This window comes from Primulina eburnea, unplaced genomic scaffold, assembly GCF_022965805.1.
Source record: "Primulina eburnea isolate SZY01 unplaced genomic scaffold, ASM2296580v1 ctg433, whole genome shotgun sequence".
Lineage (NCBI taxonomy): Eukaryota > Viridiplantae > Streptophyta > Magnoliopsida > Lamiales > Gesneriaceae > Primulina > Primulina eburnea.
In genome coordinates, this window is record NW_027331249.1 from 373245 (window position 1) to 445333 (window position 72089).

Below are 72089 nucleotides of genomic sequence, written 5' to 3' on the forward strand. Positions count from 1 at the left end.
ACATTGAACTATTTTTACTCCTCAACGGGATCTAGAAAGCTAGTACTTGTGTGGCCCTCAATGGTTCATTGATACAACTAGCCGTGGGTTCACATCTCTATGTGATTCGGACTAAACATGTCCTTATATGAGCATACCCCAATTGCTCCATTCTTATTTATCAACACCTTGATAATAAGAACGTCAGAACTCAAGTCTGATAGTACCCAACCAATCACGTTAAACGCCTAGCAGCATCGCTTACGTGATTCCCTAGGTATCACATGATAGTGCCTGCAAGAACCATTCAATTATGGTTAGCGTACAGTACGGTCCCTTCAACTCATATATCCCGATCGATTCGACAACCATTGGTTTATCGAGAGTTGTCAATGAATCGATACTATGTGTCATGTTGTAGTTGCATCGATGGTGTAATCTATGAAACCCCTTTCATAATTACAACCATACTCTGGCCAGAGATTTCGATCAACATACACATGATAACACATAGGATATCCATACCCGAAGGTAAGCGGTGAATCCCCGACTACAATGCATCGACTCCTATGTGTTTCGACAGAACACCCAACCTTGCCACCTGATGACCCCATAAGAGTCGGTAAACAAGTCAAAGTGTAATTCTAGCACATAGAGTCTCAATGTTGTCCCGGGTCATAAGGACTAATTCTGTACAACCATAAACTAGGACATTTCCACTCGATAAGTGAGAACCACTTGGAAAGTCCTTTTATGGAGGGTTGTTCAGTGCACTCTACAAGGAGCACCTATCTGCATGTTTGGACATCACAATGTCCCCTACCAATGAAACATGGTACTCACATCGTAGATACTAGTCTCGAACTCGAGCGGCCTATATCCTTCTTAGTGGCGGCTGAATCGACTAGGAACCGTTTAGAATATACAGTATTACAAATATGAGTTTCATGATACTCATCATATGAGCATCTCATATTCTTTCTACTATTTGTATATTCAAGGGCTTTATCTATGCAACTAGCATGGGTATACAGATAAAGATGTGCCAAAATAATAAGATCAAATATTACTAAAATAAAGATTGCTAATACATAGAGTTTCATTGTGAACACTCGGCCAACACTTGGCTCGACGGGCACCTACTCTAACACGCTCAACGTCACGTTCATGTGTGGCCAGTAGAAATATTCATGCAATGCACTTAAAGTTTTAGCCACCCCAAAGTGTCCCATCAAGCCACCCCCATGTGCTTCCCTAACAAGTAATTCACGAATTGATGATTTAGGAATGCACAATCTATCCTCTCTAAACAAGAAACCCTTATGCAAGTAGAATTTATCATGTGGACCACGCATACAAGTTTCAAACACTTCTTTAAAGTCATCATCTAGCACATACAATTCTTTAACAAGCTCAAACCCCAAGATTTTAGATTCCAAAGTAGAGAAAAACACATACCTCCGTGATAGTGCGTCGGCCACTACGTTTTCCTTACCTTGCATGTATTTGATCATGTAGGGGAATGTCTCTATGAATGCCACCCACTTAGCATGCCGCTTGTTCAGCTTTTGTTGCGCCTTGAGGTGCTTTAGAGACTCATGATCCGTATGAATCACAAACTCTTTAGGCCTCAAGTAGTGCTGCCACGTCTCAAGAGTCCTCACAAGTACATAGAACTCCTTGTCATACGTGGGATAGTTCAGCGCTGCCCCATTGAGCTTCTCACTAAAGTACGCCACCGGCCTTCCTCCTTGCATCAACACGCCACCAATACCTACACCTGAAGCATCACATTCAATTTCAAACGTATTAGCAAAATCAGGTAAAACAAGTAAAGGAGCATTAATCAATTTTTTCTTAATGAGATTAAAGGACTTTTCCTGCTTCTCGCCCCAATGGAATGGAACGTTCTTCTTGATCACCGCCGTCATCGGTGCTGCCAAATTGCTAAAATCTTTGACAAACCTCCTATAGAAGCTTGCAAGACCATGAAAACTTCGAACTTGACCAACAGTAGTAAGCGTTGGCCAATCTCGAATAGCACTTACCTTGTCTTCATCAACTTGTATACCCTGTGAACTTACCACAAAACCAAGGAAGACAAGTTTGCTAGTACAAAAATCACATTTCTTCAAGTTATCATACAAATTTTCAGCCCTTAATGTGATTAGCACAAGTTTCAAGTGGTTAACATGCTCATCTAAGTTTTTGCTATACACTAGGATATCATCAAAATAGACCACAACAAATTTTCCTATGTGTGCATGCAAAACATGATTCATTAACCTCATAAAGGTGCTAGGTGCATTAGTTAAGCCAAAAGGCATAACCATCCATTCATATAACCCATATTTAGTTTTAAAAGCAGTTTTCCACTCATCACCTTCTGTCATCCTAATTTGGTGATACCCACTTTTCAAGTAAATTTTGCTAAAAATGCAAGACCTATGCAATTCATCTAACATATCATCTAGTCTAGGTATGGGATGCCTATACTTAATGGTTATGTTATTGATTGCCCTACAATCTACACACATACGCCATGATCCATCTTTCTTAGGGACTAGTAAAACGGGCACCGCACAAGGTGACATGGACTCACGCACAAACCCTTTATCTAATAGCTCACTTACCTGTCGTTGCAGCTCCTTAGTCTCCTCCGGATTGCTCCTATAAGCTGGACGGTTCGGCAAGGCACTCCCGGGCACCAAATCAATTTGGTGTTCAATCCCCCTCAATGGTGGTAAGCATTGAGGTAGCTCCTCCGGAAATACATCGTGAAATTCCTGCAATAGTGAAACAATAACGCTCGGAAGGGATCCGGATATATCACTTGTGTTAAGGAGGATCTCCTTGTAAAGAATTAACACAAGTGGTTCATGTGTGTGCAACAATTGTTTCAACTCACCTTTTTGGGCCATGTATGATTTCTTTTTGGCCTCTTTCCTCTCCTTTTCTTTTCCCTCATTTTATTTCCTCTCTTTTTTTGTTTTTATGGCTATCCCACTCTTTTGATCACTCTTTTTTTCAGCCACTTCATTTTTGTTTTCAAAGGCCATCTCACTTTTCAATTCACTCCTTTTTTCGACCTCATCTCTCTTTCTCTTTTTCAATTGGTCCTCCAATACTTGCTTTGGGGACAAAGGAAGCAATACAATGGATTCTTTCTTTAAAACAAAGGAGTAACGATTTTTGAACCCATCATGAGTAACGTGCCTATCAAATTGCCATAGTCTACCCAACAAAATATGAAAAGCATGCATGGGCACCACGTCGCACAAAACCTCATCCACATACTTCCCAATAGAAAAGGACACCAGAACTTGCCTATTTACTTTCACTTCCGCACAATCATTCAGCCATTGAAGCCTATATGGTTGAGAGTGTTTTATTGTAGGCAATCCCAATTTTTCCACCATCTCAACACTAGCCACATTAGTGCAACTTCCCCCATCTATGATTACATTGCAAACCCTACCATTCACAAAACACCTAGTGTGGAACAAATTCTCCCTTTGGCTAGCCTCCTCATCCTTGACTTGGGCACTCATGATTCGCCTAGTCACTAGCGCTTCTCCTATAACCGCTCCATATCCCTCATCGGGATCTTCCAGCGCAGGCATATCATCATCACTACCCTCGCCATCTCCCTCACTTTGAGACTCATACTCACCATAATCATTCAAAAACATTACCCTCTTGTTAGGACACTCACTAGCACTATGACCTAACCCTTGACATCTAAAACATTTAGTATCTCTAGAACGAGTAGAAGGAATTTCAGTTTTACCTTGCACTCCGTGTCTATGTGCCTCTTGCTTTGTCTCAATCTTAGGCTTGGTCACCACTTTGCTATCATCACGCTTTGCTACATTTGGTCGCCAAGAAGAAGACGTACCTCCAGTTTGGTTGGTGCGGCCAACTCCACGCCTTTTGAGTTGTTGTTCCACCTTTATGGCCATTTGCACCATCTCGTCAAGGTCCAAGTAGTGCCTAAGCTCCACTTGATCTTGAATCTCCCTGTTCAAACCACAAAGAAAACGTGCCATGGTCGCCTCACTATCCTCCTCGGTATTTGCCCTAATCATGACTACCTCCATCTCCTTATAGTAGTCCTCCACACTCTTAGCTCCTTGGCTCAAATTTTGTAACCTCTTAAACATCTCCCTATAGTAGTGGTTAGGCACAAACCTCTTCCTCATGACCCTCTTCATCTCATCCCAAGACTCAATGGGTCTCTCATTATACTTCCTTTTAGTGGTAACTAATTGATCCCACCAAATGAGAGCATAGTCTAAGAATTCAACCACCGCCAACCTCACCTTCTTTTGTTCGGAGTAGTGGTGACATTCAAATACGAACTCTACCCTCTTTTCCTACTCTAGGTATGCCTCCGGGTCAGATTTCCCATGGAACAATGGAATTTTCATCTTAATGCTACCCATGTGACCATCGTCCCTAGTCTCCTCATATCTACCCCGCATGGCTTCCCTTTTTCATCTACCAAATCCTCTACCTCCTCCATTCCTACCCCAATTCTCATTTTAACTCTCATCGCCTCCTCCCAGATAATACTCCTCATCATCTCTACCCAAATCCCTAGGCTTAGGTTTACCCCCACTAACACTAACCTCAAGTTTATCCAACCTCTCATGCAATGACTCCATTTGGGTCGTCATCATCCTACTAAATCCCCAAACAACGCATCTATTTGGGCCTTAGACAACCCCGAATTCGAACTACCTCCTACCTCCCTCTCCATTTAATGTCAATTTTTACCTGCAAGAAAAGGTTAGTAGAAATAAAATAATCCTCACCCAAATGCTCACGGTCACTCCAAAGAAATTCACTCATAATTTCTCACAATTTTGTTTGCTCACAACAAATACTCACCGTTCACTCCAAAGAAAAGTCACTCGCACTCAAGTGTATTACTCAAATTTTGAGAGCTCTCTTGGAAGTGCTCAAGCTTTGTATTCTGGGTATATCAAACAATCAAGGTTCAAACTTGTGAACAAATGCGACCGACTCACTTGGACTGTGTAGACAAGAAATTCGAATATAGGGAATATTTTTTTTTTACTGTGAAAGACAATTGAATATGACTCTCTAAAGGGAATAGAACAATATACCAAAACAATTGTGTAGGCAAATTTTCGAAATTTTGTATTTTTTTTATTTTAGGCCGAGTACAACTCGAAAATCCCAAAAAAAATGAAGAAAATTGACCTAATTTTCGAGAAACACTGTTTCACGAAAATTGAATAACGATAGAACGAAACAGATCTGAAAACGATTGAAGAAATAACGCAGATCTGAAATATAACAAGATAACTTACTTGATTTCAATAAACCTATGCTCTGATACCAAATGATGTGAATCTCAATACAAATAAATAGCAAACACGATTAAAACGCAATCGCACCCTCTATTTAATTACGATAATAAGACTCGTGTGTTTCCCAATCTTTTGAATCAAGTCATTGATGTGTTATTCACCTCTAAACTATAAAAGTTTAGCAACAAATAAACACGAGGATAATAATCGAAATTTGATACGAACCTTCGAAGTACGACGCCTACGACAATCCGCACAAGCACGATCGACAAACACCACAAAGTTATAAACTTTGATAAGTTTGATTTGATTTAACAAAGCTAAAGCCTTGAAAGAGTTGAGAGAAAATTCTCATAAGTTTGATAAACTCAAAATAATATATGTATTGTGTGTAAAATTTCGTCCAATATGGTTTACATATCAAAAAGATTACTAGAATCTAGTTACCTAACAAAATAAAACTCTAAAGAAGGAAATAATTCGCACAGAAAAACACTAGGCACGGACCTCGTGCAGACCTCCGTGTCTGGGTCCGTGTACACTCGGTAAATAGACTTCAGTTGGAAACAAGGGACACGGACCCCGTGCCCACCTCCGTGTACGGGTCCGTGTAGACACTGTCTTCGCCAATAACATAGGGCACGGACCCCGTGCCTGGGTCCGTCGTCGGGTCCGTGTAGATACTGTCAAATGGGCACCTCAGGTTGTATAGAACACGGACCCCGTGTGCAGGTCCGTGTACAGGTCCATCCAGACTCGGCCAATGCTATTAGTACTTGAATACTATTCCTTTAGTCTTCTAACACACTCCCATGCATCACGACTCCTTCATGCCTACTCATGACCCCTTGTAGTGTCTCCTTGAACTTCTTTAATCGACCGCTCGTGACTGGTCCCTCCGGCAACTGCAAAAGGTCCCATGCTTTCCTTGGGGCTTGACGACCCGTGTTTGCATCACAACACATCTCCCGAAGGCAAAACAACATTGAACTGGAGGGGAAGAACAGAAGGAACTATACCCAAAGATCTCAAAAACAATTCAGACATAAAATAATGAGTAGCACCTGTATCAATCAATGTCGTAGCTACTCTGCCTGAAATTAAAATAGTGCTAGAGATCACAGAAGAATCATGGTTTATACCTTCCTTCGTCATGGTAAAGATGCGACCCTGAACCTTCTCTTTACTTGCTCCTCTTGGACAGTCTTTGGCAATATGACCTGCAGTACCACATCGATATCAAGTGTGAGTGCCGAATCTGCACTCTCCCCGATGATGCCTGCTGCACTTGGGACACAAAGGCTTCTCGGGATCAGATGGAACTGCTGGTGGTTTCGGACTCGGCTCTATCTTGCCTTTCCCCTTGAAACGATCATTTCCTCTTTGGTTCGAGCCCTGACCCCTCTGAGCAATGGCCTGTTGTCTCGCCTGTCTCTCCCTATCAATGTCTTTCTCGTCTTGCTCAGCCAACAACACCTTAGACACAATCTCCTTGAACGTCACAGCCTTCGACATTAAAACAAACACTTTGTAAACTCTTTTCTCTTGTATACCCTTTTTACAATTGAGACATAAAATGCCTCCAATATATATAACAAGTGTATCAATACATAAACATGAATCAATTGAAGGGAATAGCATATTAAAACCATTGAAAAACAATACATATATTATCATGTGAGCACAAGGAATGAAATTCCACTTACTACCACTTGGAACCTCCAAACTAAACTCTTGGTTGAAATCCTACAACAATAAACCATAAATAACACCATTAACAACTCAATAACCAAGAACCCATGCCAACTAATCCATAAAACCAACACAATCAATAAACCCATATCATCTCTCACCTCAAAACCAAGAATAAACAACACCAAAAGCTTATCTTAGCTTCCTAGCACCAAGAATAATCTTGATCTCAACACCAATCACCAACTAAGAGCTTGGATTAAAGAAAATAAAGGAAGAAATGAAGAAACCCTAGTCTCCCTATAGAGAGAAGAAACGAGAAGAAGGAAAGAAATGGGGAAAAAGTGAACCAACTCATGCTTTATAACACTTAAAATCTCGAAACACGCTTCAACTATGCGCGACCGCGGGTGCGCTCCAATGTGCACCGCGGTGCGCTAAGCTCTCGGCCATCCACTCAAAATTCTGAAATTGTCGACCGCGGGTGCGGTGAAATCCTTACCGCGGGTGCGGTGCCTACACCGCGGGTGCGGTACACTTAACACCGCGGGTGCGGTGAGCTCTCGGCAAACCAACAAAATGCAACACTAGACCGCGGGTTCGGTCCTCCCACTGTGCGCGGGTGCGGTCGGTGACGGCCAAAGCAAACTCTTATGCAACTAAAATCGAACCGAAACGCTGACACAATACCACCACCATCCATGAACATCAACAATGCCACAAAATAATAATAACCAACCACACTATAACCCATAAAACACAGCTCTTAACATCTAAATCAAATAACCCAATAAACATGCGAAACTTAAACCGTACCGTTCACCAGGCTGGGCTATTACAAAAAGAACTTGGATTGACATTTCTATAGACTTTATTTTGGGGTTGCCTAGGACTAAGAAGGGGAGGGATTCTATTTTTGTTGTTGTGGATAGATTCTCTAAGATGGCACATTTTATAGCTTGTCATAAAACCGATAATGCTTCAAACATTGCGGTTTTGTTCTTTAGAGAAGTCGTTAGGTTGCATGGCATGCCTAGGACTATTGTTTCTGGTCGCGATGTTAAATTCTTGAGTTACTTTTGGAATACTTTATGGGCTAAACTTGGCACAAAATTGTTGTTTTCTACTACTTGTCATCCTCAAACGGATGGACAAACTGAAGTTGTCAATAGAACTTTGGGAGCACTTTTCCGTGTTATTCTTAAAAAGAACTTGGATTGACATTTCTATGGATTTATTTTGGGGTTGCCTAGGACTAAGAAGGGGAGGGATTATATTTTTGTTGTTGTGGATAGATTCTCTAAGATGGCACATTTTATAGCTTGTCATAAAACCGATGATGCTTCAAACATGGCGGATTTTTTCTTTAGAGAAGTCGTTAGGTTGCATGGCATGCCTAGGACTATTGTTTCTGGTCGCGATGTTAAATTCTTGATTTACTTTTGGAATACTTTATGGGCTAAACTTGGCACAAAATTGTTGTTTTCTACTACTTGTCATTCTCAAACGGATGGACAAACTGAAGTCGTCAATAGAACTTTGGGAACAATTTTGCGTGCTATTCTTAAAAAGAACTTGGATTGACATTTCTATGGACTTTATTTTGGGGTTGCCTAGGACTAAGAAGGGGAGGGATTCTATTTTTGTTGTTGTTGATAGATTCTCTAAGATGGCACATTTTATAACTTGTCATAAAACCGATGATGCTTCAAACATTGCGGATTTGTTCTTTAGAGAAGTCGTTAGGTTGCATGGCATGCCTAGGAATATTGTTTCTGGTCGCGATGTTAAATTCTTGAGTTACTTTTAGAAGAATTTATGGGCTAAGCTTTGAAACAAAATTGTTGTTTTCTACTACTTGTCATCCTCAAACGGATGGACAAACTGAAGTTGTCAATAAAACTTTGGGAACACTTTTGCGTACTATTCTTAAATAGAACTTGGATTGACATTTCTATGGACTTTATTTTGGGGTTACCTAGGACTAAGAAGGGGAGGGATTCTATTTTTGTTGTTGTGGATAGATTCTCTAAGATGACACATTTTATAGCTTGTCATAAAACCGATGATGCTTCAAACATTGCGGATTTGTTCTTTAGAGAAGTCGTTAGGTTGCATGGCATGCCTAGGACTATTGATTTTGGTTGCGATGTTAAATTCTTGAGTTACTTTCGGAAGACTTTATGGGCTAAACTTGACACAAAATTGTTGTTTTCTACTACTTGTCATCCTCAAACGGATGGACAAACTGAAGTCGTAAATAGAACTTTGGGAACACTTTTGCGTGCTATACTTAAAAAGAACTTAGATTGACATTTCTATGGACTTTATTTTGGGGTTGCCTAGGACTAAGAAGGGGAGGGATTCTATTTTTGTTGTTGTGGATAGATTCTCTAAGATGGCACATTTTATAGCTTGTCATAAAACCGATGATGCTTCAAACATTGCGGATTTGTTCTTTAGAGAAGTCGCTAGGTTGCATGGCATAGGACTATTGTTTCTGGTCGCGATGTTAAATTCTTGAGTTACTTTTGGAAGACTTTATGGGCTAAACTTGGCACAAAATTGTTGTTTTCTACTACTTGTCATCCTCAAACGGATGGACAAACTGAAGTTGTCAATAGAACTTTGGGAACCCTTTTGCGTGTTATTCTTAAGAAGAACTTGGATTTACATTTCTATGGACTTTATTTTGGGGTTGCCTAGGACTAAGAAGGGGAGGGATTCTATTTTTGTTGTTGTGGATAGATTCTCTAAGATGGCACATTTTATAGCTTGTCATAAAACCGATGATGCTTCAAACATTACGGATTTGTTCTTTAGAGAAGTCTCTAAGTTGCATGGCATGCCTAGGACTATTGTTTCTGGTCGCGATGTTAAATTCTTGAGTTACTTTGGGAAGACTTTATGGGCTAAACTTGGCACAAAATTGTTGTTTTCTACTACTTGTCATCCTCAAACGGATGGACAAACTGAAGTCGTAAATAGAACTTTGGGAACACTTTTTCGTGCTATACTTAAAAAGAACATAGATTGACATTTCTATGCACTTTATTTTGGGGTTGCCTAGGACTAAGAAGGGGAGGGATTCTATTTTTGTTGTTGTGGATAGATTCTCTAAGATGGTACATTTTATAGCTTGTCATAAAACCGATGATGCTTCAAACATTGCGGATTTGTTCTTTAGAGAAGTCGCTAGGTTGCATGGCATGCCTAGGACTATTGTTTCTGGTCGCGATGTTAAATTCTTGAGTTACTTTCGGAAGACTTTATGGGCTAAACTTGGTACAAAATTATTGTTTTCTACTACTTGTCATCCTCAAACTGATGGACAAACTGAAGTTGTCAATAGAACTTTGGGAACACTTTTGCGTGTTATTCTTAAAAAGAACTTGGATTGACATTTCTATGGACTTTATTTTGGGGTTGCCTAGGACTAAGAATGATGCAAACGTGGTTGATCAAGCGCCAAAGAAAGCATGGGAGTCGTTGGAGTTGCCTGAAGGACCTATAACGAGGGGAAGAAGCAAGAAGTTTAAAGATGCACTTCAAGGACTCATGATGAGCTATCAAGGAAGTCCTACAAGTTTGATGTCTAAATTAGAGGAGGTTGGGAAGCATGGGAATAATATTGGAGGTCTTTGGAATGTTATTCAAGTGCACTTGCCGAAGGTACAGCGCACCCGCGCTCAAACAGGGACCGCACCCGCGGTCAAATTGCCGAAGTTGTAGCGCACCCGCGCTAAAAACAGGGCCGCACCCGCGGTCTTGCTTAAAAAAAAAAATTTAATTTTTTTTTTAATTTTTTTTTTCCCGAGACTGTACTGCACCCGTGGTCCAGTCTGTAGCGCACCCGCGGTCTGCACTTCCGTGTCATAATTGCTAGTTACTTTTGTTTAGCCTTTTCACACTACTTTCTTGTTATTGTATTATTATATAATGATTGTTTTATTGATGAACGAATTATTGAAGTTGGAATATACAAACACTTGAGATTTCTCTCAATTTGCAAGGCTTGTGCTTTGTGTTTAAAAATCAAACTTATCAAAGATTGCATCTTTGTGGCGTTTGTCGATTGTTTTTCGCACGGATTGTCAAAACAAGTTTTTTGAAGGTTCGTTTGAAATTCAATTGTTTATTCGTTGATATTTGTTGCTAAGTTATAATCGCTTAGAGGTGAATATCAAAAAATCGTTACTTGTTTCAAAAGATCGGGACACAATAATCGTTCCTTGTTTGTTATTGAATTGAGGGTGCGATTTCTATATTCGTGCTTGCCTTTCATTTGTACGAGGATTCGTATCATTGGGTATCAGAGCTTTGGCTCATTGAATTCAAGTAAGTTATCTTTGTTGTTATTTTCAGATCTGACTATCCTTTGTTTTGTTCTCAGATCTGTGGTCTTTTTTTTTTCTATCGTCATATCTATCAAAAACAAAAACAAAAATTCATTCTGTTTCAGTTTTGTGTTATCCTTTGTTCTATTTTAAGATCTACGTTATTTCTATCATCCTTTGTCATTTGAATATCCAGAATCATCGGAAAAAAAAAAATTGTTTCAGTGTTATTCTATCGTTCTTGTTGTTGTGCAATCCAAGTGAGACAGTTGCAAGTGTTCAAAAGTTGAATCTTGTTAGTTTGATAAAAAAAATATATATATATATAAAGATTGAGCACACCTTTGAAAGAACTATCAAATTTGAGTGAAAAAAAAATTTGAGTGCGAGTGTTATTTCTTTGGAGTGATCGTGAGAATTTGGGTGAGGAAAATCTTTTATTTCTACTAACATTTTATTGCAGGTACAAAATCTGAAATTAAAATGGAGAGGGAAGTAGGAGAGAATTCGAACCAGGGGTTATCTAAGGTTCAAATGGAGGCGTTATTTGGGCATTTTAGTAGAATGTTGAGGGCCGAATTGGATCCTTTATATGAGAGATTGGATAGGCTTGAAGTTAGTACGAGTGAAAATAAATCTAAGCCTAAAGGTTTGGGTAGAGTGGATGAAGAAGAGGATGATTATGAGTTGGAAGGAGAAGAGGAGAGTCAAAACGAGAATTGGGGTAGAAGCGGAAGAGGTAGAGGATTTGGTAGGGGAAGAAGAGAAGCCTTACGTGGTAGGTACGATGATGGGAATAAGGAAGATAATAACATAGGTAGCATTAAGATGAAAATTCCGTCGTTCAATGGTAAGTCGGATCCAGAGGCTTATTTAGAATGGGAAAAGCGAGTTGAATTTGTGTTTGATTGTCACCATTATTCCGAACAAAAGAAGGTTAGGTTGGCCGTGGTTGAATTTGTTGATTATGCACTTATTTGGTGGGATCAATTAGTGACCACTAAGAGGAGATGCAATGAGAGGCCTATAGAAACTTGGGCGGATATGAAAAGCGTAATGAGGAAAAGGTTTGTACCAAATCACTACTATAGATAAATGTTTAAGAAGTTACAAACTTTGAGACAAGGTGTGAAGAGTGTTGAGGACTACTATAAAGAATTGGAAGTAGTCATGATTAGAGCAAACATAGATGAGGATAGTGAGGCTACTATGGCTCGTTTTCTGTGTGGTTTGAACAGGGAAATTCAAGATCAAGTGGAGCTTAGACATTACTTGGATCTAGATGAAATGGTGCAGATGGCGATAAAAGTGGAGCAACAACTCAAGAGGAGAGGAGTTGGTCGTACCACACAAGCTGGGAATACATCAACACCTTGGTGTTCCAATGTTGTTAAACGTGAAGAAAGCAAGGTAGTGGTCAAGCCCAAAGTTGACATGAAACAAGGGGCGCCTAAGCAGGGAATTCAAGGTAAACCTGAAACCCCTATTAATCGTTCTAGAGATATTAAATATTTTAGGTGTCAAGGAGTTGGACATATTGCTAGCCAATGTCCCAATAAAAGGGTGATGGTGTTGAATAATTATGGGGAGTATGAATCTCATAGTGAGGGAGATGATGGAGAGGATGAAGATGAGATGCCTGCTGTGGGGACCCGGACGCTAATCATCTTCTTAATCATCATTGGGATTTAATTATCAATTAAGATAAAACAGGGTCTAAAAAAATTTTCTTTTTAAAATACAAGTGCGGAAGGTAATGGTATCTAAATAATATACATATCTGTATAAAACTACAATTCAGTATAAAGATACAACAGTCTTTTAACTAATATAAGGTTCAACTACTATGTTCTAGTAATAAAACCAAATCTACAGTAAGTCCGGAATCACCACGCTCTCTAGTCCAGCCTCTTTCTCATCTTGACCCTGATCCAGCCCCACCTGTTGTCATGCACACATACAAAACAAGACAACAGCCGGATAACTCCGGTGAGAATAAATCCCAGTATAAAACATGGTAAGCATGTATATAGAAACAATCTAAATCTTAAAACATGCTATCATAATCATATTCAAAAGTAGTAGATTTCATAATCTATGAAATCAACTCAAAATAAGCATGCAATTCAATTCAGATAAACATACAATTTAAATCAAATCATATAAACCTGTCATAACTGAAAGCAATAAACATGGGTTTCATAGTCTATGAAACCACAACCATAAACGCATGCAGTTCTAGTCAAATCATGTCTAGACTCGACTCAACTATAACTCTAGGGATCCCGGGGTGAATAAGACGTCACTGTCTGTCACCTACCCTCCCAATCGGGGCGACGTACGTCTTATTCCTAGACTTCGGTCATATCTGTATCGAATAATCTACAATAGGAGGGTGTCTGCTCCTATGTAACGATACACCGAACGTCTAGAAGTCTGACTATCTGTCAAACTTTCCTATCTCAAATGCAATGTATAACAATCTGTAAACAGAGCATAAATATCTTAAAATGCAATGTATAACAATCTGTAAACAAAGCATAATATAGACAATAAAGCTAGTATGTGATTTTTGCTGGGAAACTCAAATAGGATCTTATTTGAGTTGTGTCTTCCCGAATATCACATGAATTATACCTTTTTCGCCCCTGTCTGACGAAGACGATGATCTGTATTCAACTCTGTCCATCTCAATCTGAAAAAGACAATATCGAATACATAGTATCAATGACTACCTCAATATACAATCTGTTCTGATCAATACTCAATTCACTATACAATCTGATCAATGTCTGAACAAGATACAATCTGAGTCATATCATCAACATAACCATACAATCTGGATAGTTACAGAGTCTGATCAATCTCAATCAATACTGAATTTGATCAATATAAATCAACTGATGTTTCGACGGCATAACAATACAATCTGAATAACCCCGTCAATCTGAACATCACATAAATAATAACAGAACTCATAATCTGAATATCGTCAAAATCAGCAATACACAATTCTGATATCAAAATCTCAGTCAATATCTTTCACAATTCATAACCATCCCAGATATAGTCTATTCTGAAATCTGACTTCAATTCTATAATATCTACGGTAGCAGAAACATCATATCTAAATCACATGCAATTCTCGCAACATCATATTTCCAAAACATCTCAAAACGTAATAAAACTTACGTCCTTGTGTAGCTCGTGTCGAGAGGAACACGATACTGCGTTCGGATTCGAATTCTGATGCACGGATTCTTCGAAAACTCGAATCTAAAAGGCCCTTTGATGAATTCTGAGAGAAAACACGTGTAACTCTCATATATATACTGCATGCAACCATATAAAATGTGGCATAGCTTTTCTTGTTGCACGTAAGACCGCGGGTGCGGTAACTCAATGAGCGCGGGTGCGCCATGCTCTCGGCAGCACTATCCAAAATCAAGAGCATCAACCGCGGGTGCGGTCTTGGTTGCACCGCAGGTGCGGTGTTCTTAGCGCGGGTGCGCTGCGTCTAACACCGCGGGTGCGGTGTGGCTACGGAAATTGCACTTCATTTTCTTCACATGCACCGCGGGTGCGGTCGTGCTGGCACTGCTGGTGCGGTCTTGCAAACTTCTAAATTTCTAATTTTTTTGATCTTTGCAACACCTTATAATCTTGTCTTTTCTTTCCTCAATGCATGTCATGCATTCTCATATCTTCTGAGTCTCACGTTAACGAAGATTAATAATCTTGGTTTATCAATTCGATAATTCTCGGGCATTACATTTCTCCCCCTCTTAGATCTGAGTTCGTCCTCGAACCCATAAACAATCAATTTAGAGATATACGAGAAGAAATGTATACTAGAGTTTAAATCAAAACTCAACTCCCTGATCCCCATCTGGAATACGAATTCATGAAGTATGCTATCATAATACTTCTTCAAGTAACTCTGACAAAATCAATCTTGCCATGTTGGTTATACAACATCCGTATAAACCAATCACAGTTCATAACAGCCCAATGTCAATAGTGTTATCCAGTCTGTTTATCCTAATCAAGGACATATACCATCTTCAGCTTCAAATACCAATCGTCATCATCCGACGTTGGTTTCTTCAATCTGTTCATTCTGAACTATCTTTATCTTCTTTTGAATTTTCTTCAAAAGAAATCTGTAGTATTCACCGTATACTGTCTTGCCTATAACTATCTCATTACCCATCTGATAAGCTGATAGTTACTGTCACGCAGTGATAATAAGTCATATCAATTAGTGCTAACATCCACCATCACAGTTCTCTGGATATCTTCCAATATCTGGATCATACACTCTGACTGTCTGTCAATCTGTGAATAATCTGCAAAATAACTTATGGTATGGTCTGCCATAATTGCAAACTTAATCACAATCACAATCTGATATAGTCTACTTCTACATTCTAGTCACTCTGACTATGTTCTGACATCAATCTGTGTCATTTTGTTCTGTTTGTACATCATTTTGTACAAACTAATAGATATAGATTGAACAATTTGTCAATCATAATCATATTATATCACAATCTGGAAAATATTGGGATAATCTTATTACGAAATTTATCGAAATATACTCCCCATGTCGAATCAGAAATATACTAAGTCTGTAATAAATCTTCTGATTTCTTTCTTTCTGTATTCTCTGTTAGCGATTCAGACGTATCAGTACAATTTCTGCCAACATTTCTGTACAAATTCTGTCACGACTGATCTAATCTGTCTATAACATACCTGTCTGTTCGAATCTCATACATTCTCAGTCAGCAAAATGAACACTGAATCCACGACAATGCATTTCTGACACTATCTGTGATTTCAGATTCGGTATAAACAAATCAGTTAATAACATAAAGTAAAGAAAAAATACCTACCTGGTATTCGGCTCTGACTGTCAATATCAATTCTGTTATACAATTTTGTAACATTCTGACATCACAAGCTAGTCAATTTCATACAAAATACACATTCACATATATGTTACATTCTGATCACATTCTGAACTGCTGTAACTCTCAAATTTAACTCTGATTCGGTTGGAACTGTATATACTCTCACTGGTTCACAATAATCTGCAGCATATACGGATTCAAAATAATAGTAATATCAAATCAGAAACGAAGTATCAATATCCTATACAGATCTAGTGAGTTCAATGAACTCATAAAACAAGGATTTCTAGTAAACATCTTCATATCATTCTGATCAACTGGTATATCTCATCTGCAAATAACATATGCTCCCCAAAACAATATAAGATATCTCAAATACTGATTTAGAGCAATAATTCTCAAGCAGTTCAAAACACAATTATATCAGATAATCTGTCAACTCCTATAATATCAATCTCTGACAACTCTGACATTTCTGACTTTCTGATCTGTCTGATATCGGTATCTGATCAATCACTGATCACAATATCAACTGTCTCAAAATCAATCAGTATACTAACATCAGATATCATCTATTCTGAATACAATCTTCAAATATTCTATTCAGTCAATCAGATACTGCAAATATATCAAAATTTCATAGATATAATGAGCATAGAATTCATCAGAATATCTCTGAATATACTGACACGTGCCAAATAGTATCACAAATCAGATGTACTCGTGGTCGGTACTCTTCTACTGATCTTTCAATTTATTCTGTATCATTCTGTACTGAATCTAACATACAATCAATGTCTGATCTCAATTCAATTCTGAACTCTATCTTTCTGATATAAAGCAATCTGAAATCTTATCTGGCAATATCAGCCAACTCGTACAATACTGGCAGATCTGCCAATATTAGGCTCGATTTCAGTATATCTACTGAATACATAAGGATACCATCTGTTCCTTTCTGTATCAATCGAGTCATAAACAACACAGATATCAAAGGAATTCGAGATCTAGAATCCTTACTGTGAATCTCTACTCATCAGCCATATCTGGTCTGAATCTTATACTTTCCTGACTGGAATCTATCATAGTTCTGTACTTGTTCAGCCTATACATATCAATAATGCGTTCAAATCAGGAACACAAGTACATCATAAGCTATTTCTATTTCCTTCTCATCTTACTGTAGTATACAATATATACAGAAATCTCTGATATCAACACTTCCTCAACAAGCAAGGACATCAATACTACAGTACATACAAACCCAACAGATACAGCATATCTCCATGCACTCAGTCAAAGATATTCTTAACAAATGCATTAGTGTATATATCAATACATATGCAATAGAAACATAACGAATAGTACCTGTTGTGAATTCTGGATCTGTGTTTTCAATTGAACTCTGTTTCCTACAATCTTCGGGAACGCTTCTGGGGACAGACTTTAGCAAAGTGTCCCGGCTGTCCACAAATATTGCATCTACCAGTCACTCCCTGGCATTGCTCGGTGGGATGTCTCCCTCCGCAACTTCTGCAATACACTCCAGTATAACTCGGACTAGAACCGCTGGAGCTAGAGGAACCACTTCCCAACTTCTTGAATGGCTTCTTTCGAGCTTTCAGCACATCTTGTTTTCCACTCGTACTACCGTGATCATATTGAAGAGGGGATTGCTGTGTCTGAGGTGGCTTCACACACAACCTTGTCAATTGTCTAATCAGACTCGCCTCAGCTCTCTTCGCTCTACTCAGGATGTCAGCAAAATGGTAAGGTCGCTGCAAATTCATAAATGCAACTACCTCTGAGTTCAACCCTCTGATGAACTGATTTACTATAGCTTCATCATTTCCAGCTAAATGAGGAGCAAAATGCAGTAGAGTAGAGAATTTAGCAAGATATTGGTCAATATTCAGCGGCCCTTGGCTCAAATTCTCAAACTCTAATTTCTGGTCCTCTCGGTAAGAAGCTGAGAAAAATCTTCGATAGAATTCAGTTCTGAATATTTCCCACGACATCACTGTACCTCTCTGTGCCCACATTCTTCTACTGGTAATCCACCAACTCCTGGCGGCTTCTCGTAACTGATAAGGCACCATTTGAACCCTCTGTTCATCTGTACAGTCAAGTAAATCGAACAAGATTTCTATATCATCAAACCAATTCTGACAATCTTCAGATGTCTCGGTACCATTCAGAACCGGCGGCTGTAATAACTCAAATTCCTTCATCTTTTCTTCTAACTGAGTTTCTGATACATCTCTCTGTTCAGACGAAGTACTGCCCTTATCTGAAATTCTTCGAGGCGGTATATCTGAATATCAAACAGATTAGTACACCATCTATACAATCTGTCTCAGCCCTCCTCTGATCATATACCTCTGATTCAGACTCGGTTCTGATCCAGGCTTAGTAATTACATGCTGCAAACAACTCAGATAACAAGCAACATGTAATAGGGAAAGCAATAAATCATGCTAGCACACAAAATGTAGTCAACATTGAAATAAATCTCATGCTAGCAATCACATGCAAGGACAAACAATTCAATCTACCCCGCTCATTCTCTGCTATCTCAGTCTGAAGAATCTATCAACTCTTACTATCTCAATCTAAAGGATCTATCGCTCTGATAATCTAAGTCTAAAGGAACTATCAGCTCTGATACCACCTGTTGTGGGGACCCGGACGCTAATCATCTTCTTAATCATCATTGGAATTTAATTATCAATTAAGATAAAACAGGGTCTAAAAAAATTTTCTTTTTAAAATACAAGTGCGGAAGGTAATGGCATCTAAATAATATACATATCTGTATAAAACTACAATTCAGTATAAAGATACAAAAGTCTTTTAACTAATCTAAGGTTCAACTAATATGTTCTAGTAATAAAACCAAATCTACAGTAAGTCCGGAATCACCACGCTCTCTAGTCCAGCCTCTTTCTCATCTTGACCCTGATCCAGCCCCACCTGTTGTCATGCACACATACAAAACAAGACAACAGCCGGATAACTCCGGTGAGAATAAATCCCAGTATAAAACATGGTAAGCATGTATAGAAACAATCTAAATCTTAAAACATGCTATCATAATCATATTCAAAAGTAATAGATTTCATAATCTATGAAATCAACTCAAAATAAGCATGCAATTCAATTCAGATAAACATACAATTTAAATCAAATCATATAAACATGCTGTCATAACTGAAAGCAATAAACATGGGTTTCATAGTCTATGAAACCACAACCATAAACGCATGCAGTTCTAGTCAAATCATGTCTAGACTCGACTCAACTATAACTCTAGGGATCCCGGGGTGAATAAGACGTCACTGTCTGTCACCTACCCTCCAAATCGGGGCGATGTACGTCTTATTCCTAGACTTCGGTCATATCTGTATCGAATAATCTACAATAGGAGGGTGTCTGCTCCTATGTAACGATACACCGAACGTCTAGAAGTCTGACTATCTGTCAAACTTTCCTATCTCAAATGCAATGTATAACAATCTGTAAACAGAGCATAAATATCTTAAAATGCAATGTATAACAATCTGTAAACAAAGCATAATATAGACAATAAAGCTAGTATGTGATTTTTGCTGGGAAACTCAAATAGGATCTTATTTGAGTTGTGTCTTCCCGAATATCACATGAATTATACCTTTGTCGCCCCTGTCTGACGAAGACGATGATCTGTATTCAATCTGTCCATCTCAATCTGAAAAAGACAATATCGAATACATAGTATCAATGACTACCTCAATATACAATCTGTTCTGATCAATACTCAATTCACTATACAATCTGATCAATGTCTGAACAAGATACAATCTGAGTCATGTCATCAACATAACCATACAATCTGGATAGTTACAGAGTCTGATCAATCTCAATCAATACTGAATTTGATCAATATAAATCAACTGATGTTTCGACGGCATAACAATACAATCTGAATAACCCCGTCAATCTGAACATCACATAAATAATAACAGAACTCATAATCTGAATATCGGTATATTCAAAATCAGCAATACACAATTCTGATATCAAAATCTCAGTCAATATCTTTCACAATTCATAACCATCCCAGACATAGTCTATTCTGAAATCTGACTTCAATTCTATAATATCTACGGTAGCAGAAAAATCATATCAGAATTACATGCAATTCTCGCAACATCATATTTCCAAAACATCTCAAAACGTAATAAAACTTACGTCCTTGTGTAGCTCGTGTCGAGAGGAACACGATACTGCGTTCGGATTCGAATTCTGATGCACGGATTCTTCGAAATCTCGAATCTAAAAGGCGTAAGGATTTTCTCTCCAAAAGCTTCGACCCTTTGATGAATTCTGAGAGAAAACACGTGTAACTCTCATATATATACTGCATGCAACCATATAAAACGTGGCATAGCTTTTCTTGTTGCACGTAAGACCGCGGGTGCGGTAACTCAATGAGCGCGGGTGCGCCATGCTCTCGGCAGCACTATCCAAAATCAAGAGCATCGACCGCGGGTGCGGTCTTGGTTGCACCGCAGGTGCGGTGTTCTTAGCGCGGGTGCGCTGCGTCTAACACCGCGGGTGCGGTGTGGCTACGGAAATTGCACTTCATTTTCTTCACATGCACCGCGGTGCGGTCGTGCTGGCACTGCGGGTGCGGTCTTGCAAACTTCTAAATTTCTAATTTTTTTGATCTTTGCAACACCTTATAATCTTGTCTTTTCTTTCCTCAATGCATGTCATGCATTCTCATATCTTCCGAGTCTCACGTTAACGAAGATTAATAATCTTGGTTTATCTATTCGATAATTCTCGGGCATTACACCTGCATTAGAGGATCCTGATGAGGGATATGAGGCAGTTGTGGGAGAAGCGTTAGTGACTAGGCGTATAATGAGTACCCAAGTCAAGGAAGAAGAAACTAACCAAAGGGAAAACTTATTCCATACTAGGTGTTTTGTCAATGGCAAGGTTTGCAATCTTATTATAGATGGAAGAAGTTGTACCAATGTTGCTAGTCTTGAGATGGTTGAAAAATTGAGCTTGCCTACTTTGAAACATCCCCAACCATATAGGCTACAGTGGTTGAATGACTGTGCTGAAGTGAAAGTGAACAAACAAGTCTTGGTTGCCTTTTCGATTGGGAAGTATATTGATGAGGTGTTGTGTGATATGGTGCCAATGCATGCTTGTCATATTTTGTTAGGGAGACCATGGCAATATGATAGGCAAGTGACACATGATGGGTTTAGAAATAAATATTCTTTTGTACTCAAGAAAGAAACCATTGTTTTACTTCCTTTGTCCCCAAAGCAAGTGTTGGAGGACCAATTGAAAAAAAAGAAGAGAGATGAGGCCGAAAGAAAGAGTGAATTAAAAAGTGAGATGGCCTTTGAAAAGAAAAACGAAATGGCTAAAAACAAAAGTGATAAAAAAAATTGAGATAGCCATACAAAAGAAAAATGAGGAAAAAGAAAATGAGAGGAAAGAGGCCAAAAAGAAAAAATATATGGCCCAAAAGAGTGAGTTGAAGCAATTGATGCACACACATGAACCACTTGTGTTGATTGTTTATAAGGAGATCCTCTTAACACAAGTGATATATCCGGGTCCCTTCCGAGCATTGTTATTTCACTTTTGCAGGAATTTGAAGATGTATTTCCGGAGGAGCTACCTCAAGGATTACCACCATTGAGGGGGATTGAGCACCAAATTGATTTGGTACCCGGAAGTGTATTGCCAAATCGTCCAGCTTACAGAAGCAATCCGGAGGAGACTAAGGAGTTACAACTACAGGTAAGTGAGTTGTTAGATAGGGGTTTTGTGCGTGAGTCTATGTCTCCTTGTGTTGTTCCTGTTTTGCTAGTTCCTAAGAATGATGGCTCATGGCGTATGTGTGTGGATTGTAGGGCTATTAATAACATAACCATCAAGTATAGGCATCCCATACCTAGACTAGATGATATGTTAGATGAGTTGCATGGTGCATGTATTTTTAGTAAGATTGATTTGAAAAGTGGTTATCACCAAATTAGGATGAGGGAAGGTGATGAGTGGAAAACGGCTTTTAAAACCAAATACGGGTTATATGAGTGGATGGTCATGCCTTTTGGCTTAACTAACGCTCCTAGTACCTTTATGAGGTTGATGAATCATGTCTTGCGTGCTTACATAGGGAAATTTGTTGTGGTTTATTTTGATGATATTCTTGTGTATAGCAAATATTTAGAAGAGCATGTTGAGCATTTAAGATTTGTACTGATAACACTTAGGGATGAACATTTATATGCTAATCTTAAGAAATGTGATTTTTGTACAAGCAAACTTGTCTTTCTTGGTTTTGTGGTAAGTTCACAGGGGATACAAGTGGATGAGGACAAGGTAAGTGCTATTCGAGATTGGCCAACACCTGCTAATGTTAGTCAAGTTCGAAGCTTTCATGGCCTTGCAAGCTTCTATAGGAGGTTTGTAAAAGATTTTAGCACACTGGCGGCACCGATGACGGCGGTGATTAAGAAGCACATTTCATTCCATTGGGGCGAGGAGCAAGAGAAGTCTTTTAATATTATTAAACAAAAATTAATAAATGCGCCTGTAATAGCCGAGCCCGGTGTACGGTATGGTTTAAGTTTTGTATGTTTATTTGGGTTATTTGATTAGATGTTTAGAGTTGTGTTTATGGGCCATAGTATTGTGGGTTATTATTGTTTTGAGGTGTAGTTGTTGTTGGTTGCGTTGTTTCAGTGTTTCGGATTGATTTTAGTTGCATGAGTGGTGTTCATTGCCGTGACCAGAGTGCACCCGCGCTCATAGTAGGAGTGCCCCCGCGGTGTACTGTTCATAATTTTGTTGTTGGAGGGCCGTGGCATCACCGTACCCGCGGTAGTGTTGAGACCGCACCCGCGGTAGAGACCGCACCCGCGGTGTGTGCAGCGCCGCACCCGCGGTCCGAGTATTTCAGAAAATTGGTGGAGTGCCGTGAGCATGCCGCACCCGCGGTGCTTTGAGTAGCGCACCCGCGGTCGCGTATTTCGGGTTACTGTTCGAGATCTTAAGTGGGTAGTTGGCATCACTTTACTCATTCTCTTCCCTTCCATTTCGACTTTTTCTCTCCAAGAATAGGGTTTTCTTCCATTTTCTTTGCTTCTTATCTTCAATCCAAGCTTTTAGTTGGCGATTCGACTTGAGATTGAGGTTCTCCTTGGTGCTAGGAAGCTAAGGTAAGCTTTTGGTGTAATTATTTTATGGTTTTGGAAGAGAGGTGATTTGGGTTTGTTGTATTTGTTGGATTTATGGATTAATTGACATGGGGTCTTGATTATTGAGTAGATGTTGGTGTTATTTATGGATTATTTGTTGTAGGTGTTGTTCAAGAGCTTAGATTGAGGTGTTCTTGTGGTTTGTAAGTGGAATTTCATCCCTTGTGCTCACATGATAGTATATGTATTGTGTTTCAAAGGTTTTATTGTGTTATTCCCTTCAATTGATTCTTGATTATGTATTGATTCCATTGTTATGTATATTGGGGACATTTTTATGTCTCATATTATTGAAAAGGGAATACAAAGAGTATAGACTTCAAAGTGATTGATTAAATGCCAAGAGAGAGTTTCAAATGTTTTATTGGATTGATAGATGCATAGTCAGAGATTGCATGCAATTAGTTGATCAACGACCATAGGCTTATATCCCTCAGAGTTATCGGTTTATATCGATTGGGATACGAGCACCACAGACAGAGTTACTATTGATATCAATCCAACCAGAGTAAAGAGAAATACCATCTCATTGTTATTGCTATTGCTATGATATTCATGTTTCAGAGTTGATGGTATTTAATGATTTCAAAGCTATGTTTTACAGAGTATGATATATTCATTATTATGTAAGAGTTTCACTTGCTGAGTTTTATACTCATTTCAGTTATTTTCATGTGATGCAGATAAGAGCGACGGGCCAGGACGTTGACTGTGGATTGGGGTCATATGCATACGAAGAATGGAAGGAAGTAGTTTGTTTTGCAAACAATATTTTGTACATGATCATTAAAATGATGTTTTGTATTTTGATGTATCATTTAGTTGATCATGTTGATACTTTTGATGATATTTGGAAATGTATTTTGAAACTCCTTCCAATTGTAAGAAAATTTTAAATTCCGCTGTATTTTAATTGTAACGGGTCAAGGTGTCACATTTAGTGGTATCAGAGCACCGTTCTTCGGACCAATGCATATGACTTCGTCTACTTTCGACTGTCCGGGTATGTTTTCTTTGCATCTATCCATTGTTATCTATTGATATGTCTTTTGTGAGCACATTGTAGAGTATGCCTCCTAAGAGGAAAGCTGTAGAGGGTGAGGATAGTTCTTCCTCGAGAGTTGTCGACGAGTTCGGCAAGTTGCTTAAAGAGCAGGCCAAAGTCCATAGCGAGCAGATTCAGAAGCTGCTTCGATTGCAAGGAACAGGACAGGGTAGAGGCCAAGTGAGAGGCCAAGTAGCTCAGACAGTTGGCACTGATGCCGTCTTTTCTGCTTTTAAGAGAATGGATCCGCCAGAGTATGCAGGGAGCACTGATCCGTTAGTTGCTGTAGAGTGGATCAAAGCTCTTGAAGCTATCTTCGATCATCTCCAGTACGAAGACAAAGACAGGGTCAGCTGTGCAGTATTCATGTTGGTAAAGGCTGCACGTATCTGGTGGAATGCCACTAAGGTTGGTGTCGATGTTTCAGCTTTGAAGTGGACAGAGTTCACCGATCTTTTCTATGACAAGTATTTCCCCGACGCACTTCGAGCGAGGAAGGTTACGGAGTTCTTGGAGCTTCGACAGGGGAGCATGAACGTTGACGAATATATTTTCAAGTTTGAAGAGGGTTGTCTTTTTGCTCCGTATATTGCTTCAAATGACAAGGACAAGGGCGCTCACTTCATTCGAGGCCTTCGAGCAGAGATCAGGAGGGATATCAACATGTCCAAAGCTGTGACTTTCAAAGAGATCGTGTCGAAGGTGTTGTTGGCCGAATAAGACGAGAAGGACATCGCCAGAGAGAGGCAGGAGAGGCATCAAGCTAGTGTTCAGAGAGGCCAGGGCTCGAATCAGAGAGGCAAGGATCGTTTCAAAGGGAAAGGCAAGATAGAACCGAGTCCTAGACCACCGTCAGTTCCAGTTGATCCTGAGAAGCCTCTGTGTCCTAAGTGCAGCAGACATCACCGAGGAGAGTGCAGATTTGGCATTCATTCTTGTTATCGTTGTGGCACGGCAGACCACATTGCCAGAGATTGTCCCAGGCGAGCGAGCAAGGATAGAGTGCAGGGTCGTATCTTTTCGATGACCAAGAAAGGTATTAACCATGATTCTTCTGTGATCTCTAGTACCATTTTGATTTCAGGCAGAGTAGCTACGACTTTGATTGATACTGGTGCTACTCATTCTTTTATGTCTGAATTGTTTTTGAGATCGTCGGGTATAGTTCCTTCTGTTCTTCCCCTCCAGTTGAATGTTTTATTGCCTTCGGGGGACGTGTTGTGCCCGACGTCTATTGTTTATGCATGCCCTATTCGTATTGAGGAGCGAGTTGTTTTTGCTGATTTGATTGTTATCTCGATGGTTGCCTTTGATGTTATTCTTGGCATGGATTGGCTGTCGACCTATCGTGCTGTTATTGATTGCGTTGCTAAGATGGTGACCTTTGCAGATGATAGCATTAAGGGAGGAGTTCTCGCCAGTGCAGGTACTTCGCTGGGTCCTTCCTTTTATTTCTTGTCTTGAGGCTGAGAAGTTGATGTGTAGAGGTTCTGATGTATTTATGGCTTCGATTGTGGATGTGGATAGAATGATTAAGTTGAATATTGATGATATTGATGTTGTGAGGGAGTTTGCTGATGTGATTGAAGATGATGTGCCGGGTTTGCCGCCGGACAGAGACGTTGAGTTTGTGATTGATTTAGCTCCAGGTACGGTTCCTATTTCTAAGGCTCCGTATAGGATGGCCCCTACTGAGATGAAGGAGTTGAAGACGCAGTTGCAGGATCTTTTGGACAAGGGTTTTATTCGTCCGAGTTCTTCACCTTGGGGAGCTCCGGTTCTTTTCGTTAAGAAGAAAGATGGGTCTTTGCGGCTGTGTATCGACTATAGGGAGCTCAACAAAGTGACGATCAAGAACAAGTATCCGTTGCCACGGATTGACGATCTATTTGACCAACTTCAGGGTGCCACTGTATTTTCGAAGATTGATCTTCGGTCTGGCTACTATCAGTTGAAGGTTAGGGAGTCAGATATCCCTAAGACAGCGTTCCGGACCAGGTACGGTCATTATGAGTTTCTTGTGATGTCTTTTGGTCTGACCAATGCTCCTTCAGTTTTCATGGATCTGATGAACCGTGTGTTCAAGCCTTATTTGGATAGCTTCGTCATTGTCTTCATCGACGACATCTTGATCTATTCCAAGACCAGGGAGCTTCATGCCGAGCATCTCAGAGTTGTTCTCCGTTTGTTGAGGAAGAAGAGGCTGTTTGCCAAGTTGAAGAAGTGTGAATTTTGGTTGGATCGGATTTCTTTTCTAGGCCAAGTTGTTTCGAAAGATGGCATAGCTGTTGATCCAGTGAAGATTGAGGCAGTTCAGAAGTGGCCTATTCCTACTACTGTTTCTGAGGTACGCAGTTTCCTTGGTTTGGCGGGTTATTATCGTCGCTTTATTTCAGATTTCTCCAAGATTGCCTTGCCATTGACCAATTTGACTAGGAAGACTGTGAAGTTCGAGTGGTCCATTGATTGCCAGAGTGCATTTCAAGAGTTGAAGGATAGATTGACGACAGCTCCTGTTCTTTCATTGCCATGTGGTTCAGAGGATTTCGTTGTGTATACCGATGCGTCGAAGAAAGGCCTTGGTGCAGTGCTGATGCAGCGAGGTAAGGTTATCGCCTATGCTTCTCGCCAGTTGAAAGATTATGAGAAGAATTATCCGACGCATGATTTGGAGCTAGCAGCTGTGGTTTTCGCCTTGAAGATTTGGCGACATTATTTGTATGGCGAAAAGTGTGAAATTTTCACAGACCACAAGAGTTTGAAGTATTTGTTCTCTCAGAAAGAGCTCAATATGCGGCAGAGGCGGTGGTTAGAGCTTGTCAAAAACTATGATGTGACGATCAGTTACCACCCAGGGAAGGCGAATGTTGTGGCAGACGCTTTGAGCCGTAAGTCGAGTTCATCTTTGAGTTCTTTGATTCAGAGACCGTTGTTGTTGGACTTGCTAGAGAGAGGAGATTTCTTTGGTAGTTCCGGGGACCATTGCTCGCTTTTCAGCGTTTGTTATTCGGGCTACATTGACGGACAGGATCCGTAGAGAGCAGACTGATGATGTTCAGTTGTCAGATTTGAGAGCTAGAGCTGAGGAGAGAGGTAACTCAGAGTTTGCGTTGAATGGTGATGGTTTGGTGACTTTCAGAGGCCGTATTTGTGTTCCCGTTGGTGATGATATTCGGCGAGACGTCTTGACAGAGGCTCATACCGCGCCATATTCGATACATCCAGGCAGCACCAAAATGTATCAGGATCTTCGTCGACTTTACTGGTGGCCAGGTATGAAGAAAGATATTGCTATGTTCATTTCTCAGTGCCTAACTTGTCAGCAGGTGAAGATTGAGCACCAGAGACCTGCTGGGACATTGCTATCTTTGCCGATTCCTCAGTGGAAGTGGGAGCATATTACGATGGATTTCGTGACTGGTCTTCCTAGGACGCAGAAGGTTTTCAATTCCATTTGGGTTATTGTTGATCGATTGACCAAGTCAGCGCACTTTCTTCCAGTCAAGACGACGTATTCCATGAACCAGTATGCCGAGGATTATATAGCAGAGATCGTTAGACTTCACGGTGTCCCTGTGTCGATTGTGTCTGATCGTGACCCTAGATTTACCTCAGAGTTTTGGAAGAGTTTGCACAGAGCTATGGGTTCACGGTTAGCTTTCAGTACAGCTTATCACCCTCAGAGCGACGGTCAGTCAGAGAGAGTTATTCAGATTCTAGAAGATATGCTCAGAGCTTGTACTATTGATTATTCTGGTAGCTGGAATTCCAAATTGCCTCTTGTGGAGTTCACGTACAACAATAGCTACCACGCGACGATTGGGATGGCACCGTACGAAGCACTTTATGGCAGGAAGTGTAGATCTCCCTTGTATTGGGATGAGGTTGGTGAGAGGAAGATGTTGGGACCAGAGTTGGTCCAACAGACAGCCGACGTTGTTGCGGTTATCCGTGAGAGGATGAAGACTGCTCAGTCGAGACAGAAGAGCTATGCGGATGTTCGTCGCAGACCGTTGCAGTTTGAGGTTGGCGACCATGTTTTCTTGAAGATTGCACCTCTCAAGGGTGTGATGCGGTTTGGCAAGAAGGGTAAGTTGAGTCCGAGGATTATTGGTCCCTTTGAGATCTTGGACAGAGTTGGTGATCGAGCCTACAGGTTAGCCCTACCGCCAGATCTTGACAGAGTTCACCATGTTTTTCACGTATCGATGCTCAGGAAGTATGTTGCGAATCCTTCCCATGTTCTTCGCCACGAGCCATTGGACTTGACGCCGAATTTGACGTACCAAGAGATTCCAGTTCAGATTCTGGACCGCAAAGTTAAAGTTTTGAGGAACAAAGAGATCGGCATCGTTAAAGTCCTTTGGAGGAATCATTTGATTGAAGAGGCTACGTGGGAATCAGATGATGAGATGAGAGAGAAGTATCCTGAGTTGTTCGTGCAGTGACGTCAATTTCGAGGACGAAATTCCTCTAAGGAGGGGAGATTGTAATAGCCGAGCCCGGTGTACTGTATGGTTTAAGTTTTGTATGTTTATTTGGGTTATTTGATTAGATGTTTAGAGTTGTGTTTATGGGCCATAGTATTGTTGGTTATTATTGTTTTGAGGTGTAGTTGTTGTTGGTTGCGTTGTTTCAGTGTTTCGGATTGATTTTAGTTGCATGAGTGGTGTTCATTGCTTTGACCAGAGTGCACCCGCGCTCATAGTAGGAGTGCCCCCGCGGTGTATTGTTCATAATTTTGTTGTTGGAAGGCCGTGGCATCACCGCACCCGCGGTAATGTTGAGACCGCACCCGCGGTAGAGACCGCACCCGCGGTATGTGCAGCGCCGCACCCGCGGTCCGAGTATTTCAGAAAATTGGTGGAGTGCCGTGAGCATGCTGCACCCGCGGTGCTTTGAGTAGCGCACCCGTGGTCGCGCATTTCGGGTTACTGTTCGAGATTTTAAGTGGGTAGTTGGCTTCACTTTACTCATTCTCTTCCCTTCCATTTCGACTTTTCTCTCCAAGAATAGGGTTTTCTTCCATTTTCTTTGCTTCCTATCTTCAATCCAAGCTTTTAGTTGGCGATTCGACTTGAGATTGAGGTTCTCCTTGGTGCTAGGAAGCTAAGGTAAGCTTTTGGTGTAATTATTTTATGGTTTTGGAAGAGAGGTGATTTGGGTTTGTTGTATTTGTTGGATTTATGGATTAATTGACATGGGGTCTTGATTATTGAGTTGATGTTGGTGTTATTTATGGATTATTTGTTGTAGGTGTTGTTCAAGAGCTTAGATTGAGGTGTTCTTGTGGTTTGTAAGTGGAATTTCATCCCTTGTGCTCACATGATAGTATATGTATTGTGTTTCAAAGGTTTTATTGTGTTATTCCCTTCAATTGATTCTTGATTATGTATTGATTCCATTGCTATGTATATTGGGGACATTTTTATGTCTCATATTATTGAAAAGGGAATACATAGAGTATAGACTTCAAAGTGATTGATTAAATGCCAAGAGAGAGTTTCAAATGTTTTATTGGACTGATAGATACATAGTCAGAGATTGCATGCAATTAGTTGATCAACAACCATAGGCTTATATCCCTCAGAGTTATCGGTTTATATCGATTGGGATACGAGCACCACAGACAGAGTTACTATTGATATCAATCCAACCAGAGTAAAGAGAAATACCATCTCATTGTTATTGCTATTGCTATGATATTCATGTTTCAGAGTTGATGGTATTTAATGATTTCAAAGCTATGTTTTACAGAGTATGATATGTTCATTGTTATGTAAGAGTTTCACTTGCTGAGTTTTATACTCATTTCAGTTATTTTCATGTGATGCAGATAAGAGCGACGGGCCAGGACGTTGACTATGGATTGGGGTCATATGCATACGAAGAATGGAAGGAAGTAGTTTGTTTTGCAAACAATATTTTGTACATGATCATTAAAATGATGTTTTGTATTTTGATGTATCATTTAGTTGATCATGTTGATACTTTTGATGATATTTGGAAATGTATTTTGAAACTCCTTCCAATTGTGTGAAAATTTTAAATTCCGCTGTATTTTAATTGTAACGGGTCAAGGTGTCACAGCGCCTTTACTTGTTTTGCCTGATTTTTCTAATACTTTTGAAATTGAATGTGATGCTTCAGGTGTAGGTATTGGTGGTGTTTTGATGCAAGGAGGACGGCCGGTGGCATACTTTAGTGAGAAGCTCAATGGAGCAGCACTGAACGATCCAACGTATGACAAGGAGTTGTACGCGCTTGTGAGGACTTTGGAGGTGTGGCAACACTATTTGAGGCCTAAAGAGTTTGTGATTCATACGGATCATGAGTCTCTTAAGCACCTTAAGGGGCAGCAGAAGTTGAACAAGCGGCATGCCAAGTGGGTTGCATTCATAGGTACATTTCCCTACATCATCAAGTACAAACAAGGTAAGGAAAATGTAGTGGCTGACGCACTATCACGAAGGTATGTACTAATCTCTACTTTGGAGTCTAAAGTTTTGGGGTTTGATCATGTGATGGAATTATATGTGCTAGATGAGGATTTTAAGATTGTATTTGAAATATGTATGCATGGTCCACATGACAAATTTTATTTGCATCATGGTTTCTTGTTTAAAGAAGATAGGTTGTGCGTCCCTAGATCATCCATTCGTGAATTACTTGTTAGGGAGGCACATGGGGGTGGCTTAATGGGGCATTTTGGTGTGTCTAAAACTTTAAGTGCATTGCATGAACACTTCTATTGGCCACACATGAAACGTGACGTTGAGCGTGTGTGTGATAAGTGCATTACTTGTAGACAAGCTAAATCTAAAACACAACCACATGGCTTGTATACACCACTTCCCGTCCCTAGTGAACCTTGGGTTGATATTTCTATGGACTTTGTTTTGGGGTTGCCTAGGACAAAGAAGGGGAGGGATTCAATATTTGTTGTTGTTGATAGATTCTCTAAGATGGCACATTTTATTGCTTGTCACAAAACTGATGATGCATCTCACATTGCGGATCTATTCTTTAGAGAAGTCGTTAGGTTGCATGGCATGCCTAGGACTATTGTTTCGGACCGTGATGTTAAATTCTTGAGTTATTTTTGGAAAACGTTATGGGCTAAACTTGGCACAAAATTGTTGTTTTCTACTACATGTCATCCTCAAACAGATGGACAAACTGAAGTTGTTAATAGAACTCTAGGAACACTTTTGCGTGATATACTCAAAAAGAACTTGAAAAATTGGGAAGAATGTTTGTCATTTGTTGAGTTTGCTTATAATCGTAGTGTGCATTCTACTACGAATTATTCACCATTTGAAGTTGTATATGGTTTTAATCCTTTGACTCCGTTGGATTTGATGTCTTTACCTGTGAGTGAAAGGTTGAACATGGATGGCCAGAAGAAAGCTGAATTCGTTAGAAGTTTGCATGAGAAGGTCAAGGATACCAACGAGAAGAAGAATTTACAATACACGAAGCAAGCCAACAAGGGAAGGAAAAAGATGGTTTTTGAAAAGGGAGATTGGGTGTGGTTGCACTTAAGGAACGAAAGATTTCCAGAGAAGCGACGTTCAAAGCTTTTACCTAGGGGTGATGGACCATTTCAAGTAATTGAAAGGATCAACGACAATGCATATAAACTTGATCTGCCAGGTGAGTATAATGTCAGTTCTACTTTTAATGTTAGTGATCTTTCGTTGTTTGATGTAGGAGATGATCAAGATTTGAGGACAAATCCTTTTCAAGAAGGGGAGAATGATGCAAACGTGGTTGATCAAGCGCCAAAGAAAGCATGGGAGTCGTTGGAGTTGCCTGAAGGACCTATAACGAGGGGAAGAAGCAAGAAGTTTAAAGATGCACTTCAAGGACTCATGATGAGCTATCAAGGAAGTCCTACAAGTTTGATGTCTAAATTAGAGGAGGTTGGGAACCATGGGAATAATATTGGAGGTCTTTGGAATGTTATTCAAGTGCAATTGCCCAAGGTCCAGCGCACCCGCGCTCAAACAGGGACCGCACCTGCGGTCAAATTGCCGAAGCTGTAGCGCACCCGCGCTAAAAACAGGGCCGCACCCGCATTCTTGCTAAAAAAAAAATTATTTTTTTTTAATTTTTTTTTTAATTTTTTTTTTCCCGAGACTGTACCGCACCTGCGGTCCAGTCTGTAGCGCACCCGCGGTCTGCACTTCCGTGTCAAAATTGCTAGTTACTTTTGTTTAGCCTTTTCACACTACTTTCTTGTTATTGTATTATTATATAATGATTGTATTATTGATGAACGAATTATTGAAGTTGGAATATACAAACACTTGAGATTTCTCTCAATTTGCAAGGCTTGTGCCTTGTGTTTAAAAATCAAACTTATCAAAGATTGCATCTTGTGGCGTTTGTCGATTGTGAAAGCGGACCGGTTACGGTGGCCGGAAACGCAACGGAAGCAAAAATTCGAAATTTTGAGGCACAAATTTCGGCCACCCCAATTTAAATCTTGTGTAATATTTACAAAAACAAAACATACATAGGATGTTTAGAAGTTTTACCTATCAACTATAAAAGTTGATGTTGGCTCCAACTTTGTTGTCAAACAACAAAGCTCTTCAAGGCATGAAGATCTACAAGCTCCTCCTCCAAATCCTTGAAAAATTTCCTTCAAATTAGGCCCACCACCAACTAGGTAGATCCCCTCACAATTTGCACTAGAAAAATGTGAGGATTTTTCAAAGAGAAGTGTGTGTTCTTAAACAATTCAAGAACACAAAAATGGAGAAAAACTTGAGAGAAAAGGTAGATTAGTTTCGGCCATAGCATTGTGGAGGGAAGGGAGAATCATTTTTTTAATTCCATGTCTTGGTGTTTCAAAAAGCAAAAGTGAAAAGTAGCATGCCATGCTATTATTTTATTCAAAAGTAATCTCCAACCCTTCACCTCCCATGCATGCATATAATATAGTTTTTAATCAAATTAAAAACTTTGGACTAAATTTAATTATCTCAAACATATTTGAGACTAATTAAACATTACTTGAATTTACCCAAGTCCCACTAGTTAAATAATTATTTTAATTGAGCTCTACAAGACTCAATATTATTTAATTAATCCAACACTTGAATTAATTTAATCATTTGGGCTCTACAAGGCCCACTAGTGTTTGATTAATTCAACACTTGAATTAATTTAATTTAGTCCATTATAATGTTTATGAAAATCACAATTTTCAAATACATTATTCTCTTGGCCAAATTTTGATTTAGGAACACTTCCATAAATCAAAATTTACATTTCTCTCATAGAAGTCATACTTCTATTTTTCTTTACACTTATAAACACATTTATAAGCCGTTCAACACTTTGAACTATTTTCTCCTTTATAGAAGTCATACTTCTAATTTTCCTTACGCTTATAAACTCCTTTATAAGCCGTTCAACACAATGAACTATTTTTACTTCTCATCGGGATTTACATAGCTAGTACTTGTGTGGCCCTCAATGGTTCATTGATACAACTAGCCGTGGGTTCACATCTCCATGTGATTCGGACTAAACATGTCCTTATTCGAACATACCCCAATTGCTCCATTCTTACTTATCAACTCCTTGATAGTAAGAACGTCAGAACTCAAGTCTGATAGTACCCAACCAATCACGTTAAACGCCTAGCAGCATCGCTTACGTGATTCCCTAGGTATCAAATGATAGTGCCTGCAAGAACCATTCAATTATGGTTAGCGTACAGTACGGTCCCTTCAACTCATATATCCCGATCGATTCGACAACCATTGGTTTATCGAGAGTTGTCAATGAATCGATACTATGTGTCATGTCGTAGTTGCATCGATGGTGTAATCTATGAAACACCTTTCATAATTACAACCATACTCTGGCCAGAGATTTCAACCTACATACACATGATTACACATAGGATATCCATACCCGAAGGTAAGCGGTGAATCCCCGACTACAATGCATCGACTCCTATGTGTTTCGACAGAACACCCAACCTTGCCACCTGATGACCCCATGAGAGTCGGTAAACAAGTCAAAGTGTAATTCTAGCACATAGAGTCTCAATGTTGTCCCGGGTCATAAGGACTAATTCTGTACAACCATAAACCAGGACTTTTCCACTCGATAAGTGAGAACCACTTGGAAAGTCCTTTTATGGAGGGTTGTTCAGTGCACTCTACAAGGAGCACCTATCTGCATGTTCGGACATCACAATGTCCCCTACCAATGAAACATGGTACTCACATCGCAGATACTAGTCTCTTACTCGAGCGGCCTATATCCTTCTTAGTGGCGGCTGAATCGACTAGGAACCGTTTAGAATATACAGTATTACAAATATGAGTTTCATGATACTCATCATATGAGCATCTCATATTCTTTCTACTATTTGTATATTCAAGGGCTTTATCTATGCAGCTAGCATGGGTATACAGATAAAGATTCGCCAAAATAATAATTTCAAATATTATTAAAATAAAGACTGCTTATTCATAGAGTTTCATTGTGAACACTCGGCCAACACTTTGCTCGACGGGCACCTACTCTAACAATCTCCCACTTGCACTAGAGCCAACTACCCATATGCTTAAAACCCATTGATTCGCGATGCTTGTCGAATAATGGTCCAGGTAAAGGCTTAGCTAGTGGATCAACAACATAATCTACGGAGCCGACTTTGTCAATAGACACTACTCTTCTTTCCACAATCTCTCCGAGGATGTGGTACCTTTTCAATACTTGTTTGGATTTCTGATGAGACCTAGGCTCCTTTGCTTGAGCTATAGCTCCCGTGTTGTCACACAACACCGGGACAGGAGCAACTCCATTAGGAATGACGTCCAACTCTTAGACGAAATTCCTTATCCAAACAGCCTCCCTTGCTGAATCTGATGCAGCAATGTATTCGGCCTCTGTGCTGGAATCCGTAATATTGTCTTGCTTGGAACTCTTCCAAGAGACAGCAGCACCGTTGAGCATGAATACAAACCTAGAGGTTGACTTCGAGTCTTCGATATCGCTTTGGAAGCTAGAGTCGGTATAGCCTTCCAATTTTAGTTCTCCACCCCATAGACCAAGAACAATTTGTTGGTCCTTCTCAACTACTTGAGAATGTCTTTCACATCTTTCCAGTGTGGAAGACCAGGGTTCGATTGATATCTACTCACTACACTTAGTGCGAAAGCCACGTCAAGACGTGTAGATATCATCCCATACATGATGCTACCAATTGCCGAAGCATACGGAATGCGTGTCATCGTCACTATCTCTGCATCAGTCTCAGGAGACAGACTTGGATAGGGACACGCCATGACACATTGGTAGATGTCCTCTCAAGGACGCATCCATCGAGAACCGCTTCACGATGGTATCATGTATGTGGACTGGGTAAGACCAAGCCATCTTTTCGATCTATCTCTATAGATATGTATCCCAATACAAAAGATGCTTCACCCAAGTCCTGCATCGAGAACTTACTCGCTAACCATATCTCAGTTGATTGCAACATTCCTACATCATTCCCAATGAGTAGAATGTCATCAACATATAACACCAGGAATGTCACAACACTCCCACTGACCTTCTTATACACACAGGGTCCCTCATGATTCTTAATAAATCAAACTCTTTGATTGTATTATCGAATCTAAGGTTCCAACTCCTTGATGCCTGCTTTAGATCATAAATAGATCTCTGAAGTTTACATACCATATGCTCACTTCCGATAGATGTAAACCCTTCAGGTTTAGACATGTAAATAACTTTCTTAAAATCCCCATTTAAGAAAGTTTGTCTTGACATCCATCTGCCATATCTCATAGTCATACTATGCAGCTATGGCTAATAAAATCCTTATGGACTTGAACATTGCGATTGGGAAAAGGTTTCCTCAAAGTCAACTCCTTGTCTTTGAGTACATCCTTTTGCCACCAATCGCGCCTTGAAGGTCAACACCTTCCCATCCTCCCCAAGTCCCTGTGGGAACAGTTCCCACAGGTGGATCCACAAGATCCTACACTTGGTTCGAATGCATGGAATTCAACTCAGATTCCATTTCTTCAAGTCACTTGGATGAATTGGCATCAGATAACGCTTCCTTGAAGGTCCATGGATCACATCCATGGTTAGGCTCATCATGGCCTTCTTCAAGAAGCTGACCATACCTCATAGGTGGTCTCGAGACTTTCTCGTATCTGCTAGGAGCTTGTATCTCCTCTCTTGGCTCATCGGGTGTGGGTTCTATAATTGTGGGTTTCTCTCGAACCTCTTCGAGTTCTATCATCTCCCTTTTTCTATCCAATAGAAAATCCTTTCCCAAAGAGGTTGCATTCCTAGAAACAAACACTTTTGTTTCTTGGGGATGATAGAAATGATATCCAACTTAATTCCTTGGATATCCCACAAAGTAACATAAAATGGATCAACAATCCAATTTATCTCCCACTTACCTGCTTCACATAAGCAGGGCTCCCCATATTCTAAGATAAGAATATTTGGGAGGCTTACCCATCCATATCTCATATGGTATCTGCCTTTGAATGGACATTTAGTAGAATATCTTTTACTTTTAAGTTATAGAGATCGTTTTCAAGTTCTCAAGTACCAATTAAACATTCATTCTTGTAAATGTTGCAAACACCTTTGCTAAATAAACAAGAATATCCATTTTTATCACAATAGAAATGGAAACAATGTTTTACACCAAACAGGTACAAACAAAACATCTCTTAAAATTAACTTAAAGTCATTGTTCAACAATAAGTAAACATCCTTAATAGCCTTGGCAGCAACTCTTGCTCCATTGCCCATCCTCAAGAAGGTCACACCTTCCTTAAGCTTCCTACTTCTTCCCATCACCTGTAACCCATTACAGAGATGTGAGTCACAACCGGTATCTAATACCCAAGAAGTTGAGTTAATTAAAATGTTTACTTAAATTTAGAACATACCGTTTCCAGAACACTTCTGGGCAAGATATTCTTTGCAATTACGCCTCCAATGTCCAGGCTTCTTGCAGTGATGACATACATCATTAGTCTTGTCAGCCTTAACTGGTCTGGCTGCCTCAACAGGGTTCGGAGATTGCCTCAACAAGGGCACGTTCTTCTCGGGACGTTGGAAAGAACTCTTCTTTCCCTTCCCATGTGGATCAATCTTCGTACCAGATGAAGAACCCACATAAAGAACCAACTTCTCTTTCTTGATGGTGGATTCAAACGTAACAAGCATGTTCACCAACTCCTCAAGGGTCGGTTCCATCTTGTTCATGTTGAAATTCACCACAAAAGGATCAAATGAGCTAGGCAGTGATAACAGCAACACGTCGGTGGTCAACTCCGAAGGCAAGATCAGATCCATGCCAACGAGCTTGTCCACGAGCCCGATCACCTTTAGGCCATGCTCATGGACCGAGGTCCCATCTCGCATGCGCAAAGTGATCAGCTCCTTGACGGTAGCATGCCTAAGAGGACGCGTTTGCTCTCCAAAGAGCTCTTTGAGATGCAAATGAATGTCAGCAGCACTCTTTGCACCCTCAAAACGCCTCTGTAGCTCATCGTTCATAGAAGTCAGCATATAACACCTGGCTATCAAGTCATGGTCACACCATTCCTTGTAAGCCTGCAATTCCTCAGGATTGCAGTCAGTCGGAGCCTCAACAGGGGGCGACTGAGTTAGTGTATATGTTACCCTTTCCGAATTTAAGACTATTTTCAAATTTCTTAGCCAAGTGAGGTAATTAGGTCCAGTTAATATGTGTTTGTCGAGTATTGCAGATATCGGATTGCGAATCGAAGACATTGTCAAAATTTGTACTGAAAAGTAAAACAGATAAATGTTGATGACTATTTAAAATATTTGGTAAGATATAAAGTATGGACTTTAACTTTATAAATATTTACTCCCACTGTTTTGACATCTTTCACTACCCTCTAGTGAAAACGGGAAACTCCTTTCCTCAGTAGGTACGTAAGGTCCAATTAGCGAATTATGATCCCGAATAATATCAGCCAATCACAATTCCTAAAAGGTAGTTTCCAATTGCATCACAATGCAACCCTTAACGTAAACTTTTGTCTCACGTTTGATTAGGACCCAATAATATGACGTCGTTCATCTTCACGTGTCAAGCCTTACCCATCGATGTTGAACCTTAATGGACGGTCGCCATGAGTTCCCTCAATAATATGAGCCGAAATCATGGGAGTTACATGTAGTTCACATCACCATGTCAATGGATGTCACAGCTTTCCGGCACTCGAGGCTCCCCCAATAATATGAGCCGAGCCCCGAGTACGGGTAGCGTTCATCATGCACCCATTGTCGATGGAAGACAAGGAAATTATAAACAGATTTATAATTCCCCTTTTCAGGCTTGATATTTATTTTGAATCTTATTCAAAATGAGGGTTTTTAATTTTGAAAGGTCTCATCATTAATTTTATTTTAAAAGCTCGCCATGTTTGATCGTATGTTTGCCGGATTCATGCAACTTTGTTATTATAATAATAATAACGCACATACTCATTATTTATAACATATCATGCATATATCATAAATAGAAAACAATACAAGGATGATCAATCGCCCCAAAACTAATGGCCCGTGTGAGCCAAACACGGGCCTAGGTCCAATCCTAGGGTAAATGCACGGGATGCAATGCAACTAAATTATTACATTAGCATCCAATATTACATTTCTTCGATCTTCATAATCACCAAGGCCACCATCTTCCAATCTTGATCTTCCCCTATTCTAATATTTACAAATAAATATCCATGGCACATAGGGATACATCTCATGGGGTGGGAACGGGCCATAAACCAAGCCCACTTGATAAATTGATAATTATTACAATCATTCAACACAAATATCCTAGCATACACCTAGCAAATTGGGCTTGGGCTTTTGATCATCCTTCATGCATAATATCACATATCATACACCATCAATTAATTATCACTATAATTAATTGATCCAATATTATATATCTTGATCCAATCACTAACCGCCACAATTATAAATTAAATTAACAAAGTATACAAACACCTTTGTCTACTTTCAAATTAATTTATTTATAATCGAATTTCTTGTAAATCACCATTTACTATAAATAATTGAAAACCTACTTCAATTATTTATTTTATGAGAAAATATGTGCAACAATTGTAAATTTAAACTTAAGGGCCCAAAACCCATTTTTCACCAAAAATACTTAGGCCCATTTAAATTTCACAAATAATGTTGTCCATCCAATGGCCCAACATCTCAAGGCCCATGACACTAAGATTGTCCAAAACACTTTTGGAAACCCTAGCCGTCATCGCCGTCGCCGGAGCTCCGTCGCCGGATTCCGGCAACAAAAAAATTTTTTTTTTATTTTAAAAACTGAACATTTCGGGCAGCCCCTCGGGCTGCCCTATGCTGCCCGAAATTTTCAGGCAGCCCCTCGGGCAGCCCCTCGGGCTGCCCGAAAAACATTTTTTTTTTTTTTTTTTTTTTCAAAAAATTTCGGCCTTCACCATACATGCACCAAAAAATTTCTCAAGCGGTTAGAAATCGATCTCAACATAATATTACGTAAATATTACACAAAATCCGTAACCTTAGCTCGGATACCACTTGAAAGCGGACCGGTTACGGTGGCCGGAAACGCAACGGAAGCAAAAATTCGAAATTTTGAGGCACAAATTTCGGCCACCCCAATTTAAATCTTGTGTAATATTTACAAAAACAAAACATACATAGGATGTTTAGAAGTTTTACCTATCAACTATAAAAGTTGATGTTGGCTCCAACTTTGTTGTCAAACAACAAAGCTCTTCAAGGCATGAAGATCTACAAGCTCCTCCTCCAAATCCTTGAAAAATTTCCTTCAACTTAGGCCCACCACCAACTAGGTAGATCCCCTCACAATTTGCACTAGAAAAATGTGAGGATTTTTCAAAGAGAAGTGTGTGTTCTTAAACAATTCAAGAACACAAAAATGGAGAAAAACTTGAGAGAAAAGGTAGATTAGTTTCGGCCATAGCATTGTGGAGGGAAGGGAGAATCATTTTTTAATTTCATGTCTTGGTGTTGCAAAAAGCAAAAGTGAAAAGTAGCATGCCATGCCATTATTTTATTCAAAAGTAATCTCCAACCCTTCACCTCCCATGCATGCATATAATATAGTTTTTAATCAAATTAAAAACTTTGGACTAAATTTAATTATCTCAAACATATTTGAGACTAATTAAACATTACTTGAATTTACCCAAGTCCCACTAGTTAAATAATTATTTTAATTGAGCTCTACAAGACTCAATATTATTTAATTAATCCAACACTTGAATTAATTTAATCATTTGGGCTCTACAAGGCCCACTAGTGTTTGATTAATTCAAAACTTGAATTAATTTAATTTAGTCCATTATAATGTTTATGAAAATCACAATTTTCAAATACATTATTCTCTTGGCCAAATTTTGATTTAGGAACACTTCCATAAATCAAAATTTACATTTCTCTCATAGAAGTCATACTTCTATTTTTCTTTACACTTATAAACACATTTATAAGCCGTTCAACACTTTGAACTATTTTCTCCTTTATAGAAGTCATACTTCTAATTTTCCTTACGCTTATAAACTCCTTTATAAGCCGTTCAACACATTGAACTATTTTTACTTCTCATCGGGATTTACAAAGCTAGTACTTGTGTGGCCCTCAATGGTTCATTGATACAACTAGCCGTGGGTTCACATCTCCATGTGATTCGGACTAAACATGTCCTTATTCGAGCATACCCCAATTGCTCCATTCTTACTTATCAACTCCTTGATAGTAAGAACGTCAGAACTCAAGTCTGATAGTACCCAACCAATCACGTTAAACGCCTAGCAGCATCGCTTACGTGATTCCCTAGGTATCAAATGATAGTGCCTGCAAGAACCATTCAATTATGGTTAGCGTACAGTACGGTCCCTTCAACTCATATATCCCGATCGATTCGACAACCATTGGTTTATCGAGAGTTGTCAATGAATCGATACTATGTGTCATGTCGTAGTTGCATCGATGGTGTAATCTATGAAACACCTTTCATAATTACAACCATAATCTGGCCAGAGATTTCAACCTACATACACATGATTACACATAGGATATCCATACCCGAAGGTAAGCGGTGAATCCCCGACTACAATGCATCGACTCCTATGTGTTTCGACAGAACACCCAACCTTGCCACCTGATGACCCCATGAGAGTCGGTAAACAAGTCAAAGTGTAATTCTAGCACATAGAGTCTCAATGTTGTCCCGGGTCATAAGGACTAATTCTGTACAACCATAAACCAGGACTTTTCCACTCGATAAGTGAGAACCACTTGGAAAGTCCTTTTATGGAAGGTTGTTCAGTGCACTCTACAAGGAGCACCTATCTGCATGTTTGGACATCACAATGTCCCCTACCAATGAAACATGGTACTCACATCGTAGATACTAGTCTCTAACTCGAGCGGCCTATATCCTTCTTAGTGGCGGCTGAATCGACTAGGAACCGTTTAGAATATACAGTATTACAAATATGAGTTTCATGATACTCATCATATGAGCATCTCATATTCTTTCTACTATTTGTATATTCAAGGGCTTTATCTATACAGCTAGCATGGGTATACAGATAAAGATTCGCCAAAATAATAATTTCAAATATTATTAAAATAAAGACTGCTTATTCATAGAGTTTCATTGTGAACACTCGGCCAACACTTGGCTCGACGGGCACCTACTCTAACAGATTGTTCTTCCCACGGATTGTCAAAACAAGTTTTTTGAAGGTTCGTTTGAATTACAATTGTTTATTCGTTGATATTTGTTGCTAAGTTATAATCGCTTAGAGGTGAATATCACAAAATCGTTACTAGTTTCAAAAGATCGGGACACAATAATCGTTCCTTGTTTGTTATTAAATTGAGGGTGTGATTTCTATATTCGTGCTTGCCTTTCATTCGTACGAGGATTCGTATCAAAGAAGGGGAGGGATTCTATTTTTATTGTTGTGGATTGATTCTCTAAGATGTCACATTTTATAGCTTGTCGTAAAACCGATGATGCTTCAAACATTGCGGATTTGTTCTTTAGAGAATATGTTAGGTTGCATGGCGTGCCTAGGACTTTTGTTTCTGTTCGCGATGTTAAATTCTTGAGTTACTTTTGGAAGACTTTTTGGGCTAAACTTGGCACAAAATTGTTGTTTTCTACTACAAGTCATCCTCAAACGGATAGACAAACTGAAGTCGTCAATAGAACTTGTTAGAGTAGGTGCCCGTCGAGCCAAGTGTTGGCCGAGTGTTCACAATGAAACTCTATGTATAAGCAGTCTTTATTTTAATAATATTTGAAATTATTATTTTGGCAAATCTTTATCTGTATACCCATGCTAGCTGCATAGATAAAGTCCTTGAATATACAAATAGTAGAAAGAATATGAGATGCTCATATGATGAGTATCATGAAACTCATATTTGTAATACTGTATATTCTAAACGGTTCCTAGTCGATTCAGCCGCCACTAAGAAGGATATAGGCCGCTCGAGTTAGAGACTAGTATCTGCGATGTGAGTACCATGTTTCATTGGTAGGGGACATTGTGATGTCCGAACATGCAGATAGGTGCTCCTTGTAGAGTGCACTGAACAACCATCCATAAAAGGACTTTCCAAGTGGTTCTCACTTATCGAGTGGAAAAGTCCTGGTTTATGGTTGTACAGAATTAGTCCTTATGACCCGGGACAACATTGAGACTCTATGTGCTAGCGTTTCACTTTGACTTGTTTACCGACTCTTATGGGGTCATTAGGTGGCAAGGTTGGGTGTTACGGCGAAACATATAGGAGTCGATGCATTGTAGTCGGGGATTCACCGCTTACCTTCGGGTATGGATATCCTATGTGTTTTTCATGTATATGTGGGTTGAAATCTCTGATCAGAGTATGGTGGTAATTATGAAAGGTGTTTCATAGATTACACCATCGATGCAACCACAACATGACACATAGTATCGATTCATTGACAACTCTCGATAAACCAATAGTTGTCGAATCGGTCGGGATATATGAGTTGAAGGGACCGTACTGTACGCTAACCATAATTGAATGGTTCTTGCAGGCACTATCATGTGATACCTAGGGAATCACGTAAGCGATGCTGCTAGGCGTTTAACGTGATTGGTTGGGTACTATCAGACTTGATTTCTGACGTTCTTACTATCAAGGAGTTGATAAGTAAGAATGGAGCAATTGGGGTATGCTCGTATAAGGACATGTTTAGTCCGAATCACATGGAGATGTGAACCCACGGCTAGTTGTATCAATGAACCATTGAGGGCCACACAAGTACTGGCTTTGTAAATCCCGATGAGAAGTAAAATAGTTCAATGTGTTGAACGGCTTATAAATGTGTTTATAAGCGTTAAGAAAAATAGAAGTATGACTTCTAAGAGAGAAATATAAATTTTAATTTATGGAAGTGTTCCTAAGATTAAAATTTGGCCAAGTAAATAATGTAGTTGAAAATTGTGATTTTCATAAACATTATTGGGGACTAAATTAAATTAATTCAAGTGTTGAATTAATTAAACACTAGTGGCCCTAGTAGAGTCCAAATAATTAAAAATAATTCAAGTGTTGAATTAATAATATTGATTCTTGTAGAGCTCAATTAAAATAATTATTTAACTAGTGGAACTTGAATAAATTCAAGTAGTATTTAATTAATCTCAAATGTGTTTGAGATAATTAAAATTTAGTCCATGGTTTTTAATGTGTTAAAAACCATATTATATATGCATGACATGCTAGGGTTTGCATGCTTGGGAGGTGAAGAGACTCTGAATACTTTTTAATAAAATAATGCATGGCATGGGGATCAATTTTTTCACTTTTCCCACACCCAAGTCTAGACTTCACTCCCTCATTCCAACCTTGTCTTGGCCGAAATTTTCTAGTCTTTCTCTCCCAAAAATTCTTCTCTCTTTTGTTCTTCAAGTGTTGGAGAATAAAAGATTTCTCATTGAAAAATCCTCTTGATTTTTCTAGTGCAAATCAAGAGGGGTTTTACATAGCTTGTGGTGGGCTTGATTTTGAAGGAAAGGAAGTTGGAGGCTTGTAGATCTTCAACCTTGAAGAGCTTTGTTGTTTACAACAAAGTTGGTGCCATACATCAACCTCAAGAGGTTGATAGGTAATTTTCTAAAACATCCTATGTATGACATTTTGGTGTTTATTGTATTTGTTGCACAAAACATTGTGGTGGCCGAATTTTTGTATGAAAAATTAAAAATTTTTAACTTCCGTTGCGCTTCCGGTCACCGTAACCGATCCCCTTTCAAGTGGTATCCGAGCTATGGTTACGTTTTTGTGTAGCAAATACAAGATATTATGTTGAGATCGATTTCTAACCGCATGAGAACAAAATTTTTCCAACGATTCAAGGCATTTTCGGGGCTGTTTTTGGGCAGCTAGTTGCTGCCCATTTCGGGCAGCTTGGGCTGCCCGAGGGGCTGCCCGAAACGGGCAGCTAGGGCAGCCCAAAGGGCTGCCCGAACAGCCCCAACATTTTAAATAAAAAAAAAATTTTTTTGGGTAAGTTGGCCGGAATCCGGCGACGGAGCTCCGGCGACGGCGATGACGGCTAGGGTTTCCAAAAGTATTTTGGAATATCAAAGTGTCATGGGCCTTGAGTTGTTGGGCCATGGGATGGCTAACATGTTTGTGATTTTAAATGGGCCAAAATGTTTTTGGTGAAAAATAAGTTTTTGGGCCCTTAAGTTTAAAATTACAAAAGTTGCAAATTTTTCTCATGAAATAAATAATTTAAGTTGGACTTTAATTATTTATAGTAAATGGTGATTTACAAGAAATTCGGTTATAAATAAATTAATTTGAAAGTAGACAAAGGTGTTTGTATACTTTGTTAATTTAGTTTATAATCGTGGCGGTTAGTGATTGGATCAAGATATATAATATTGGATCAATTAATTATTGTGATAATTAATTGATGGTGTATGATATGTGATATTATGCATGAAGGATGATCAAAAGCCCAAGCCCAATTTGCTAGGTGTATGCTAGGATATTTGATGTTGAATGATTGTAATAATTATCAAATTTAAAGTGGGCTTGGTTTATGGCCCGTTCCCACCCCATGAGATGTATCCCTATTTGCCATGGATATTTATTTGTAAATATTAGTATAGTGGGTGATCAAGATTGGAAGATGGTGGCCATGATGATTATGAAGATCGAAGACATGTAAATATTGGAAGCTAATGTAATAGTTGCATTTGCATCCCGTGCATTTACCCTAGGATTGGACCTAGGCCCGTGTTTAGCTCACACGGTCCATTAGTATTGGGGCGATTGATCATCCTTGTTTGTTTACTGTTTATAATATATGCATGATATGTTATAAATAATGAGTATGTGCGTTATTATTATGATAATAACAAAGTTGCATGAATCCGGCAAACATACGATCAAACATGGCGAGCTTTTAAAATAAAAATTAATGATGAGACCTTTCAAAACTAAAAATCCTCATTTTGAATAAGATTCAAAATTAATATCAAGCCCGAAAAGGGGAATTATAAAATTGGTTATAATTTCCTTGTCTTCCATCGACAATGGGTGCATGATGAACGCTACCCGTACTCGGGGCTCGGCTCATATTATTGGGGGGCCCTTAGTGCCGGAAAGCTGTGACATCCATTGACATAGTGATGTGAACTACGTGGAACTCCCATGATTTCGGCTCATATTATTGAGGAAACTCATGGCGACCGTCCATTAAGGTTCAATATCGATGGGTTAGGCTTGACACGTAAAGATGAACGACGTCATATTATTGGGTCCTAATCAAACGTGAGACAAAAGTTTACGTAGAGGGTTGCATTGTGATGCAATTGGAAACTACCTTTTAGGAATTGTGATTGGCTGATATTATTCGGGATCATAATTCGCTAATTGGACCTTACGTACCTACTGAGGAAAGGAGTTTCCCGTTTTCACTAGAGGGTAGTGAAAGATGTCAAAACAGTGGGAGCAAATATTTATGAAGTAAAAGTCCAAACTTCATATCTTACTAAATATTTAAAATAGTCATCAACATTTATCTGTTTTACTTTTCAGTACAAATCAACAATGTCTTCGATGCGCAATTCGATATCTGTAATACTCGACAAACACATATTAACTGGACCTAATTACCTCACTTGGCTAAGAAATTTGAAAATAGTCTTGAATTCGGAAAGGGTAACATATACACTGACTCAGTCGCCCCCTGTTGAGGCTCCGACTGACTGCACTCCTGAGGAATTGCAGGCTTACAAGGAATGGTGTGACCATGACTTGATAGCCAGGTGTTATATGCTGACTTCTATGAACGATGAGCTGCAGAGGCGTTTTGAGGGTGCAAAGAATGCTGCTGACATTCATTTGCACATCAAAGAGCTCTTTGGTGAGCAAACGCGTCCTCTCAGGCATGCTACCGTCAAGGAGCTGATCACTTTGCGCATGCGAGATGGGGCCTCGGTCCATGAGCATGGCCTAAAGGTGATCGGGCTCGTGGACAAGCTCGTTAGCATGGATATGATCTTGCCTTCGGAGTTGACCACCGACGTGTTGCTGTTATCGCTGCCTAGCTCATTTGATCCTTTTGTGGTGAACTTCAACATGAACAAGATGGAACCGACCCTTGAGGAGTTGGTAAACATGCTTGTTACGTTTGAATCCACCATCAAGAAAGAGAAGATGGTTCTTTATGTGGGTTCTTCATCTGGTACGAAGATTGATTCACATGGGAATGGAAAGAAGCGTTCTTTCCAACGTCCCAAGAAGAACGTGCCCTTGTTGAGGCAATCTCCGAATCCCGTTGTGGCAGCCACACCAGTTAGGGCTGACATGACTAGTGATGTTTGTCATCACTGCAAGATGCCTGGACATTGGAGGCGAAATTGCAAGGAATATCTAGCCCAGAAGTGTTCTGGAAATGGTATGTTCTGAATTTAAGTAAACATTTCAATTAACTCTACTTCTTGGGTATTAGATACCGGTTGTGATTCACATCTCTGTAATGGGTTACAGGTGATGGGAAGAAGTAGAATGCTTAAGGAAGGTGTGACCTTCTAGAGGATGGGCAATGGAGCAAGAGTTGCTGCCAAGGCTATTGAATATGTTTACTTATTATTGAACAAAAGTTTAAGTTAATTTTATGAGATGTTTTGTTTGTACCTAATTTTGTAAAAAAAAAAACATTGTTTCCATTTCTATGGTGATAAAGATGGATATTCTTGTTTATTTTGCAAAGGTGTTTGCAACATTTACATGAATGAATGTTTGATTGGTACTAATGAACTTGAAAACGATCTCTATAACTTAAATTAAAAGATATTCCACTAAATGTCCATTAAAAGGCACACACCATATGAGATATGGATGGGTAAGCCTCGTAAGTATTCTTATTTTAGAATATGGGGGTGCCCTGCTTATGAAGCAGGTAGTGGGAGATAAATTGGATAGTTGATCCATTTTATATTACTTTGTGGGATATCCAAGGAATTAAGTTGGATATCATTTCTATCATCCCCAAGAAACAAAGGTGTTTGTTTCTAGGAATGCAACCTTTTTGGAAAAGGAATTTTCTATTGGATAGAAAAGGGGAAATGATAGAACTCGAAGAGGTTCGAGAGAAACCCACAATTATAGAACCCACACCCGAAGAGCCAAGAGAGGAGATACAAGCTCCTAGAAGATCCGAGAGAGTCTCGAGACCACCTATGAGGTATGGTCTGCTTCTTGAAGAGAGCCATGATGAGCCTAACCATGGATGTGATCCAAGGACCTTCAAGGAAGCGTTATCTGATGCCGATTCATCCAAGTGGCTTGAAGCAATGGAATCTGAGATGAATTCCATGCATTCGAACCAAGTGTAGGATCTTGTGGATCCACCTGAGGGAACTGTTCCCATAGGGACTTGGGGCGGATGGGAAGGTATTGACCTTCAAGGCGCGATTGGTGGCAAAAGGATGTACTCAAAGACAAGGAGTTGACTTTGAGGAAGCCTTTTCCCAGTCACAATGTTCAAGTCCATAAGGATTTTGCTAGCCATAGCTGCATGGTATGACTGTGAGATATGGCAGATGGATGACAAGACAAACTTTCTTAATGGGGATTTTAAGAAAGTTATTTACATGTCTTAACCTGAAGGGTTTACATCTATCGGAAGTGAGCATATGGTATGCAAACTTCAGAGATCTATTTATGGTCTAAAGAAGGCATCAAGGAGTTGGAACCTTAGATTCGATAGTACAATCAAAGAGTTTGATTTATAAGAATCCTGAGGGACCCTGTGTGTATAAGAAGGTCAGTGGGAGTGTTGAGACATTCCTGGTGTTGTATGTTGATGACATTCTACTCATTGGGAATGATGTAGGAATGTTGCAATCAACTAAGATATTGTTAGCGAGTAAGTTCTCGATGCAGGACTTGGGTGAAGCATCTTTTGTATTGGGAATACAGATCTATAGAGATAGATCGAGAAGATTGCTTAGTCTCACCCAGTCCACATACATTGATACCATCGTGAAGCCGTTCTCGATGGATGAGTCCAAGGGAGGACACCTACCAATGTGTCATGGCGTGTCCCTATCCAAGTCTTTCTTCCAAGACTGATGCAGAGATAGTGGCGATGACACGCATTCCGTATGCTTCGGAAATTGGTAGCATCATGTATGGGATGATATCTACACGTCTTGGCGTGGCTTTCGCACTAAGTGTAGTGAGTAGATATCAATCGAACCCTGGTCTTTCACACTGGAAAGCTGTGAAAGACATCCTCAAGTAGTTGAGAAGGACCAATAAATTGTTCTTGGTCTATGGGGTGGAGAACTAAAATTGGAAGGCTATACCGACTCTAGCTTCCAAAGCGATATCGATGACTCGAAGTCAACCTCTGGTTTTGTATTCATGCTCTATGGTGCTGCTGTCTCTTGGAAGAGTTCCAAGCGAGACAATATCACGGATTCCAGCACAGAGGCCGAATACATTGCTGCATCAGATGCAGCAAGGGAGGGTGTTTGGATAAGGAATTTCGTCCAAGAGTTGGGCGTCATTCCTAATGGAGTTGCTCCTGTCCCGGTGTTGTGTGACAACACGGGAGCTTTAGCTCAAGCAAAGGAGCCAAGGTCTCATCAGAAATCCAAACTAGTATTGAGAAAGTACCACATCCTCGGAGAGATTGTGGAAAGAAGAGTAGTGTCTATTGACAAAGTCGGCTCCGCAGATTATGTTGTTGATCCACTAGCTAAGCCTTTACCTGGACCATTATTCGACAAGCATCGCGAATCAATGGGTTTTATGCATATGGGTAGTTGGCTCTAGTGCAAGTGGGAGATTGTTAGAGTAGGTGCCCGTCGAGCCAAGTGTTGGCCGAGTGTTCACAATGAAACTCTATGTATAAGCAGTCTTTATTTTAATAATATTTGAAATTATTATTTTGGCAAATCTTTATCTGTATACCCATGCTAGCTGCATAGATAAAGCCCTTGAATATACAAATAGTAGAAAGAATATGAGATGCTCATATGATAAGTATCATGAAACTCATATTTGTAATACTGTATATTCTAAACGGTTCCTAGTCGATTCAGCCGCCACTAAGAAGGATATAGGCCGCTCGAGTTAGAGACTAGTATCTGCGATGTGAGTACCATGTTTCATTGGTAGGGGACATTGTGATGTCCGAACATGCAGATAGGTGCTCCTTGTAGAGTGCACTGAACAACCCTCCATAAAAGGACTTTCCAAGTGGTTCTCACTTATCGAGTGGAAAAGTCCTGGTTTATGGTTGTACAGAATTAGTCCTTATGACCCGGGACAACATTGAGACTCTATGTGCTAGCGTTTCACTTTGACTTGTTTACCGACTCTTATGGGGTCATTAGGTGGCAAGGTTGGGTGTTACGGCGAAACATATAGGAGTCGATGCATTGTAGTCGGGGATTCACCGCTTACCTTCGGGTATGGATATCCTATGTGTTTTTCATGTATATGTGGGTTGAAATCTCTGATCAGAGTATGGTGGTAATTATGAAAGGGGTTTTATAGATTACACCATCGATGCAACCACAACATGACACATAGTATCGATTCATTGACAACTCTCGATAAACCAATAGTTGTCGAATCGGTCGGGATATATGAGTTGAAGGGACCGTACTGTACGCTAACCATAATTGAATGGTTCTTGCAGGCACTATCATGTGATACCTAGGGAATCACGTAAGCGATGCTGCTAGGCGTTTAACGTGATTGGTTGGGTACTATCAGACTTGAGTTCTGACGTTCTTACTATCAAGGAGTTGATAAGTAAGAATGGAGCAATTGGGGTATGCTCGTATAAGGACATGTTTAGTCCGAATCACATGGAGATGTGAACCCACGGCTAGTTGTATCAATGAACCATTGAGGGCCACACAAGTACTGGCTTTGTAAATCCCGATGAGAAGTAAAATAGTTCAATGTGTTGAACGGCTTATAAATGTGTTTATAAGCGTTAAGAAAAATAGAAGTATGACTTCTAAGAGAGAAATATAAATTTTAATTTATGGAAGTGTTCCTAAGATTAAAATTTGGCCAAGTAAATAATGTAGTTGAAAATTGTGATTTTCATAAACATTATTGGGGACTAAATTAAATTAATTCAAGTGTTGAATTAATTAAACACTAGTGGACCTAGTAGAGTCCAAATAATTAAAAATAATTCAAGTGTTGAATTAATAATATTGAGTCTTGTAGAGCTCAATTAAAATAATTATTTAACTAGTGGGACTTGAATAAATTCAAGTAGTATTTAATTAATCTCAAATGTGTTTGAGATAATTAAAATTTAGTCCATGGTTTTTAATGTGTTAAAAACCATATTATATATGCATGACATGCTAGGGTTTGCATGCTTGGGAGGTGAAGAGACTTTGAATACTTTTTAATAAAATAATGCATGGCATAGGGATCAATTTTTTCACTTTTCCCACACCCAAGTCTAGACTTCACTCCCTCATTCCAACCTTGTCTTGGCCGAAATTTTCTAGTCTTTCTCTCCCAAAAATTCTTCTCTCTTTTGTTCTTCAAGTGTTGGAGAATAAAAGATTTCTCATTGAAAAATCCTCTTGATTTTTCTAGTGCAAATCAAGAGGGGTTTTACATAGCTTGTGGTGGGCTTGATTTTGAAGGAAAGGAAGTTGGAGGCTTGTAGATCTTCAACCTTGAAGAGCTTTGTTGTTTACAACAAAGTTGGTGCCATACATCAACCTCAAGAGGTTGATAGGTAATTTTCTAAAACATCCTATGTATGACATTTTGGTGTTTATTGTATTTGTTGCACAAAACATTGTGGTGGCCGAATTTTTGTATGAAAAATTAAAATTTTTTAACTTCCGTTGCGCTTCCGGTCACCGTAACCGATCCCCTTTCAGAACTTTGGGAACACTTTTGCGAGCTATGCTTAAAAAGAACTTGGATTGACATTTCTATGGACTTTATTTTGGGGATGCCTAGGACTAAGAAGGGAGGGATTCTATTTTTGTTGTTGTGGATAGATTCTCTAAGATGGCACATTTTATAGCTAGTCATAAAACCGATGATGCTTCAAACATTGCGGATTTGTTCTTTAGAGAAGTCGTTAGGTTGCATGGCATGCCTAGGACTATTGTTTCTGGTCGCGATGTTAAATTCTTGAGTTACTTTTGGAAGACTTTTTGGGCTAAACTTGGCACAAAATTGTTGTTTTCTACTACTTGTCATCCTCAAACGGATGGACAAACTGAAGTTGTCAATAAAACTTTGGGAACACTTTTGCGTGCTATTCTTAAAAAGAACTTGGATTGACATTTCTATGGACTTTATTTTGGGGTTGCCTAGGACTAAGAAGGGGAGGGATTCTATTTTTGTTGTTGTGGATAGATTCTCTAAGATGGCACATTTTATAGCTTGTTGTAAACCGATGATGCTTCAAACATTGCGGATTTGTTTTTAGAGAAGTCGTTAGGTTGCATGGCATGCCTAGGACTATTTTTTCTGGTCGCGATGTTAAATTCTTGAGTTACTTTTGGAATACTTTATGGGCTAAACTTGACACAAAATTGTTGTTTTCTACTACTTCTCTTTCTCAAACGGATGGACAAACTGAAGTTGTCAATAGAACTTTGGGAACACTTTTGCGTGCTATTCTTAAAAAGAACTTGGATTGACATTTCTATGGACTTTATTTTGGGGTTGCCTAGGACTAAGAAGGGGAGGGATTCTATTTTTGTTGTTGTGGATAGATTCTCTAAGATGGCACATTTTATAGCTTGTCATAAAACCGATGATGCTTCAAACATTGCGGATTTGTTATTTGTTTCTGGTCGCGATGGTAAATTCTTGAGTTACTTTTGGAAGACTTTTTGGGCTAAACTTGGCACAAAATTGTTGTTTTCTACTACTAGTCATCCTCAAACGGATAGACAAACTGAAGTCGTCAATAGAACTTTGGGAACACTTTTGCGTGCTATTCTTAAAAAGAACTTGGATTGACATTTCTATGGACTTTATTTTGGGGTTGCCTAGGACTAAGAAGGGGAGGGATTCTATTTTTGTTGTTGTGGATAGATTCTCTAAGATGGCACATTTTATAGCTTGTCATAAAACCGATGATGCTTCAAACATTGCGGATTTGTTCTTTAGAGAAGTCGTTAGGTTGCATGGCATGCCTAGGACTATTGTTTCTGGTTGCGATGTTAAATTCTTGAGTTACTTTTGGAAGACTTTTTGGGCTAAACTTGGCACAAAATTGTTGTTTTCTACTACTTGTCATCCTCAAACGGATGGACAAACTGAAGTCGTCAATAAAACTTTGGGAACACTTTTGCTGTAATGCCCAAGAATTTGATTACCGTGATCTGAGATGATTTATTGATTATGAATGGATATGAGTATAGTTGGACCGCTCCGAGACCAAATTGGTTAACACATATGATTTATGTGATTTTCGGGCAGAACTTGTGGCGCTCGAGCGGTAGAATATTACCGCCCGAGCGCCAGGAGATGTTCGGTTGAGGATCGGGACAGAGACTTCCGCGCCCGAGCGGTAATTTTTAACCGCCCGAGCGCGAAACATGCAGAAGGAAAAATCGACATGTGGTGTATTGTGCAACGTTGGTGTATATATATATATATATATACATGCAAACTTTCCTCAGAGATTTCAGAGGAAAGAACAAGAGCTTCCGGTGGGAATTACATTCAATTCGATTTGTGATCAATCCGTCCGTTAGATTTTAAATCTGACTGCGGTACTGTGTTCCTATCAACGTAGGCTACGACTGGACGTAAGTTTTGCTACGTTTTAACATGTTCTGAAATTATGGTATTGTCAGAATCTGATATGATTCATATATGATGTTCTTGGCATGTTAGACATCGTATAATCGAAACCGGACTGAGGAACAAATACCATATGAAATTGTTATGATTTTTAGAGTTGAGTTGATTGAGAATTGATATCAGAATTGAGTTGTTATTGACTATGGGATGTTGGAATTGATATCTGACTGATATGATATGGCTGGGTATATTGAGATTATACCGTTATGCCATCCATATTGAATTAGATTGAGTATTGTGCAAAACAGATTTAATTGGAGTAATGTATTGATATTATACTCCTCGATATTGTCTTGTCAGATTGAGTATTGACAGGCTTGAGTTCGAGACTTCGACCGAGTCAGAATATCAGAAAGAAAGGTATAAATTAATGTTGTGTTGGGATTGCACAACTCGAGTGTGGTTTGACTCGAGTCTCCCTAAATCACATACTTAGTTTATTACATTGATTTTTGTAATTGTTGAGATTGATGTGTGTTGTAATGCCCGGTTACTCGTATAAATGATTAGTAATACGTTTATGTCGTTTATTATGTAGTTATTTAGCTCGTTAGATTTCACGTGATGATTGAGGTATCAATATTGAGATTGAACATGACTTTTATATCGTCCATGGTATCTTGAGAATGAATATGTGTTAAAATAGAGATAGTAAGATGTGTAGGTAGAAGTAGTGTTATGAAGTTGGTAGGAAATGAGATGCAAATATGGCAGTTTTTACGGGTTTTAGCATAATCATTTGAGTATTGATCCAAATTGTGTTAGGCCATAACCTTTAGAAAGCTAAGATGTAAGGTTACAACTTTCAAGTTTTGGGTTTTGTCCAAATCATTGTGGAAGACAAGCCAAAAGCGCCCCGAAGTGGGTCGTGTGTATCGTCACTCCTACAATGACACATGTTGGGAGAATGGACATAACTTTTTACTCAGACCTCCAAATGATCTGAAACCAGTGGGAGATTCAAGCCAAGACATAGGGCTACAACTTTTTAGTTTACCATTTTTTCAGATTATGAACGGAAGAGCCATTTCGGAAGCGATCTTTGAGAGGGTTGTGCGCAGAGTGGCGCCCGAGCGGTAAGAAATTACAGCCCGAGCGCCAATGGTTCTGCATTTTTGGTTACGGACAGAACATTCCGCACTCGGGCGGTAGAAAATGACCGCCCGAGCGCCGCCTTATATATAAGAAGATAAGTTTCGAGTTTCTAAACCATTTCTTCAGTATTTTTCATTCCTTAACAGCAAAAGCTCGAGAGAAACCTACAGAAATCTTCCTTCAAAGCTCTCTTCTTCATTCCTTTCAAAGTTTCGAAGTTAGAACTTTGTTCCCCATCACAAGAACATCATATAGGTGTAAGTTTTCTTCCTTTTTAGTTATCCTACATGTATAGGAGTGATTTTCAGCTAGTTTATACAATAGTGACTGAATTATTGGTATATTTGACAGTATAGGAGCGTGAAACACCGTCTCAAACCAGTGTTCTTAAGCTTGGACTGTAAGTTGGCATGTTCTTGAAGTAATACATGAGTAGTATTATGATTTCAAATGATTCTCATTGATTATTGATATATATACATTGTTAGTATAGTTATTGTTGAAACATAGCACCATATTCCATTGTTATGTATTAAATATGTAAGGAACTCATGAATATTGAAGATGGGTGCTATGTCAAGAACAAGAACATGAACATGAAAGGAAAATGACTGATTTTTACATGATATAGAGCTTGTTGACATCATGTGTGGGGACCCGGACGCTAATCAAGTTCTTAATCATCATTGGGACTAATTAATCAATTAAAACATTGTCTAAATTTTTTTTTTTAAAATGCGGAACGTAGTGACATACAACATATATACATATCAGTATATAACATACAAATCCTGTATTTCAACATTTATTCAAACTAGGGTTTAAAACTAAAGTCAAGTGTTTAACCCTACATCTAGTCCAAGTCCGGTGCCACCACTCTAATCACGATCTAGCTCTTCATCTCCTCGACCCTGGACCTGTCCCACCTGTTGTCAAGTACACATACAGACAAGACAACAGCCGGATATACCGGTGAGAATATAATCCCCAGTATAAATCAATGAAACATGCAATCATATAAACAATATAAGGCATGTAATCAGGTAACATGAATATGTATCAAAATCTGAAACATAAACAATATCAAATCAAACTGTCGACATCAATCATAATTCAGACTAGACCCAATCCTAGTCTAGGGATCCCGGTTTCCAGATGTGGTATTCCTATATCGAATTCCGTAAAGGATGGAACCATAATATCTATTACTCGATATAACCAGTGTCCTGGTATTCCTATATCGAATTCCGTAATAGAAGAATTCCAATACCCTTTACTCGATATAACCAAATATGGTGTTCCTATATCGAATTCCGTAATAGATTCCATTACTCGATATAACCACACATCCAGTGTCCTGACCTAACCGTCAAGGACTGTAGCTCTATCACTAGCATCCTATCTTGAGACATAGTGCAATGTGCCGTGGTGATACCACCACTATCCGGCACTTCTGTCACAAGATAACTTGTCTAATACCTGTCATCTAAATACAAGAGAACAAGTACATAAATCATTGTAATGCAAATATCCATGCAATAAAATAAAGTATGTGATTTAGGGAAACCCAAGTCTAAACCGACTCAAGTCCATCTCCCAATACCACATTGACTTATACCTTTCGTTGCAGTCTCGGTTTCCTGCTCAGTCGAAGTCCTGAATTCACAGTCTGTCTGGTAATCACAATATCAATAATCTCATATCAATATACCTCTCAAATCGATAACAATATGATCAATCTGAATTTAATTCAAAATCAACGGCATAACAGTATCATTTCACTATTCCCGTCAATACCATCTCAACATCTATCAATTACAATCTATAACCCATATCCAATATAAACTGTAATCGATTCATAATCCAAATCTGTCCGGTATAAATCAATATACCCTAAAAATTCATAAATTCCATAATCAGTCCGTTTCTTAATCTGACTTCGATTCTATGATTGATGTCTATGATGTCAAGAACGTCATATATGAATTCCATTCAATTCTGACAATAGCATAATTTCAAAGCATGTCAAAACTTAGTAAAACTTACGTCAAGTTGTAGCCTACGTTGCTAGGAACTCGGTACTGAAGTCGGATTTAAAATCAGACGGACGGATTTCTCAGAAAAGGCGTAAGGATTTTTCACAACTCTACAGAGACTTTTCTCAAATCTATTCTCTCGTTTCTGAGGATTAAAACGTTTGTATATATATATATACTTCGCGCATGCATTTAGCCACCCGGCACAATTTCGCTTTGCATGCCTCGCGCTCGGGCGGTAGTAACTTACCGCTCGGGCGCGTGCTCGGCGCTCGGGCGGTTTAGACTTACCGCCCGGGCGCGAGGGGTTCTGCCCTCTCCTGATAGATGCTGGCGCTCGGGCGGTCACAATTTACCGCCCGGGCGCCACACTTTCTGCCCGAGACATTTCCTATTGAACTTTGGCGCTCGGGCGGTCATTTCTTACCGCTCGGGCGCCACTTGTTCTGTCCAAAGCTTGCACCCTTCATATTTAATTTTATTTCGTGTCCCGATTAATCCTTTCGTAATCATATCACATTATAATTCAATAATTCTAGATTACTAGGATTAAATTTCTGGGCATTACATTTCTCCCCCCCTAAGATACGATTTCGTCCTCGAAATCACAAACTGTCAATCGTATTAATAAGGAGTATATATACAAAAACTGTATAAATATTTACATCAGTGAAACAATGCTGGGAATTCTTGTCTCATATCCGATTCAGTCTCCCAAGTGGCTTCTTCAACACCATGACGAGTCCATTGAACTTTCACAAGAGGAATCATCTTTGTTCTGAGCTGTTTTTCTTTACGATCGATAATCCGGATCGGCTTCTCGACATAACTCAATGTCTCATCCAGCTCAGTCTCGTCTGGTTGAATAACATGGGAATCATCAGGGAGATATTTCCGCAGCATTGATACATGAAAAACATCATGTATTCCAGATAATGAAGGCGGTAATGCTAGTCGATAGGCACGGTCTCCTATCTTCTCGAGAATCTCATAAGGACCCACGTATCGTGGAGACAATTTCCCTTCCTTCCCAAATCGCACAACACCCCTGAAAGGAGAAATCTTCAGGAATACTCGGTCTCCTGCCTCAAATACCAACGATCGTCGTCTGAGGTTGGCATATTTGGCTTGTCGGTCCTGAGCTGCCCTCATTTTCTTCTGAATCAACTTTACTTTTTCATTCATATCTCTGATCATGTCAGGTCCAGTCTCAGGAACTTCAGAGATATCATCCCAGTAAAGAGTCGATCGACATTTCTTTCCGTACAACGCTTCGAATGGAGCCATCTCAATACTTGTTTGATAGCTATTGTTGTACGAAAACTCGCAAAGAGGCAATGCATCTTGCCAATTAGTGCTAAAATCCAGCACTACAGCTCTCAGCATATCTTCTAATGTCTGGATCGTACGTTCTGACTGTCCGTCAGTTTGTGGATGATATGCGGTACTCAAATGCAACTTCGTACCGAGAGCTTGCTGCAAACTCTGCCAGAAGTGCGAAGTAAACCGAGAATCACGGTATGAAACAATCGACTTCGGCACTCCGTGCAGTCTGACAACTTCCTTGACGTAGATATCGGCCATCTGATCGTATCTGTAGGTCATCTTGTATGGAATGAAACATGCCGATTTGGTCAATCGATCAATCACGACCCAAATCGCATCATAACCTCGGGAGGATCTCGGTAATTGTGTCACAAAATCCATGGAAATATGATCCCATTTCCATTCAGGAATAGACAAACTCTGTAACAATCCTCCTGGTTTCTTTCGTTCAGCCTTCACCTGTTGGCAATTCAGACACTTTGATACAAATGTAGCAATGTCTGCTTTCATTTGTTTCCACCAATATTGTGTCTTCAAATCATTATACATTTTCCTGCCACCAGGATGAATGCTAAATCGACTGTTGTGTGCTTCTGTCAGTATCCGCTGTCTCAACTCCGAAACATTCGGTACAACAAGACGATTATTCACATACAAAGTACCATTTTGGACCTGATATTCTGACCGATGTCCAGCTTTGACCAAAGCAATCGACTTCTGCACATTCTGATCAACTCTTTGAGCCGCTTTAATTTTCAAAATCAGCTCTGGTTCCGCTTGAATAGTATATAATCTCATTGGTCTCTGATCTGTCTCAAATACTAATCCAGACAAACATCAGTTTTCAATCAAATTCGAAACACCTATCGTCGATAAGGATAGTGCACATACCTTTCGACTCAGCGCATCAGCTGCTGCGTTGGATTTCCCTGGATAGTATTTAATCTCACAATCAAAGTCTTTCAATAAATCCAGCCATCTTCGCTGTCTCATATTCAACTCTGATTGGGAAAACAGATATTTCAAGCTTTTATGATCAGAATAAATTTCGAATTTCTCACCGTACAGATAATGTCGCCATATCTTTAATGCAAAGACTATAGCTGCCAATTCAAGATCATGAATTGGATATCGAGTTTCATGGGATTTCAGCTGTCTCGAGGCATAAGCAATCACATGCCCCCGTTGCATCAATACACAACCCAATCCTCGGTGAGATGCATCGCAGTAGACAACAAATCCACCAGTGCTTGAAGGAATCGTCAACACAGGAGCACTGGTCAATCTCTTCTTTAGCTCAAGAAAACTGGTCTCACATTCCTCAGACCAGACAAATGGAGCATTTTTCTGAGTTAGCTGAGTAATTGGTTTGGCAATACTCGAGAAATCTTGAATAAAGCGGCGATAATACCCCGTCAAACCCATAAAACTACGAATTTCTGGTACAGATGTCGGTCTTGGCCAAGAAATCACTGCCTCAACCTTACTGGGATCAACTGATATACCATCTCCGGATATAATATGTCCCAAAAATATCACCTGTTTCAACCAGAACTCGCATTTCGACAATTTAGCATACAATTTCTCAGCCCTCAAAATTCTCAACACAGTCCTCAGATGATTAGCATGTTCAATCATATTCTTCGAATAAATCAATATATCATCAATGAATATGATAACAAAATCATCCAAATATTTCTGAAAGACGCGGTTCATCAATCCCATAAATACCGCTGGTGCATTCGTCAATCCAAATGGCATGACAATAAATTCATAGTGTCCATACCTGGTTCTAAATGCAGTCTTTGAGATATCAGAGTCCCTGACTCTCAGTTGATGGTATCCCGATCTCAGATCGATCTTGGAATATACAGATGAACCCTGCAGCTGATCAAATAAATCATCAATACGAGGCAATGGGTATTTATTCTTTACCGTTGCTTTGTTCAGCTGCCGGTAGTCGATACAAAGTCTCATCGACCCGTCTTTCTTTCTCACGAACAGTACTGGAGCACCCCAAGGAGATACACTCGGTCTGATATATCCCTTGGCCAGTAAATCCTCCAACTGTTCTTTCAACTCCTTCAATTCGATTGGTGCCATCCGGTAAGGAGCCCTCGAAATCGGAACTGTTCCTGGCATCAATTCAATGCTGAAGTCTATTTCTCGAATCGGAGGTAATCCAGGAATCTCGTCTGGAAAGACATCAGTAAACTCGCACACCACTGGCAAATCCGCCAATGTTGGGCTCGTTTTCAGTAAGTCAACTGAATATACCAGGAATCCATCCGCTCCCTTCTGCAATAATCGAGTCATATTTATTGCAGATATCAAAGGAATTCTAGAACGAGAACCCTTACCATAAAATTTCCACTCTTCAGCCCTCTCAGGTCTGAATCGAACTATCTTGTGGAAACAATCGACTGTAGCCCTGTACTTGTGTAATGCCCAGAACACTGAGTGATCATGCTGAATTGATAGATATGCTATGAGCAATGTGCATAGAGATAAGAAATAAGAGATGAAGAAGTTTGGCTTAAAATGTAGAATTATGCCATTGTAATTCGAAGTCACAGTGCACCCGCAGTGCTTGTAGACACCGCACCCGCGGTGCATGGACAGTAAGTTGGCTAAAATTTCCGTAGCAACACCACACTCGCGGTAGACTTAGACCGCTCCCGCGGTGCTGAGACCGCACCCGCGGTAGTTACATGACCGCACCCGCGGTCTATGTTCTGAATGTTTTGATAGTTCTGCCGAAGCCGTAGCGCACCCGCGCTACTAGAGTTACCGCACCCGCGGTCATACTTTCGAGAAATCCACTCTCCTTCTAAACGTGACATGTGGCATAGTATATATACATAAAGATGCTGAGTCGACTTATTCTTCATTTCCAGCTTTCAGAAACGAGATTTCCTCCCATAAGCTTCAAGGTTTTCACGCTTTCAAGTTAGATTTCTCAAGATTTAGCCATCCAAATTGTATTCCGAGTGGAGATTATTGTTCCTTGCATCGAAAGCTTCAAAAGGGTATACTTTGTATTCAGTTCTAACATGTTTTAAGAATTTCATGTAAGGGAAATGCTATTATAATTGTAGATAGTTGTTCTGGTGAAGATTATGAATTTGTAATCGAAAACGGAACAAAGAAATGATATCGTATGCATTTCCTATGAATTTCAGCATGTTTAGATGTAAGCTGTACCGATTGTGAGTATGGTTTTGTGTATATGATTGAGAATAAGATAATGTTGATATTGGTTGAGAATTGGATTGACCGGTATCGAGAATTACGTCGTTATGCCGTCAGATTTTATTGAGATCACGTAGTGACTATGTTATGTGTTGATTTAGATTAGAGATTGATAGATTGTGTATCACCATTTCCATTTCAGATTCGTCTGGACGACTGTGATAGCGATTGTGCGACGAAAGGTATAGTACATGTTTTGTTTGGGGAATCACGACTCAAATGAGATCACATTTGAGTTTCCCAACCAAAATCACATACTTGTTTTATTGTTCATACCTTGATATTATTATGATTTTTATAGATTGGTATAGAACTTGTATGCAGATCTTGCTATGCTTTGTTTACAGATCATGTAGCATTGCATTATGCTTGTTTACAGATTTTGTATTCATGCATTAAGATAGGGCAGTCTGGAGATCAGGCAGACTACTAGATGTTCGGCGATATCTCAGCTTAGGGGAAGATCACCACCCCTATTGTAGACGCGGATACAGATCAGGCCGAAGTTTAGGAATAAGACGTACAGCACCTCGATTGGTAGGGTAGGTGACAGCCAGTGACGTCTTATTCACAACGGGATCCCTAGAGTTTTAGTCGAGTCGCATCTAGACATGATTAGACTCGCATTGCATGATTATATATGAATGACATTCATATTAGCATGTTTCATGTTTTAGATTGTTGTATTGCATGTATACATGTTTATACTGGGATTTGTTCTCACCGGTTTTCCGGCTGTTGTTATGTCTGTATGTGTGCATAACAACAGGTGGGGCAGGATCTGGGTCACGACAGAGATGAGTGATGGACATAGCGTGGTGATCACGGGCCTAGCAGATGGACTAGTAGAGTTACTTTTATCTTGTACTGTATTTCACTACTAGTTACAGAGGATGGATTAAAACAAGAAATGTTGTATCCTATGTTTGTATATTATGTTTGCATGTTGTAAAATAAATAAAGAACTGATGTTGTTTAGTTACATTTGAGTAATGTAAAAAGCGAAAATTTGACCACTTTTATATTATTGATCCATTTAATCCCAAGAAAAATAATTAGAGCCCGGGTCCCCACAACTTGGTCAATGTATCAATACCGATAATACAGTCAAAGTCAGATATCCCAAGCACAATACAGTCCAACTCAATTGTATGCCCATCGTACTGCAGTTTACAAGATTTAACAGACTTCACTGATATTAATCCTGTCCCTAACGGAGAAGATATCGACACTACCGCGGACAATGACTCAATAGGTAATGCACGACTCAATGCAAACCTCTCAGAAATAAAAGTATGCGATGCACCAGTATCAATCAAAACATATGCAGGATAACCAGAAATAAAACAGTTACCTGCAACTACATCATCAGGTGCATCCTGTGCCTGCTCCTCAGTCAGGGCAAACACTCTGGCCTGCTGTCTCGGAGGCTGGCTCGCGCTCTGGCTTCCTCCGGGTCTCTGCTGTGACTGAGTAGACGGTGCTGGCTGAAAAGTATGGACAGCTGAGGGTCGTCTACCTGTCTGAACTGCAGATCCAGATGACTCAGCTGCCTGGGATCCCTGGGTACTCCTCTGTGGGCACACTCGAGCAAAGTGTCCCTGCTGTCTACAGATACGACAGCTGCCAACCACTCCTCGGCACTGATCTGTGGAATGCCTCCCTCCACAAGTACCACAGTACGGTCCTGTATAACTCTGGCCCTGACCGGTCTGTCTAGAGCCACTCGAACTGGACGAGCTAGTTCCTGATTTCTTGAATTGCTTTCCTCTGGCCTTCAAGAAATCCTTCTTCCCACTACCACTGCCGCTTTCAAATCGAGGAGCTGGTTGTTGCTGTCCCTGTACTGGAAGCACAAAAGAAGCCTCTCTCTGTGTCATCAGTCCTGCTTCGGCTCCCTTGGCTCTATTCAAGGCATCGGTGAAATTATTTGGCCTTCCGGTATTCACCAGGGTAAAGATTTCTGGATTCAGGCCATTTATGAACTGGTCTGCAACGGCCTCATCATGCTCAGCGACATGGGGAGCGAATCGAAGTAGTGTAGAGAACTTAGCCACGTAGTCCTCAATGTTTAATTGGCCCTGTTTCAAGTTTGCAAAATCGGCTCCCTTGTCCTTCCTATACGATACTGGGAAGAACCGCAGATAAAATTCAGTCTTAAACACATTCCAGGTAATGGCCATACCTCGTTGTTCCAATGCCCGTTTCGTCGTGATCCACCAATGTTTAGCAACGTCATGCAATTGGTGTATTATCAGTTTTGCCCTCTTTTCCTCCGTATACTCCAACGAGTCAAACAGTGATTCAATGTCGTCCAACCAACTCTCACATTCCACGGAGTTCTCCGTACCTTTCAAGGTCGGTGGATGAAATGACTGAAACCTTTTCAGCAATTTCTCCATTGCTGTAGGTGTCACATCCATGGGAGGATTTGAGGTACTCCCCTGTTCTGGCATTCTTCTCGGAGGCATATCTGATAACCAAAAGGGTTAGCAATTCCAACAATAATCCTGTTTCAAGCCCCCTCGGATCATCTTACAGCTGATCCATTCCAATAATATACAATACTATATCAATAGCAGATAAGTCAGGTAACATGTATTAAAACAGGAATCATGCTAGCAATCAAAAGCAGGAAAGAAAATCAATCTACCCTGCTCACTAGCTTCTATCTCAGTCTAAGGGATCTATGGCTCTGATACCACCTGTTGTGGGGACCCGGACGCTAATCAAGTTCTTAATCATCATTGGGACTAATTAATCAATTAAAACAGGGTCTAAATTTTTTTTTTTTAAAATGCGGAACGTAGTGACATACAACATATATACATATCAGTATATAACATACAAATCCTGTATTTCAACATTTATTCAAACTAGGGTTTAAAACTAAAGTCAAGTGTTTAACCCTACATCTAGTCCAAGTCCGGTGCCACCACTCTAATCACGATCTAGCTCTTCATCTCCTCGACCCTGGACCTGTCCCACCTGTTGTCAAGTACACATAAAGACAAGACAACAGTCGGATATACCGGTGAGAATATAATCCCCAGTATAAATCAATGAAACATGCAATCATATAAACAATATAAGGCATGTAATTAGGTAACATGAATATGTATCAAAATCTGAAACATAAACAATATCAAATCAAACTGTCGACATCAATCATAATTCAGACTAGACCCAATCCTAGTCTAGGGATCCCGGTTTCCAGATGTGGTATTCCTATATCGAATTCCGTAAAGGATGGAACCATAATATCTATTACTCGATATAACCAGTGCCCTGGTATTCCTATATCGAATTCCGTAATAGAAGAATTCCAATACCCTTTACTCGATATAACCAAATATGGTGTTCCTATATCGAATTCCGTAATAGATTCCATTACTCGATATAACCACACATCCAGTGTCCTGACCTAACCGTCAAGGACTGTAGCTCTATCACTAGCATCCTATCTTGAGACATAGTGCAATGTGTCGTGGTGATACCACCACTACCCGGCACTTCTGTCACAAGATAACTTGTCTAATACCTGTCATCTAAATACAAGAGAGCAAGTACATTAATCAATGTAATGCAAATAGCCATGAAATAAAATAAAGTATGTGATTTAGGGAAACCCAAGTCTAAACCGACTCAAGTCCATCTCCCAATACCACATTGACTTATACCTTTCGTTGCAGTCTCGGTTTCCTGCTCAGTCGAAGTCCTGAATTCACAGTCTGTCTGGTAATCACAATATCAATAATCTCATATCAATATACCTCCCAAATCGATAACAATCTGATCAATCTGAATTTAATTCAAAATCAACGGCATAACAGTATCATTTCACTATTCCCGTCAATACCATCTCAACATCTATCAATTACAATCTATAACCCATATCCAATATAAACTGTAATCGATTCATAATCCAAATCTGTCCGGTATAAATCAATATACCCTAAAAATTCATAACAATTCCATAATCAGTCCGTTTCTTAATCTGACTTCGATTCTATGATGTCTATGATGTCAAGAACGTCATATATGAATTCCATTCAATTCTGACAATAGCATAATTTCAAAGCATGTCAAAACGTAGTAAAACTTACGTCAAGTTGTAGCCTACGTTGCTAGGAACTCGGTACTGAAGTCGGATTTAAAATCAGACGGACGGATTTCTCAGAAAAGGCGTAAGGATTTTTCACAACTCTACAGAGACTTTTCTCAAATCTATTCTCTCGTTTCTGAGGATTAAAACGTTTGTATATATATATATACTTCGCGCATGCATTTAGCCACCCGGCACAATTTCGCTTTGCATGCCTCGCGCTCGGGCGGTAGTAACTTACCGCTCGGGCGCGTGCTCGGCGCTCGGGCGGTTAAGACTTACCGCCCGGGCGCGAGGGGTTCTGCCCTCTCCTGATAGATGCTGGCGCTTGGGCGGTCACAATTTACCGCCCGGGCACCACACTTTCTGCCCGAGACATTTCCTATTGAACTTTGGCGCTCGGGCGGTCATTTCTTACCGCTCGGGCGCCACTTGTTCTGTCCAAAGCTTGCACCCTTCATATCTAATTTTATTTCGTGTCCCGATTAATCCTTTCGTAATCATATCACATTATAATTCAATAATTCTAGATTACTAGGATTAAATTTCCGGGCATTACATCATGGGTGGTTTTAAGTCCACCAAAGATATTGGCCAATATATGTTCATGGGGCGTGGGGTTGCCAAAGGTTGCTCCCTGACGTCCAACACAGTAGTAGCTATATAATAAAGCAAGCACAGTAGTACAGGTCAACTAATGAGGCTCAAGTACAAAAATGAACATGAATATACGGTATGATATGACATTGTTTAAAGTTCCCTTGTTGATCACGACTTGATATGTAGTTCTTTCTATGCATATTGATACGTATAAGTGCCAACTTATTGAGTTTTATAAACTCACGTAGCTCATGTATTACAGGATCAGGTAGTGAAGAGACCTAGGATGCCGGTTCGCCAATGGATGCTTGTGACGTGTCTCACCTCGACAAGAACCGGGCTTCTTATTGTATAGCTTCCGCATATGTATTATAAGTTTTACAATGTCAGGGTTTGAAACATGTTTTACAATGTTTATGTCTATGTGTAGAATGAAGCAGAATATGTTTGTGTAGATGAAATATGTTTTTATATATATGAATGTAGTTGCTTGAGTTTTGGGTTAAACAAAATGTAGGGGCATCATGCCAAAATTTTTCTAAAACGTCAAAGTGATGTTCCTTGTTTGATTTGCTTCATACTATAGTGATATCAATCAAAACCTATTTTGATTATGGTAATTATGCTAAGTATAGAGTAAGGGTGTGACAATTAATATGGTATCAGAGCCCACGGTTATTCGACAGGGAAGACACTGCACTTCATCTATACATGGGGAACTCGGCAAGTAAGTATCTTTGTATCTCATAGTTTATGCTAAGTTATGTGTCTATGTATCCTACATGTAGGTTAAGATAAGCGACGATGCCACCGAAACGTAAAGTACATGAGGGAGAGTCATCTAAGGGCAAGGCCCCAGCAGTCGAAGGTGAAGGTAGTGCGCCACGACCTGTAGATGACTTCGCCCAATTACTCCAACAACAAGCAAAGGTCCATGGTGAACAAATCCAGCAGCTACTGGAGATGCAACGGACTACTCATGAACAGGCACAAGCTCAAGCCATAGTACACAGACATGTGACTGTTCAAACAGACGTATATAATCGTTTTAGACGTTTGAATCCTCCGGAATTCATGGGAAGCACCGATCCAGCAGTAGAAGAAGAGTGGATTAAGTCATTGGAGTCCATCTTCTCCTACCTTCATATGGATGATGCTGACCAAGTGACTTGTGCCATCTTTCTCTTAACAAAACATGCAAGAATATGGTGGGAAAGTGCAAAAGTTGCATTACCGGTTGAACCACTGACATGGGGAACTTTACAAACCGTGTTTTACAACAAGTATTTCAGTAAAGACGTACGAGCTAAGAAAGCCAGCGACTTCCTTAACCTGAAGCAAGGAACTATGGCAATGACAGAATACATACAACAATTTGAGGCCGGAGTCCAATATGTACCATATATTGCACAAGATGACACCAGTAAGGGCGAACATTTCATGCGAGGACTTCGCTCGGAAATTAAAAGAGATGTACGAATGTCGAAAGTTGCTACGTATGGGGAGATAGTAGAAAGAGCACTTATGGCAGAACAAGATGAACATGACATTGACAGGGACAGGCAACAACGAAGGCAGCAGTACTTTCAGAAGAGCCAAGGAACAGGACAAGGCAAAAAGATCGATAGCAAAGGTGCTCGACCAGAGGAACCCCGTGGCAAGGGTCCCCCTCCACGTAAAGAACAGGACATACCACCTTGTCCTAAATGTGGCAAACTTCATGGCGGGGAATGTATGCAAGGTTCTAATGTCTGTTATCGTTGCAAGAAGCCAGGACATCTCGCCAAGAATTGTCCAGGAAGTTCTGAGAAAGTACAGGGACGCCTTTTCTCCATGACCAAAGAAGAAGTGGATGCGGATACATCGATGATCACCGGTATGTTCTTGATTTCTGGTATTACTGCTATTGTTTTACTAGATTCAGGAGACACACATTCCTTTATTTCGGAATCATTTGTAAAGAGACTGGGCATTACAGCAAGTACAACAGAGACACAACTCGCCATAGCCTTACCTTCCGGGCAAGAATTACGGACAGATCAGATTGTGCGAGGATGTCCAATATATGTCCAAGGCCATCAGATGTATGCTGAATTGATTGTTTTGAAAATGAACGATTTTGATGTGATATTGGGAATGGATTGGCTCTCGAAGTACATAGTTAATATTGACTGCGGCCTGAAGATGTTCAAGTTTGCACCAGTAGGAGCTGAACCATTCACAGTAGCAAGTGCAGGTATATCCTTCTCTTCGGATAATCTCTTGTATGAAGGCTTGTAAATTATTACAGAAGGGGTGTCAAGGATATTTAGCATCTGTTTTAGTTATTGATCCACCGGTTCGTGAACTAAAAGATACAGATGTCGTTTGTGAATTTCCAGAAGTGTTTCCTGATGATGTAACAGGCTTACTCCCAGATAGAGAGATCGAATTTGTAATCGATGTTGTGGCAGGAACTCATCCGATCTCAAAAGCTCCTTATCGATTAGCTCCTACAGAAATGAAGGAATTAAAAGAACAGTTACAGGAGTTGCTTGATAAAGGGTTTATTAGACCGAGCTTTTCACCGTGGGGTGCACCTGTTTTGTTTGTTAAAAAGAAAGACGGTACCCTCCGTCTGTGTATCGATTATAGGGAGTTGAACAAAGTGACAATCAAGAATAAGTATCCACTCCCCAGAATTGATGATTTGTTTGATCAATTACAAGGAGCTGCCATCTTTTCGAAGATTGATTTACGATCAGGCTATCATCAATTAAAAGTGAAGTCAAATGATATTTCTAAGACTGCCTTCCGAACTAGGTACGGGCATTATGAATTTCTTGTAATGCCATTTGGACTAACAAATGCACCACCTGCTTTCATGGATTTAATGAACAGAATTTTCAAGCCATTTCTAGACAAGTTCGTGATTGTGTTTATAGATGATATTCTCATCTACTCACGAACTGTAGAGGAGCATCGAGAACATTTGCAATTAGTTTTGCAAACTTTGAAAGATAAACATTTGTATGCCAAATGGAAGAAATGTGAATTTTGGCTTGATCATTCTTAGGCCATATTATCTCAAAAGAAGGCATATCAGTGGATCCAAGCAAGATTGAAGCTGTTAATAACTGGCTACGACCTACCACTGTTACCGAGGTACGCAGTTTTCTTGGGCTAGCTGGTTATTACCGTCTGTTTATAGCGGGATTTTCTAAGATAGCATTGCCTTTGACTGCTTTAACTCGAAAGAATGTGAGATTTGTATGGGACGAAGCATGTGATCGCAGTTTTCAAGAGTTAAAGGCAAAATTGACTTCAGCACCGGTCCTTGCTATTCCAGAAGGATCAGGAGATTTTGTTGTGTACAGTGTTGCTTCGAAACAAGGTTTAGGAGCAGTCTTGATGCAACACGGGAAGGTGATTGCTTATTCCTCTAGGCAATTGAAAGAATATGAAAAGAACTATCCCACACATGATTTAGAACTGGCAGCAGTGGTATTTGCATTAAAAATTTGGCGCCATTATCTGTATGGTGAACGGTGTGAAATTTACACGGACCACAAGAGTCTGAAATATTTATTCACGCAAAAGGAACTGAATATGAGACAACGACGTTGGTTGGAATTGGTAAAGGATTACGATTGTTTTATTAACTATCATCCAGGTAAAGCCAATGTTGTTGCAGATGCGTTAAGTCGAAAGTCCAGTTCTATTGCTGCAATGCAAGTACAAGAACAAATTTTATGGGATTTGCAGAACTTGAAGCTTGATGTTATTCCAAAGGGATCTGCAATCAAATTATCATCTCTCATGGTTCGACCAACACTTGCAGACAGAATCAAGGTCGAACAAAATAAAGATACTGAATTACAGCAATTGAGACAGCGAGATGAGGATAAAGGACATTCGAACTTTGAATTGAATGGGGAAGGAATATGGACATATCAAGGGAGACTGTGTGTACCAAAACAAGGAACGAACAAAACCGACATTCTTATTGATGCTCATGCTACTCCCTATTCGATCCATCCAGGAGGCCCTAAAATGTACAAGGATTTGAAACCATTATTTTGGTGGCCAGGTATGAAAAAAGACATTGCTCAATTTGTTGCACAATGTCTAACTTGTCAACAGGTCAAGATTGAACATCAAAGACCAGCAGGGCTCCTGAAACCACTATCCATTCCTGAATGGAAATGGGAACACATCACGATGGATTTCATTCTTGGTTTGCCAAGAACTCAAAGAGGATTCAATGCTATATGGGTTATTGACGATCGACTTACAAAATCGGCTCACTTTCTTCCGGTGAAGACCACATACACGATGAATCAATATGCTGAAGAATACATCAAGGAGATATTGAGGCTTCATGGCATACCAGTGTCCATTGTATCTGATAGAGATCCAAAATTTACATCAGCATTTTGGAAGAGTTTGCATCATGCTATGGGAACTCGATTGTCATTCAGCACAGCATTCCACCCTCAAACTGATGGACTATCAGAACGAGTGAATCAGATCTTAGAAGATATGTTGAGGGCATGTACTATTGACTTCCCAGGTAGTTGGGACAGTAAACTACCGTTGGCTGAGTTTACATATAACAATAGCTATCAGTCTAGCATTGGAATGGCACCATATAGTGCATTATATGGTAGAAAATGTCGATCTCCAGTACATTGGGATGAAATAGGAGAAAGGAAATTATTAGGCCCTGAATTGGTACAACAGACAGCTGAATTGGTAACCAAGATCAGAGAAAGAATGCACACTGCTCAGAGTCGACAGAAAAGCTATGCTGATGTGCGACGTCGTCGATTGGAATTTCAGGTTGGTGACCATGTATTTGTAAAGATATCACCATTGAAGGGCATTTTGCGTTTTGGTAAGAAGGAAAAATTGAGTCCAAGATATATCGGTCCATTTGAAATCTTGGAAAGAATAGGAGACAGAGCCTACCGAGTTGCTTTACCTCCGAACTTGTCAAATGTTCACAATGTTTTTCACGTTTCATTGCTACGAAAGTATTTGGCCAATCCTTCTCACGTTCTTCATTATGAACCATTGGAGCTTGCATAGAATCTCTCATATGAAGAACGACCGGTCCAAATCCTTGACAGGGAATCAAAAGTGTTACGAGGCAAGGAAATACCCTTGGTGAAATTGTTATGGCGTAATAATGCAATTGAAGAAGCAACTTGGGAGCGAGAAGACGAGATCCAACAGAGATATCCTGAATTATATGGTACGTCAAATTTCGAGGGCGAAATTCTTTGAAGGAGGGGAGAATTGTAATGCCCGGTTACTCGTATAAATGATTAATAATACGTTTATGTCGTTTATTATGTAGTTATTTAGCTCGTTAGATTTCACGTGATGATTGAGGTATCAATATTGAGATTGAACATGACTTTTATATCGTCCATGGTATCTTGAGAATGAATATGTGTTAAATAGTGATAGTAAGATGTGTAGGTAGAAGTAGTGTTATGAAGTTGGTAGGAAATGAGATGCAAATATGGCAGTTTTTACGGGTTTTAGCATAATCATTTGAGTATTGATCCAAATTGTGTTAGGCCATAACCTTTAGAAAGCTAAGATGTAAGGTTACAACTTTCAAGTTTTGGGTTTTGTCC

General features: G+C 39.7%; 1 pseudogene; it reads left to right on the forward strand.

Moving 5' to 3' along the window:
* Positions 1–12391: 12391 nt before the first annotated feature.
* Positions 12392–32570, forward strand: LOC140821136 (uncharacterized; annotated as a pseudogene).
* Positions 32571–72089: the final 39519 nt, after the last annotated feature.